Source organism: Lycium ferocissimum, chromosome 12, assembly GCF_029784015.1.
Source record: "Lycium ferocissimum isolate CSIRO_LF1 chromosome 12, AGI_CSIRO_Lferr_CH_V1, whole genome shotgun sequence".
In the NCBI taxonomy this organism is placed as follows: domain Eukaryota; kingdom Viridiplantae; phylum Streptophyta; class Magnoliopsida; order Solanales; family Solanaceae; genus Lycium; species Lycium ferocissimum.
In genome coordinates this window covers 44,455,184-44,527,272 of record NC_081353.1, presented here as the reverse complement: position 1 = coordinate 44,527,272, position 72,089 = coordinate 44,455,184, and the positions used below count along the sequence as shown (strand labels likewise).

The 72,089-nt window shown below is 34.4% G+C and overlaps 4 protein-coding genes and 1 long non-coding RNA gene across 6 annotated transcripts in view; 3 read left to right on the top strand and 2 right to left on the bottom strand.

Annotated features, from left to right (window-relative positions):
• The window catches only part of LOC132040271 (V-type proton ATPase subunit e1-like), a 5,632-nt gene extending 2,404 nt beyond the window's left edge, over positions 1-3,228 (top strand). Inside the window, exon 4 of the mRNA XM_059430900.1 lies at positions 2,772-3,228. Within this exon, the coding sequence (XP_059286883.1) occupies positions 2,772-2,838 (67 nt within the window). The 3' untranslated portion in view covers positions 2,839-3,228. The remainder of the gene's footprint in view (positions 1-2,771) is intronic.
• Positions 3,229-11,862: 8,634 nt separating this feature from the next.
• Positions 11,863-13,564, top strand: LOC132040642 (phospholipase A1-Ialpha2, chloroplastic-like). Its single transcript, XM_059431295.1, has one exon. The coding sequence runs from the start codon at positions 11,934-11,936 to the stop codon at positions 13,380-13,382; it is 1,449 nt and encodes a 482-aa protein (XP_059287278.1). The 5' UTR covers positions 11,863-11,933; the 3' UTR covers positions 13,383-13,564.
• Positions 13,565-43,985: 30,421 nt separating this feature from the next.
• LOC132039836 (clathrin interactor EPSIN 2-like) lies at positions 43,986-53,740 on the top strand. 2 transcript variants are annotated; one of them, XR_009410493.1, is made up of 14 exons: positions 43,986-44,153; positions 45,516-45,616; positions 45,931-45,982; positions 46,990-47,069; positions 47,144-47,222; positions 47,434-47,517; positions 47,625-47,770; positions 49,214-49,576; positions 49,953-50,048; positions 50,133-50,392; positions 51,354-51,559; positions 51,680-52,589; positions 52,669-53,213; positions 53,620-53,740. XR_009410493.1 is itself a non-coding variant. In XM_059430366.1 (13 exons), the coding sequence occupies exons 2-13, from the start codon at positions 45,582-45,584 to the stop codon at positions 53,148-53,150; spliced, it is 2,793 nt and encodes a 930-aa protein (XP_059286349.1). In that variant the 5' UTR covers positions 43,987-44,153; positions 45,516-45,581; the 3' UTR covers positions 53,151-53,535. The 2 variants fall into 2 exon arrangements, 1 of the variants encoding a protein (XP_059286349.1); XM_059430366.1 differs by lacking the exon at positions 53,620-53,740 and having other exon boundaries at positions 43,987-44,153; positions 52,669-53,535.
• An 11,784-nt stretch (positions 53,741-65,524) lies between these two features.
• Positions 65,525-66,182, bottom strand: LOC132040745 (uncharacterized). Its single transcript, XR_009410759.1, has 2 exons — positions 65,953-66,182; positions 65,525-65,853 (listed from the first exon to the last, which is right to left on the bottom strand). It is a non-coding gene; the product is annotated as an uncharacterized LOC132040745 (long non-coding RNA).
• Positions 66,183-66,247: 65 nt separating this feature from the next.
• On the bottom strand, positions 66,248-69,942 carry LOC132039356 (extensin-2-like). Its single transcript, XM_059429852.1, has 2 exons — positions 68,546-69,942; positions 66,248-67,602 (listed from the first exon to the last, which is right to left on the bottom strand). Exons 1-2 carry the CDS (start codon positions 69,828-69,830, stop codon positions 66,248-66,250), a joined length of 2,640 nt encoding a protein of 879 aa, XP_059285835.1. The 5' UTR covers positions 69,831-69,942.
• Between the last annotated feature and the right edge of the window lie 2,147 nt (positions 69,943-72,089).

The following is a 72,089-nucleotide window of genomic DNA, read 5'->3' as shown; positions in this document are numbered from 1 at the left end:
TAACTCATTTGAGGGGTGGGCCGGCTCCATGACAGAGCTAAGTAATCAATAATCAGAACTTCTAAATAACATGATTGTTGTCCCATAAACTCCGTGAGAGGATTTAGATGATGATTGTCTTCCTAGGATGACCTTGGATGTTGGTTTTGACTACGAAATATATGCATAATTGCGTCCTGTATACTGGAATCTACTAAAAAAAAAAATATATGGAGATATTCCTTCTTTGCTTAAATTTCAGAGGCTTAGATTTTTCCCCATCAGGTGAGGTCATATAAAAGCTAAAGTTTGAAAGTGTAGTTAATTTTTCTGACAAAAATCTTCTTTTGTAATGTTAAGCAACTATTCTTTGTGAATTCTAGCCTAGCTTCACAAATCCCTTAGCTGATCCTTATAATTATCTACAATAACAACATACCCAGTGTAATCCCGCAAGTGGGGCTGATCCTTATAATTATCTAATTACGTCTTATAGATGAAACACATAAATGCTTCTTTTTTAGTCGATCTGATGTAGGTTGCTATATGCATTCCATACTTTTCAAGTTCCTCATTTTGGAGCAAGAAATGTGTTTGAGTTTATTCACGATCTTCCGTGATTATGTGGCGGACAAGAGAGGGTAGCGCAACAGGAAAGTACCCTCCACCTCCAACCTTACAGTTTTGGGTTTGAGTCGCCACAGTAGCATATCCAATTAAAAAAAAAAAAAAAAAAAAGAGAGAGAGAGATCTCCCTCTTTCCTGGAACCAGAGGCGGACCCACCTTATTAGGATGGGGGTCACGTGCCACCGCTAACCTCGGAAAAACATTGTATATATAGGGTGTATACACCGTAAAAACGTATGTATATTTAAAAGGACCCCTGATGTATATCCACTACTTTGGTGCAATTGGTTGTTGGGCCCCTTATGTCCTTACATGAAACCTGGGTTCGAGCCTGGCTATAGCAGTTTAGTTTCTATTTTTTTGTTGAGTTTGTTTTGTAGATTCTCTACAAAAAAATTAATAAGCCCACAACTTCTTCTTTTTTATTCTTTTGTCCTCCCTTAATCCACCCCCCCCCCCCACACCCCCCCCCCAAAAAAAACACACACACTCACAAAAAAAAAAAAAAAAAGAGAGAGAGAGAGAAGAAGAAGAAGAAGCAGCCCCAAATCAAATCTTTTCCCCATTGTAAACACATTCTCCTTCTTCCAATGTTGAAGTTTATACTTTATACTATTTTACTAATACCTTATCATAATTATTAAGTTCTCAAAGAGTTGCACGCCAAACTTTGACAGTAACAATTGACATGTCAATATTAAGGCATTTGGTCATTAGTGCTGCCCCCTCTGCGTCAAAATCCTGGGTCGTGCCTGCAGCACCATTATTTTCCTCTCTTACTTGATAGATGAATGCATTGTGACGGTTCTTTTTTAAATGTACGTCGTACGATTTTCAATGTTTATCCTTGAGTTGATTATTTTTGTAATTTTCTTCTCAAGAATCATGGGGCTGCCAGCTACTTTTGCTTCTTCTGCTTTGCCTCTCTATATTGGAACATGAATCAAGCTCAATTTTCTTCCATTGGTCTTGATGCTTGTCTCAAGACTTGTGGGAACTACCTTTTTTTCGCACTCGCACAAACTCTCTCTCTCGTCGTCCTGCTTTGTGTGTGGGTATAGTGGATGATAATGATGTGGTAGGGAAGTTCTTTCATTAATATTTGTGTAAGTTAAATCTACAGAACTCTCCTAACAAATGCTTGTTTCATTAGTCGTTGTGAAAAGCCTTATGGTGGCTCTGAATAAACCCCCAACTTCTATTAAGCGTATTCCTGAAAAAAAATAGTCATTCTCCAGTATGGTGAATCAAGAAGCAATGACTATATGCCTTCTATCCTTTAATGCATGGAAACAAGTAATTGTGAGCTCCATCAATGGGCAATGCCTGGAATATTAGTCTGCTTTCCTCTGTCTTACATTGTTAAAAGTTAATTGTTAAAAGTTAACTAGTATGTATGTTTGGACCATTGTTCTGCTTTAGCCACCAAAACAATTCTGTTGGTGTGTGATTCTATTTTTTGAGTGAGTCGTCACTTTCAGGATATGTTTGCTAGTTCTGCTAAGCAGAAGTGCTAATTTTGCTTTTGTCTTCGATAAGCTTCCTTAGCCTCCCATGTAATTTGTCACTTGACAAGCAACTTATTTGTAGCCACTTTTTTGGTTTGCCATCAATGTTACTGGGTTGTCCCTTAAATTAATGTGATGTAGTAACTGAACTACACTAATACTAGTGATCCAATGATGGAAGTTCATTGTTGCTATGTTTATTTGTTTTCCCGTTAAGAAGAATGTCTTTACTAATAAATTCTGGACTTTCTAAAGAATAGGGAGAATGACTCCTGTTCCTTTTCAATATTCTTTCCGTTTCATTTTATGTGACCGTGTTTGACTGTTTCTGAGAAGGAAATGCTGACTTTTAGTATATCAAATGTACCCTTAGAACCTTAGTTTCAGTGTCATGACATTTCTATGCTTATGTCAATAAAAGTAAAATGAAAAGTTTAATGTTAAAAAATTTCCATATGGAGAATAATGCATATTGATTCATAAAACTGACCCCAATTAGTTTGGGATTGAGGTGTAAACATAATAATAGAAGTCATTGTTATAACAAGTTAGATGTACGAGAGTTGTAATTATCTCTTTGCTCTTTTGATTAAATTGGGATTTAGCAGTCGACACTGAGAAGAAAATTCATTGTTTCTGTGTTTTTTTGTGGACAGGTGGGCAATCGTGTACCTTGCACAGTTGAAACCACTCATCGTTCCAGTTTTGAGTGAAGGAGAATAAGATGATCTTGGAAGCTCACATCATGTATTTTTTGTGGATTATTGAGTGAAGGCAAATACTTTCTGGCATGTTGAAGTCATATTTGTATCACTATTTATGTACTTGTCATTGATGCAAGACAAATTTGATTTCATTTTTTTTGTATAATATTCACAACTTATTTTCTAGTTCCACATCATCTTAGAGTGATTCTGGCAAGAAATAATAAGCGTCGGGAAGCTATTGCATTCCTTTTTTATCAAGGCATTTGTCAACGAGGATTCATATAGCTGATCCCATCCTGTTTGGGATTGAGGCATAATTGTTATTTTTATTGTTGTTGTTAGTGTATTTGTTTAAAATCCTGGTCGTGGAATGTATTTGTAATTTTATAGATGTGTTAATGTGAGACAATAAATTTTTTTTCTTCCTTAAGTCTCGTGCTCTCAAACAGAATTATATTCCTGCTAATAAACTATGACTATGATAGTTTAACAATAGCATCATACTGGTTATATGACATAGCATTAGCAAATGTACGTCAGTGTATTGCTCAGGCCAAGTGAGAGGTGATGATGTAACATAGGAGTATTTATTTTCATATAGAATAAGACAAAAGTCAATGTATTTATTTTCATTTCATATATAGAATAAGACAAAAGTCACTATAGGATTTCAAAGACGGGGCTAAAAAGTGAGCAATAAGCATTATTCCACAAATATATAGGCATTGCATTTCGAGTAAATACATAAATCCCTTAAACTTTTCGTCAAAACTGATTTTATCAATTTAATTTTACGGACATTTATATACCCTCTAAACAATTTTTAAGTGAATTTTGTTCGACCGGCCCTTGTCCAAACCAGATCAAAGCTGGATAGTGGACAAAATAGACATGCATAGGTGATTCTAACTATTAACGGAAGATAAAAATAGATCATTTTTGTCATAAAAAAAAAAAAAACATTTCACAGAGTCCAGAAATAAATTTGGCCATTCTTTTCAAGAAAAAACAAAATGATGGTCTACTTGTTGGAACTTTTTACTACACAAAGGATCTGCTGATTGTATTAAAATATTTGTGTCTTGCTTACTCTAAAGAAGACAAAAGCAAACCATCAAAATTGGTCAGATGTTCAAACTGCAGTACCTAAGAAAGTTTAAAAAAACGGCTGCAACCTAGTTTACACATAAGTAAATTGATGAGTTGATAATGAACACATGTGAATCAGAATTTAGATAAGGAAATATGCTAGCCATTTGAAATCAAAGCCTAACAGCTGCTCATTAATGTTGAAAAGAAAAGGAAATAAAATTATATGTCAAAGTTGGTATTAGGAGTTTCCAGGAATCAGATATTGTTGGAAAAATGTGGGGACAAGTGAGAATCGTAAGAAATTTATGTACGACCATAACAAAATTTAAGGAAAATAGACGTAAGCATAATTTTGACTTAATTAGTGTTAAATAAAATGTACCTATAGTTTTATGATTCAATAACAATATCAATCAGTGGTTAAGTTAGAATACTCACGTTCTCGCCACTACAGAGAAATTGACAAATGTAGTAGTTAATCAACGGGGCATTCAAAGAAGTGCACCTTCACTAAATGTTAAAAGAAAACCCTTTAGTTTCATCTAATCGCATCTATTGAAAAGGGGTCGTGCCTGAATTCAGATAGGATCGGACTTTTCTTTGTTTGAGCTACTCCTATGCACCCAGATCGAAGATGGACCTGAATGATAATCCTGTTAGATGAGTTTACATCGGTTGTTAAATGTCGTTCGAAAAAAATATATACATGTAGGTCATGAAAAATCATGTATTCAAGGAGTCTTAATTTAGGTTTTCGACCTCTATTTTCAACGAGTGTCACTATCCATCACTCTCACTCATCTACACACATAATTAGTTAATAATCATATCGTGTATATTTGATTAATAACTAGATCGAACTAAGCCACTATCTTCTTCGAGCTAACTAATACCAAGGGCATGTTCTTCAATATTTGCATATTATATTAACAGGGAATAATTTGCAAATTTAAAGGGTCGGAGAGTATTTATTTAACAATATTATCTGTAATAAGTTACTCGTAGTTAACAATATTATCTGGGAAAGAATTGCACCCTAAATGAGTGTGACGTAAATAACCTATTCTAATGCAAATATCAGTGGTTATCTACAACTCGAATCTATTATCTGTAGACAGGGGCGGATCCACCCTAAAGGGTGGGGGTGGCATGGCACCCCCTAGATTAATAATTTTTTTATATACTTATGTTGTAATTTGCTTAAATTAGGTTAAATATTTGATCCTGCCACCCTCAGTCTTAAATTAGACAAAGGTGCCAAGGCTGGTAGACACAAGTTTGAATCTATCTTGAACATTTTTCGACTCCCGTTTTTCTTTGTGCTTTTACTTCATTTATACCAGTAATTCCCTTTTCGGCTTTCCCAATTTTATATTTATATTTTTATTGTTTATATTGTCTTTCCTCTTTTCTATTATTTAATCTGTGATCTCTAGTGAGAACACATAAATAGAAACTTCAAAATCCCTTAAATTAAGCATTTCTCTTAATCTCAAATCTGTGAGTATTTAATCGAAAAACATAGGTCTCACTAGGAATTTTGGATTGAGATCAAAATTCAATTTTTTTTTTTAATAATTTCTTTTGTTTATTACTCCCCCCGTCCATGTTTGCTTGTCTATATTTGACTTGGGACACTCTTAATAAGCAACAAAAAAATGAGAAATGAATTAGAGTACTTAATAATAAGGGTAAAATAGGTATAAAATGGTAAATTATGTCTTAGTTTTTCAAATTATATAACTTACAAGTAAAAGTGGATATATATTTTTAGTATATTATGGAAAAATAAAAATGGACGGAGGGATTGTATTATAAAAATTTATGCTATTCTATAATTGTTAAATTCAATTTAAATTACTTTACTAGTTAAATTGTGATGGAAATTTCGTAAGCACTGCTTAGAAAAAACATGAAATTTATGATTTATTTTTGAGAACTTGTAGTTTATCTAATTCTACATTTACTTATGGGGTGTATTTACCTATTGAAGAGTTTTTCTATTATTTTTCTTATTTTGATTGGTGTAATTCCCTTAATTGAATATGTTGTTTTACTTGTGCAAATTCATTTTTTAATATACATAAGAGATGCAAGTCCCTTAGTGAAAATGTTTATTTTACTTTTGTTGTTAATGTTAATGGGTGTGATTCCTTGTTTAAATGCTAATTATGTTCGTTTCTTGATTTTTGAGATGCAATTTCATATTTAAAAAAAGCAAATAAAAAAAGATGGACCGACTAAATACACGTTCTATATATTGAAGAAAATTATGACACCCATTACTTTCAATAAATTAAAAAAAATAACGAAATGGATAACTAATAATGCGAGGTTATTTTCTCCTTTAATTAAAGGAAAAGGGTCAAAATGCCCCTCCTAACAAGATAAAATATCGCTGAACTTAAAATCCTTAAAGTTTTCAAATATACCCCTGCTTGATTTTTAAATTCTAGATCATTTAAACCCGACCCAACTAAATAATAACCTATATAGATCCCCTTTATTCCCCTAATTCCCTCAAATTCAAACCTCAAACCTACGTATTGGGGGAATAAAGGGATCTACGATTTAGACCACTTATAGTGTGATAACGAAATGCTTGACTAACTAATAATGCAGAGGTTATTTTCTCCTTTAATTAAAACCAAACAAGACCTTACCATATCTCAGAAAAGGGTATATTTGTGAATTGAGAAGGAATCACGTGAATCCATATATGGACTGCATTTGCACACATCAAGAATATCCATTCGGTGAGAAGTAGGAAACTGAAAAAGCGGACCACTGGCTAATACTGTTAACACGTGTCCACAATTTATGTCACGCTTTATCATATGATAATATAAAATAAGACTTCTATATTGACCTTCATTAATTTTATGATTGACAATTGTCTGAACTTTCTCCAACTACTTTCAAGGTGAATATCATACTCTTCTTTTCGGACGAGAAAAGTTGGAGCTTAAACCTACGACACGTATCTCATGTCCTTTGGTTAAATTTCGGTATCTCATGTCCTTTGAGCTATATTATTATAGGGTCTAAGAGCCTGTTTGGATAAACTTAAAAAAAAGCAGTTTATAAGCAAAAAATAACTTATAAAAAATAAAAAAATAAATTGGAATAAAATTAACTTATTTTTTTTTTATAAGTACTTTTTTAAGCTAAGTCAAATGGGTCAACTTATTTTTTTAGACTTATTTTAAGCACAAAATGACTTATAAGCTGACCAGCTAAATACTAAGAAAAACTAAAAACAGCTGATAAGCTGTTTTCAGTAACTTATAAGCTAAGCCAAACGGGATCCAAAATGTATGTCGTATAATTTTTTTGTGTTATGTCTTAACTTCATTACTTTCTACTCTTATCATCTGATGTGGATTCACAAATTTCTTCAGAAGTTTGCCAGTCTAGAGTCAATTAGTCCTTTTTTTTATCTGCCCTCGTCAATTCCCTTCTATAATGGATGTCACATACCACCCCTAAGCAAGCAACCCTCCATGAGGTTTGTCTCACCATCAAACCGAGGGAGCCCTCAACTCTGATATCATATTTACCCTAATTCAAGTCCATAACATGTATTGTTCAATTTGGAAAACAGACATGACAAATTTGATGCTACACTATCATCGAACTCGCCCATATCATATGAACATTTGATATATCTTATAAGACTCTTTTATTTCCACTTTCATCTGATATATGAGATTTTCCTAACATGTCATATTCACCCATTTTTCAAAAATCTATCAATCCTTCCTTTTGACCCGCCCTCAGTCATATGCATTGCAAATTAAAGGCAGCAAATGCAAAATTTTACATGGAGTATCACGTTAATTGTGGACTCTTTTTAGCAAAAAGACAACACTTGCCGTCTATTTGATTTCCTAAAAACCTTTCACGAACCGTTTTCTTACTTCAAGGGGTGAAAAAGGTGAGAACTATGTAAACCTTTGTTTTCCTTTACTCCCTTTGATGAAATATAATACAAAAGAGTGTGTCGTAATCAAAAGAGCCAAGTGTATACAGTTGTGTTTGTATACTCGATCTAAACTAGAAAGTTCATATTTGTCCCATAGAAAAAGTTCACAAAAAATAAGAAACATCCAGATTCAACATGGAAACAAAAATTACTCAATTATTTAGAGCTACCTGTTCGTGGAATAAATGCAGAACTGAATATTGGCCCAAAAAAACGAAATTTCTTTTTTGGCACTTTTTGCATTAATTGCATGTCCGCAATTCATGGAGAAAAGTAGGACGGAATCAAATTAAAGAAGAAAGAGTTAAACAATAAGAAGGGAGTAAAGTAACACGTAAGTGAAGTTATATTAGTAATATTCGATGGAAAATAACTTATTACTATTAGTAATTAAATGTCATTTATGATTATGTTTTAATTAATTAGTGGTGGAGTTAAAAAATTTAATAAGAATTCAAACAAATGAAACGAATTTCGCACATATGAAATTTGAACTATGGCCTAAAGTAATTTTTGAACCCTTTTTTTTTTCCTATCAAATAAAAGCTTTCCTTATGTCTAGATAATTCAAAAGTTTATTTATAGCTTATTTGTACAGTGTCAATTTCTGATGAAGTAGATCCAATTGAATCCGCTTGATTGTGTCATGGTTCCATCACTAATTTCAATCATGTGCGAGTGTGGTGGAATAGAAGATTCCTAACTCTTTAATCAGAGGCCTCTGTCTTATCGAGCCTTGAAAATAAATTGGAGTTTTCTCCGAAAAGAGCACTAAAACTCCCATAATGGTCTTTCTACGATGCAAATACATCTTTGTCAGTTCAATGAACTACAGGATATGTAAGAAATATAACTTTAAGGATGTTTAGGAACTGAAAATAATTCGTTTAATTTCTCCAAACACTACTTTATGTTCTTATTGAAGTAAAAGAAACAAGCTTACATTCCCCAAATTAAGAAGTCCAAACCGTTGGGTTTTTTATTAGTTTTTTCTTTTCTTGGTAAAAGTCAAGTGATCTTAAACACACACAAGCAGCAATTTTTATGCAGTACTCTTCCTCTTAAAGCTCAATAATAGGAAAGTAACAGCTATATATAAAGAGTTTTAGTAAGGCGTCTAATAAATAGAAATACTTTTATTTGAAGTTATGAAAATTAGATAGTGTTCTTGTTCTGATCTCTCCAAAATTAGTAAGTAAATCTTTGGAGTAATTACTTGATTAAGAAAGAAAAATCTGTTTTTCTATGGGGCCCTTTACATAATTTGATGAAAAAACTTTAATTATAACGATTTAGTGCCACAATCTTTTTTTATTATTATTAGAATATATTTGGCGCCACGTAAAAGCTTTAGCTATGAAAGTATTGGCAACGACTAAACGGTACACGCTACTTTCTTGTAGTTGTAGTGTATAAATAATTAACGTTTTGTTTTGGGTCACTATCATTGTGAGTTTAATTAGTTAATGACCCAACTGTCAGAATTCTTATCTGCTAGCCTTTGCATGCATCTCCTTGTATGAATTTACACATTTATTCAAGGGAAAACTACGTATATATACATGTTAAATATATTTACGAAACGTAACGATAGTTTTTCCTTATTTACAAAACATAACGATATATTACAAAACATGACGGATTTTCATATATTTTTCGTTTTTTTATTTTTTTTTTCCAGAAAATATATATATTTTTTATAAAAAAAATATTTTTTTTAAAAAAAAATATTTTTATTTTTTTTAAAAATAATTTTTATATATATTTTTTAAATATTAATTTTTTTTTTTTTTGCTCAATGGCTTAAAAAATTACCTCATATTTCTATGTATGAAAGTTGTATGAAATGTGTATGTGTGAGTAAAATTTTTAATATAATTTTCATATACAAATTTTGAGCGAAAACTTTAAGCCTTGAATATTGTATGAAAATTGTTATGTTGTTGTAGTTGTATTAATTTTATTTGAACTTTATACATGAAAATGTGAGCGAAATTTTAAGACATGAGCAAGATACAAATTTCATATTGTTTTCATACACACAATTTTGAGCGGATTTTTAAGCCTTGAACAGATACACATTTCATACATTTTTCATACACTAAATTTTGAGCAAACTTTTTAAGTCTTGAGCGAGATATACACATTTCATACAACTTTCATACATAAGTTTTTGAGCAAAAAAAAAAATATTAATTTTTTTTTTTAAAAAAATAAATTTAAAAAAAAAATATTTTTTTTAAAAAAATAAAAAATATTTTTTAAAAAAATGATTTTTAAAAAATAAAAAATAATTTAATATTTTTTTTTTTAAAATATAAAGCATGTTTTGTATAGGATTTGTAATGTTATGTTTTGTAAATATAAAACTATCGTCACGTTTCGTAAATATTTCTCCTTAAGATGTATATATATGTCAAAGACCCTTTATTCAAATATACTAAACTCTTTGGCTTAACAGTACATATCTCACCTTCCCTTATTATTCTCGAAGAGTTTAAGTAATTTACACTGTTGGTGTAAATATTTTTTATTCAATTAGGTCATTTTTATTTATTGTAGCAGTTAACATTTATTATTTTCAAAAGTTCAATTTCCACAAAATAAGGAGACTTACTTATAGATATCATTTGGATGAATTGATGATAATGTTAAAAATTGTTTACACATATAAACTTAAAGTCATTGTGAAATTCGACACTTTGCCAAAACAGAACATATACTGTTATTCCAGTTCCATTAATACACTAGTACTATATCATAGTATTACTTTACAATTTATATAAGACCTAATTTTGTATATTCATATGATGAAACCTCTCATCGATCTTTTTAAAAACTAAAATTTAACTTATATAGAATATCTTAAAGAATGCTACTTGATCTTCATAACTGGCCAATTCAAGATTGTGAAACTTGATTAAGTAAATTATGGGAATTCTTTTTTAGAAATTCTCTTTAAATTTGTCCTTTTCAGATACCAGCATGCAGATAATTGAGAATATACTTGATGACTGGGATATCTTAGGGGGTACAAAAAGAAGAATTGTTTTTTCCTTCTAATTAATAAAAAAAAGAATGATAGTATAACTGAAGAGGTCTAAACAATTGTGCTAATTTTAATACCCTATGGATTTTCAAGACCAATATGTGAGAGTATTTTATCCTGTATTTGGTTAAAAAAAATTATTCCGATATAAATTAATTCAAGGATTATTTGTCATAGTTTTGGTTTTTGTTTAATACCACATTCAACGTGGGATAACAATCGTGTAATTCATTAGCTAATCTCGAGATAAAACAACCAAATGACAAAGATGCCCATATTCAAAAGTACTCCTCTCCCAAAGGCCTTTAAGAATGCCAAAGTTAAACTCGGAAATACAAGTTTATCTAGCGTAAAAATCAAACACATGTTTCATATTTTACCCCGTATATATATATATTTCATTTTTAATCCAATGAACCAAACATCAATCGATAAAAATATATCGACTAAATGCTTTCAATATTATTTAATCCTCGAATTATAATCCTCACGTTTTATATATATTAAGAAACTAAGATAAGGAAGAACCAAATAAAGAAAAAGAAATGCTAAAAATCTTTTACATATAGCACCAAACCTCTGAAGTCAACATGGGTGATGACCTAAGGAAATTAGCAAACCTTCTGATTACTGCATATGTTTCGGCTCAAAACTGTTAGTATTTGCAACACCATATATAATGAACAAATAAACGAGTGACTACTTGTAGCTAACGACCACTTTAATTTATTTTCATACTATAGAAATTCTCAATATTTTTGCAGTCAATTCCTAGCCAAACATACCTATATTCTCCCCCACCCCACCCCCGCCCCCTTATCGGCTTATCCACACTGTCCGAGGGCATCAAACACATCAAATATATATACATGTACACACCATATATGAATTAATCAAAAATCCATCTACTCCTCTCTTAATCTCTCTTACTCCTTTGCTTTTTCCCCCTCTTTAATCATCTAGTATTCGAAACTCTGTTATTTTCATGGCATCCACAATCATTAAATTTCCATATCCAAATACAAACATTTCTTCATTTTCAGGAGAGTTTCTACTTAAGTCATGTTTAATCCAAGCAAATGAGGTGAAATTAGCAAATTTGTCTTCAGCATCATCTAGATTGATACCAAAGGCTTCTAGTTCTACTTTAATATCTATAAAAGATAATGGTCATAATATTACTATGCCCACTACTATGACTAAAACATTTAGTCATAGTAATACTACTAATAATAAAGTGGCTACCATGTGGAGAGAAATTCAAGGATCAAGAAATTGGGAAAATTTAGTGAACCCGTTGGATTCACTTCTCCAAGAGGAGATTGTTAGATATGGAGAATTTGTGGCTGCATGTTACAATGCTTTTGATCTTGATCCAAATTCAAAAAGATACTTGAATTGCAAGTACGGAAAAAATAGTATGTTGAATGAAGTTGGCTTGGGAAAATCAGGCTATCAAATAACAAAGTACATTTATGCCACCACAGACATCAATGTTTTGTCAATTGGTCAAAATTGTTCATCTAGTGGAAGATGGATTGGTTATGTTGCAATTTCTAGTGATGAACAAACTAAGAGGCTGGGTAGGAGAGATGTGCTCATCACGTTCCGAGGAACGGTCACTAATCCTGAATGGATAGCGAATTTGATGAGCACATTATCTCCTGCCCGTCTCGATCCTAATAATCCTAGGCATGAAGTGAAGGTTGAAGCTGGATTTTTGAGTTTGTACACCTCGAATGAAGGTGAAAAGTTTGGTCTTGGAAGTTGTCGCGAACAATTACTTTCTGAAATAGGGAGAGCAATAAATATGTATAAAGGCGAGGAAATGAGCATAACAGTTGCAGGACACAGCATGGGAGGTGCATTAGCCCTTTTGTTGGCTTATGACATCGCGGAGTTGGAATTGAACAAAAATGTAACAACCACAGCAACAATGCCAGAATCCCCATCAAGTTGTGATAAGCTATATGAATCATCTCCACTTTTAGTATCAGAAAAGAACAGTATACCTGTCACAGTTTTTTCCTTTGGAGGTCCCAGAGTTGGAAACTCAAGCTTCAAGGAGAGATGCGAAGAGTTAGGTGTAAAAGTATTGAGAATAGTGAATGCGAATGACCCCATCACAAAGCTTCCTGGGGTTTTTCTGAACGAAAATTTTAGGGTCTTGGCTGGGAAATATGAAGTACCGTGGAGTTGCTCATGTTATGCTCATGTCGGAGTTGAAATATTGCTAGATTTCTTCAACATGCAAAATCCTTCTTGTGTGCATGACTTAGGAACCTATCTCAATTTGCTCAAAAGTCATCATAAGAGCTTGCAAGTTCAAAGAGAAGAAGACATTCATTTCTTCAATAGAGCAAAGGAGTTTTTCCTTTCGGGGCTCAAAATTTCAATGCTTTATAATGGAGAGATGTTGCCATCCATTTGGTGAAGCTGGCTGAAACTCAAAGGACATAAGTTGCTTATCATTGGTAAATACTGACTTTTGTAACCTAAAATGTAGATGGAATTAAGTTATAGCACGGACAATGTAATGGATTTTAATACCAATATCGATCCATGTATTGTAAGATATTGTAATAGGTTACTTATCAATTATTCTAGATATTCTTATACCTGCAATGACATACTACAATATCTTTTAAGTGACTGATTGTGTAGTATGTTTGCACCATCAGCGCATATACTTTAACCTAAGATATATATGGCCTTAGTAGAAGATAGGAGTATGACTTTTGCATCCTCTTGAGAAATATTACAAGGTTGTAGTTTGCAAATACATTTATTATACTATATCTATATCTATATATTTATATTATATTGTACAATATAGGAATGTGAAGAGAGAACGACGAAGGGCAATTTAGTCCATTCACAAACATTCCACCAGTCAATGATTCCAAGTCGGATATGATGTCAGTTGCAGAGTTTTTATTTGCTCAACTCCACGTGTGTGTATCACAGTGTTGAAGCAAAAGAATCAGTATGTATCTAATCTAATAACGTGGGCCCTATTTTATTGCTTGTCTGAGGAAGATTATCCGACGAGTTTTATTTTTCTCCTGGATCACATCAGTATATAAGTTGTCAAGAACCATTCAATTTTTTTTTTTTTTTTAAACATTAGCTCGACATCAAACTAATAGTTCTGTTTTTGCTACTTACAATTAAATTAAACGATGAATATTAGCTACAATTTTAAACATAGTAATCTTTTATTTAAATGGAAAATATATTTAAACATTGTGTCGTTTAAACCTTTAACTTTAATCTAATTATATGATCTAATATAAGTTTAATTTTATTTCTAACATTTATCGAACCAAAGTTTGATAAAAAGAATATGTACGTGTTTGGTCCAATTTACATACAATAATAATATAATATTTTCTACACTTCTAAATTAATTAAATTTAATCGCTAAGCAGATTACTTGCTTTATCTTTTTAAAATTATTTAGTCTCAAATAAGAAGGAGATAGGAGTTCCCTTTTATGCAAATTATTTACTTTTAGAATAATAAGAAATTTCATGGAAATAATATATTGAGAAATTTGAGTTTCCTCGAACTTTACGTTCATGACCAAACATAATAAGATGGTTTTGGTTATAGAACGTATCTATTTTATTGACCATGTTTCAAACATACACATATTGGCTATTGGACAAGTAGACGAATTTAAGCGGATTACTTTATAGAAAAATATTTAAAAAATAACAAGTGCATAATTCTAGTTTGAGAACTATAACATTAACTAGTATTAGCGTACGTGCGTTGCACGTGTCAATAACTTACAAATTCTATATGAAAAGAATAAATTATGTGAAATAATAATGAATGTTAAAATGATGCAACATTCACTTAAATGACATAATAATATTATTACATTGACTTAGTTGCTGAATTACCGGTAATTATAATAAGTATTTAGATTTTTCCTTGAGTCCTTTGATATGATAAAATTATAATCTTAAATAATATATTTCTTCTTCTCTAAGGTTAGATACATTTTGAGAAAATGAGAATAAGTATATTTATCTTAAAGAATAATACTTTGTGTAAGTATTGGATGTCTTACCAATAATAATTTGACCAACGATTTTCACATTATGCTAGAATTTATGTAATTGGTTATTTCATCAAAGTATAAAACTTAACTTCTGGATATAAATATATTATTTGTTTGTTTATTCGTATATACACTGTGATATCTCTAAATATTTATTTCTTGAAAATTTAATCTATTAAATCCTGCAATTTAAATATCCATATAATTAGAATCTTGATAAAAACAATAATGGGTTAGTGCACAAACTAGGGGTGTACATGGACCGGGTTGGTTCGGATTTTTTAAACGCCAAACCAAACCAATTGCGTCGGGTTTTTAAATTTATACACCAAACCAAACCAATAAAATTCGGGTTTTTCAACCTCGGGTTTTCTCGGGTTATTCGGTTTTCTCGGGTTTTTCGGGTTTTTTTTCGGAATAGTCTTGATACAAAACATATAACTTTTACTTCAAATATTTTTTTAGTTCTAGTAAGATACAACTATATAATTAAGGTGTTTCTTAAGAAAATAACACAAAATGTGAGAAGAGTGATGACATTGTATTAAAATATTCAACAAAAGCTAATAAATTCGGTCAAAATAAATATTGCTAATTAACAAGCCATAAAGAAAATGACCATAATCTAAAAATACTAAGTCATGCTAAAATAAGTACGGCCAATAAGTATTAATTACATGACAAAGAAATAAAACTTAAGTTATGTTTTTTCACTCTCTAAATAAATTATGCAAATTTTATCCAACATTATTGTCATTCCTAGTGGTAAATTGAATTTCTTTGTTAGCATTAGTGTTGAGTTAGTTTTGGTTTGGACTTTATTTGAGTTACTAACATCCATAAGATATAAAACTTATTGACATTCAAAATTCGAAGTTCAAGCTTGAATAATATGATAATAATTAAAGAATTACGAAAAAATTTAAGAAATATTTATAAATTACATTACAAATAAATATTTTTATGTATAAAATATTTTAAAATTTGAATACATGTAATGTCGGGTTGGTTTGGTTCGGTTTGACTTTTTTTAGTTAAAACCAAACCAAACCAATTATGGTCGGGTTTTTTTTCCCAACACCAAACCAAGTCAAACCAAACCACTAGTCGGGTTTTTTTCTCGGTTTGACTCGGTTTATCGGTTTGGTGCGGTTTGTCGGTTTACTTTTGTACACCCCTAGCACAAACCATCAAATTAATAACATGAACAAAAACATAAAAGTAGAGAGTGTTCTATTATTCACGTCAAACATCAAAAAAGAAGTTCAATTAAAGAAACACGTCTTGGTTAAAATATTTCTTTTATTTTTTTTCTCTCGGGTTGGTTCTTATTATTGTTTCTTCCCTTTGATATTTATGTCTATTCTTAACATGGTGAAGAAATTTGTTCATTGTAGCCTATGGTGCATAGAATTCTTGTTTGTTCATTCAAAGTACATCAAAATCATAGGCAAGTTAAGTTGACATCTTGGTCCACTTATTTACACCCTCTTTATCACATTCATCCTAGATCAAATAAAATTTTAGGCTACCTAAACTTCGAATCTTGAACCTCGATGGACTCCGCCAACATACAACTTTAAGAATTCAAATGTTCACACTGCTTAGGACGATTTTTCAAAATTATGAAAAAATAAAATAAGAGATTTATAGTTATTTCAAAGCTTCAAGTATTAATTGTAGTTACAATCTTACATAAAATGCTTGTCGCTTGATTCATCTTTTAAATTAGATGTATCATGTTAATTCTGACTTCTCGAAATTTATACTTGAAATTAAATCAAAGCTCTTAAAATTTTAAGGAAAAAAAACAAACATGCATTGGTGATGTGCCAAACCGAAGAACAAAATAATCTAGAATATTAAGATTTCCTTTTTTCTTACATGAATACCGAAAGCTAGAAATTCTTTTTAGAAAGAGAAAATCCAAGTCCTGTTCATCATAAAATAAAAAAGATAAAAGTGAAAGAGCATGGAACATCAATTTACTCATCGGAGATTGTTTTCTTGGATTCTCCTTTGTTTCTTCAGAAAGATACTGTTGCTCGTTGATTTATGCCATAATTTTTAGGTAATTATGTATTGGTAATATTTTTTTTCTAAAAAAAAGATTACCGTAACAATTATATACCTAAGATGCCAGAATTAACTAAAACTCTTGTGTTACCAAAATTAACGGTAACAAAGAAGAAAAACATTTGACATATGTATATCCAACTATAAAATGTGAATATATGACAATAAATACACAATCAAATATAGATTTTATTATGAAAACTTGTCGGTTTGGAACTTACTTGGCGCAACTTTACACTTCTAAAAAGATCTATCATTAAAAATTATCCAAAAAATAAAAGCAATAATTAGAATGAGTATATTGAATTAGGGGAGAGAGCGAAAAGATTGACCTTATTATAAGATGAAGTATGATACCTTAACCAAGATAAATTACTAAGAAAATAACTCTTAAAAACCCAAGATTACAAAGATTGCAATAAGAGGAAATAGGGTAACTATTAGCTTAAATTATAGTTAAATAGAAACAATTATTTTTTACCTCTCCGCCCACCATTTCCTTTTTACGATCTCCAATTCTCCTTGATTTGTTCCTCAATTCTCTTCGATTTGTTCCTCAATCAGTAAATATACTGTAGCATTAACTTTGTGGCATGATTTAACCAAATCACTGAAAAAATCTGTATAAGCTAAAATAAACAAAAAATAATCAAATAATCATTCAATTAAAGGACAAAAATATGAAGGAATCAAATAGAAGCAGAAGCTTTATAACCTGTAAAACAAAAAGGCATAAATAGCAGCCAACGTTCGGAATGTTTTTAAAAAACTATACTATGCGAAGATATAAAAGTGTATAGAAGTTAATGAAGCAAAAATGAGAAAAGAAGACAACTCAACAAAAAGCACTGTCCTAGAGGTGTATATACTACAAATATCTAAAACAAAATAACAAAGTGATCTACGAAAATCTCTAAACAGAATTTCATTAACTAATATGGAGATATAGGGATACCTTAAAATTTCGTGACCTTTCTAATCCTTGTTCTAATAAAAAATCTGGCAAAGAGATTAACGGCAATAGCGTAGGCTTGAATGGTAGCGACGGTTAGAAGAAGTACGATGATTGGATGTGCGATGTTTGCAGACGGTTTATTCTTTTATGGAATCAACCATACAACTATAACCTAATGTAAATTATTTAAATAAGGTAACAATGAAAAAGAATACCGTTCAAAAAAAAACTACACTACAAAAAGACTCTAACCTTTTCTGCCTTCGAGCTAGGTAGCAAGGTAGACGGAATTAGCATGCTGGAGCAATAGAATTTGTGACATGAATCAACCAATCTATGGAAAAATAAGAAAACAGTCAGATCATTAATTAAACATCTATCCACCATATACAATATGTTATATTATAAAAATTGTAAAAAGAACACTATTTAAGAAAAGAAAAAAGAAAAAAAGAAGAAGAAGAAGCCGTCAATCATAGTCTTAAGGAGGTTTTCTTTTTCTATTATTTCACCCATTGATAAAATTCTTTTACAGATTTAAAGATGCACTTTCTAACTCTAATAGAATTTTATTTGCAAATACACTTTTCTAACCCTAATAGGATTTTATTTGCCACCAAAATATGAAAATAGTACTCAATAACAATTCTATTCCTTAAAATAAATATATGGAAATAACAAAAAAAATACCTTCAGTCCTTCACGTTGTATTAGCACGCCTAGCTTTACCTTATTATTTTACTTGCGCAAACTTGCCAACAAAATTATAGGAATAGGAGTCTTGGATGGAAAGTAATTGAAAGCAATTTTTCCTTTTGTTCTTCTTTTTTTGATTTAAATTTTTGAAATTATATAAATGGAATATCAAAGTGGCATATTTTTAGTTGAATTCAAAATACCAAAAATATAATTGCACGTTGATTTTTTAGAGGTTTTTTTTTTTTTTTTTGGGACTTCAATAGTTTATAGGATACCTAAAAGAAAGGCTAAATATTAGGAAAAATCTTAAGTTACATGGAAATTATTCGGAAAAATGTCACGAACGATTTTCTAGAATTTAATAACCAAGATTTAGATGGTTTTGAAGTCCTAAATATTAGGTGAATAATAAATGTCTATTTTAAATAAATATAATTTTTATTTTGAAAGGACTCCTATCAGTGTTAGGTGAAATATCAGGAATATAATTAAATAATAATTTGAAGAAAATAGTAAATGACTATTTTGTCTATTGCGGAGCCTTTTAATGAAGGGCAAAAAGTTCAATCCACATTTCTAAGGCCCTTCACACTTTTAATATAATATAGATATGATCTTTTTTGGAATAATAGCGAATCTTTTATTTTGTACTATTAGGGCGAAGAGATTATTTGATTTTTATCAATTTGATATGTAACTACAAATAGTAAACACAAAACATTTCGGTAAAAGAATTTAAAATTTAATCTAGATATGAAAGTTCAAAGAAAAGTATGTATCATTTTCTACTTATTAAGCGGAGAAGTCATGAATTTCTTTAAGATTGTTCAAGGTTTAATATATATGTATAAATAGTACTCCCTCCGTCCCAATTTGTTTGACACTTTTCGCTTTTTGAGAGTTAAACGAGTTCTTCTTTGACGGTTATTTTTTCATATGTCTTTTAAGTATTTTAAATTATTAATTATCGTAACTTATAATACTTTTTACGTAGTTTCCAGATATGCAAATCTTATTTCAAAAAATTAAAGATTTTACGTTCAAACACTCAGTCAAAATTAATAAGTTTGACTCTCGAAAAGCGAAAAATGTCAAACAAATTAGGACGGAAAGGATTACTTTCTTACTTATATATACACAATATAACTTTCTAGATATTTTTTATAATGGGTGTTCAACTAAGCATCCTTCACTCTATGTAGGTATCCTACTATAATATGTGTCATTGTCCCTACAAAGAAGAATCGAATACTATCATGCTAATATTTTTTCTGCTATCAGTAAAGATAAATTACATGCTTAGCTTCATTCGGTAATGAGATGCACTTATAGGATTTTATTACTTTAATTGCTACATAAATTTTTTGTGAACTTTTAACATCTTAATTTTCTCTTTAATATTCCTTAGATGTATAGGTAAAAAAACAAGGGCAACTCTTAAAATTACCCTGTATGCAATTCATCTCAAGTTTATACAATTTTTTGCGTGGATTGCCCTTCTTTTCGGGCATTCTTTAATTTTTGCCCCTCAAATTGCTGGTCTTTAATTTTTGTCTTTCGCTTAAAAAGGTGGCCGAAAATACTTCGAGGTTCTGGGTTCGAACCCCCGCTCAGTAAAAAAAAATATGAATTTCGCAAGGGAAATCTTTTGCCAAAAGTCTGCCCTATGCGGCAGACTTTAGTTATGCCTTAAGGCAAAGTCTGTCGTCTCGGTCATAGGTTCAACCTATGCTTTGCGAAATTATTATTATTTTTTACTCTGGTTAGTTTCGAACCCAGAATCTCGGGGTATTTTCTACTACCTTTTTAAGCGAAGGGCAAAAATTAATGACTAGCGAATTGAGGGACAAAAATTAAAGACCAGTCCGTATGACGGTTAATCGCGCAAATTGCCCAAGTTTATAATCGGTCATATTGGGCGAGCACGGGCCTAAATTATCTAGTTTTTCAGAATTATGATGATTGTAATATTGTTGCTGGGAAATATGACTTTTTACATTGTCCTTTATTTTGCATTGATGATGTTATATTCCAGAAGATATAATGACATACTGGAGTGGTCGTCATTTGTGTATTAATTATTTGATTTTCAGCAGTTTATGTGCTTTAATTTAGACCACGACTTTTCGTTTTTAACATTTCAAACTTTGGGTTACATCATCAAATGTTTAAACATTAGTTTTTTTGTTTTTGGTTGAAAAAGAAAAACTTATGGTAAATCCAAATTTAATTTTAAAGAGGTCAATGCATTCGATCTGCTGCCGCAATTTGTACAGTAAGTTTGAAATTCAAGACTTTTATTTGGACAGAATCTTGGGTTCAACTCTTTATATAATGTGAAACTGATGTTAATAATTCAATACCTGCGTCAAAGCCTGCTAGCTGTCTTTTCCTACATTTTCCTTTTTATGCTCTCGACTCTCTCATAATAAAGAGGAGCAAATGATTAATGGAAGCATATGGTGATGAAAAACGATGAAATCACTATTCTTGGTTTATTTATTGAATATATTTGCATGTGTATGCACTTTTGGAGGACTCTTATCAGTCCACTCGTTTTTAATTATGGCATTATTAGTAGATATGGGACCACAAACTCCCCTGCGACTTGCTCTTTTGTGTGGAAAAATATAATCAAGGGAGGACTTATATTATTTGTGCTAAAGGGACTGCTTGGGCTCCTGGCAATGGCAGCGTTATTAAACTGTGGAATGGAAACTCTTGGGATTGGTCCAAAATTTCCTTCCAAATACCCCCAACATATAAAAGATAATGTTTCTATGATTTCCCTTACCCAAGTCATTACTGATACGCCCTACTGGGGACTTAACCAAAATGGCATATTCACTACAAAATTTGTGCATGCTCTTGTTGATAAGGACACTCACGTTGATTACGATTTTGTTTGGATCTGGCAGTTAAAAACGCATAACAAAATTAGGCTCTTTCGTCGGTTATGTTCTTATAATAGACTGCCTACTTGTGCTTATCTAAACCATCTTGACATTCATTTAGACCCTACATGCTCTGTGTGCAATCTTGGTAATGAGATCATTCACCATATATTTTTTGAATGCTACATTGCTAAAAAAAAAATAGGTTGGACCTTGGCCTTAATATCTAGCAAATTCTCACCAAACAATCCCACTGGCTTCACATTATGAAAGATATTAACCTACCCATTCACAATAACCTCCTGGAATGGCAAGAATTCTACCCCTTCGCTTTTTGTTACCTATGGCTTAATAGAAATACTAATGTCTTCAAAGGTCAGTCGAATACTTTATCTACCCCACTTGTAACCATGCGTGCTATATGGAATATAAATATTCCACCCAATCTTCGCACACACAAATGCAAAAGACCATTTTAGTCATATGGATTCCACCTCCACCACACCATTTTAAACTAAACACTGATGGATCTTTCAACAGTAAGAGCATCATTGGTGGTATAGGAGGCATTATCCGAAATGCTAATGGATAATGGATTATTGGTTTCTGGATGAAGATCAAAGCTTGTAACCACCCCATGTCAGAGCTACAAGCCCTTTATCAGCGATTAAAAGTAGCTTTGGATCATCGACTCACACCCTTCGAAATAGAAACACAGTCTACGGAGGTAATTCAATCACTCCAGCACTCGTGTTCTAATTATCAATCTCTTGTTAACAATTGCTAGTGCTTGTTGAAGGGAACAAGTGTGCACATGTTTTGGCCAACTTAGGATCCAAGCAGTCTACTTATAACCAGTTATGTAGTGTGCTATCTTCTCCCAACTTAGCACAACACGTTGTCCAAGCTGACAAAGCAGGAGAAACATCTAGTAAACTAGTGTCGTTATCTGTTTGTAATAGTTTAGCAAGCCTTGGTGACCCCTATGTAATCAATAATGACAGTAACTCAGTAACTACTACTAGTAACCTAGTACTTCCTACTACTACTAGTGTAACTGCTGCTGCTGCGAAAGTATATGCTACTACTGTAATGTTTTAGTATTAATGAAATTTCCGTTTCAACCAAAATAAAATAAATTATGGCATTATCGGCCGACTTGTTTTTTCAATCGGAGTAATTTCATAACCATAAAGAAAGATCTCTCGTACTGTAAAACACAGTAATTTTCCACGCTGAAGTTTTTTTGTGATAGTTAATGATGCAATTAAGTTGCTCCGAAGGCTATAAGGACCTATATGATGTAAACGAAGATTTAGGGATATGTCGACGTGTTCATAATATGAATTAGAAGTAATTTTGAAATGGTAAAAGGACCACAAATTTAAATAATAAATTAAAAAAAATACTAGCAAAAGAAGACCAGAGTGGAAAAATGATAATTAAGTGAATATATGAGATAATGGGCTAAGCCCATTACGTGAAACACTTGTAAAAAGGGTCTAGGTGTACTTGAAATATAACCTTTTTTTTGCGCGGATTGTCCTTCATTTGGGGTAGTCTTTAATTTTTGCCCTTCAAATTGGTGATCTTTAAGTTTTTTCCTTCGCCTAATACTTCGAGGTTGTGGGTTCGAACCCCAACTCAGTTAAAAAAAAATCGCAAGGCAGAATTTTGTAAATCTATCCATGTAAGGCAGAATTTGCATGAGCAGAGGCAAAATTTCTGCTTATGCAAATTCTGCGTTAAGGGCAAAAGTTAAATACCACCAATTTGAGGGTCAAAAATTAAAGACCACCCCCGCGAAGGGCAATCCTGCAAATTTACCCGAAATATAACGCACAGGTTTAATTGTGGCAAAAGAAGGCCCTAAAAGAAAATAAACGTACCTTCTGGCTTCTTAGCAAAACGTCCAATGAGGGAAGAAAAAATTAATACAACAACCACCTGCTGCTATTCACTTTATTTGTAATGTGATGTCAAGTGATGTTGGGTAGAGAATAAGATATTAAAATCCTTGTCTATACAATTCATCTTAGAAGAGATAATTGAATGCCGCATTTGACGACACATACGAAGGAATATAAAATTGATGTGCTTTAAGCCGATTACGTTTAGAGAGATTCATTGACAATGATAAACTCATAGCAGTGAGGTAACGATTGATCTGATGATTTAGTTAGTTATCACTCCCTAATCAAGATTCTAACACCCTAATTCTTGGGATCTCACAGATTCATATTGAATGGATCAAGAACACCCCAATTATTAAATTTCAAGATTTGAATTTGTTGAGATTGAGAAATTATGATTGGGAAGTGCCAGAGGATACGTGAAGTTGCAATTGAGCTTGTTAGTTTTGAGGTAAGTTAAGACCTACTTTTCTAATAGAAAATTCTAGTAAAACTTATGTACTCTATGAGTTCGATAGAATGCCCTAAAAAGAATTCTTATCATTAAGTACTCAGTTCACTCCATCCTTATTCAGTGACTTTATATGAAAATATAAAAACATTATATGCTTATGTTTATCTAGTTGTTATGTGCCTTTATTTGTGATACTTGCGCTTAGTTCAGCATTCAACGTCAGCATTCATTTCATGCATTAATGTGATCACATTCAGTTTGGGAGAAGTGGCCAACCTTCCCTTGCGTGAGTGCCATGAAGCGTGGTTAGATACCACACGCTCGCAGGTACTAATTGTTTGTTGGGGAGATAGGCCGACACTCTCCCGTGCATGTTGCCAGATCCTCACGTACGTAGGGCCACTATGTGAAAAACTCTTTTTACTCAGAAAAGTTATCCCTATTTTAAAATAACTCAGTTATCAGTTAGTAGCCGACAACTTCAAGTATCAGCTTATGTTAGTTTTCAGACCATAATTTACATGCTTTCTTATGAAATATGTTTTCCTTGTTTATTATGCTCTTATCACATAAAGTCTAGATGCACCCATTTTAGAAGGTAGTCTATGAGATTTACTGGGTACCCTTGGAGATACTTACCCCGTTTGGGCCTGCCATGTCCTGTCGCAGGTATTGAATATGCAAGTGACAGATCAGATGGCTAGAGGCAGACGTTCTAGGTTCAGGTAGCAGGCTCCGTTAATTCATTCCATCGATAACTATTTCGTACCAGATATTGATTATTTTCATAGTTTATTATTATTTTCGGGGAATGCCCCGTAGACTATGTATTAGATTTCAAATTTCTAGAGGCTCATAACAGTCAGTGGGTTACGTTTTAGATGATATTTCATTGAGTTCCTTAATTTAGTTTTCAGGTATTATTAGATAATTACTTTTTTAGTTTTTTGTATTAAAGGTTGAATTCAGATGTGACCTTCAGTTAGATAGAACAGGGTTCGCCCAACGAGGAGTAAGGGTTGGGTGCCAATCACATCCCACCCTAGTTTGGGAGCGTGACACGTACGTTCGGGATTGGTCTCATCCTAGATATAGTAATCAATCAGCGAAACATTCGAAGAAACTATTCTCCTTCAGTAAATATTAATGAAAGAAAGCTCTGACACGAGTGCGGTAATATTTTGGAAGAGATTAAGATAACCCGAATGAAAGAAAGGGAGCCTTACCCTTTAGTTTTAGAAAGAAATCCATACTTTTGGGCTCAGCTTAAGGATTAGATATTAATATCGGAAGAGAAGAACAAACTCAAGAAATTTGTACTTTTTTGCTACGTAGAGAATATTATAAATTTTCGTTTGACTTGTGAATCATTGACCAGTAGACACACAGGTAAATTCGTCAATTTTCTTTTTGCCTTGTCACGTAGTTTCTTGTAAATGGAAATCTACTTTTTCTTTTCAAATAATAACATGGATGATTTTTTTTTTTTTTTAAATGCAAGAGAAAGCCAATCGTATTCTCCAAACTCATGCACTGTTGAAAACCCAAAGTCAAAATCTGCACGCACATACATCCCCGCGCGCGCGCAAAAAAAAATGACTCAAAAAGAAAACAGTAATCCCCTTCATGTTTTTCATATGCAAATTTAATATTACTGTTATAGTTCTGTTTGGCTTAGTTTATAAGTATAACGTAATCATGTTTTTAAAAAAAAAAAAAAAGTTTTGACTCAAAAAGAAAACATTAATCCCCTTCATGTTTTTCATATGCAAATTTAATATTACTGTTACAGTTCTGTTTGGCTTAGTTTATAAGTATAACGTAGTTATGTTTTTTTAATTATCATAATATAAATCGAACTTCAGCCGGAAAGGGAATAAAATTAATTAGTGTTGAATTAATAAAGAAGTCTTATCTTTCTCACTTAAAAAAAAAAATGTTAGCAGGATTTCTCACGACCCAAAAAAAAATTGTTATGCTTATCTGGGCATTCCTACTAATTTAAGGCATGTGTATATTTTAGTACAATAATAATGTCGGTTAAGCTTGATTTAAATGCATTGACTCGTTTGCATGTCAACATTACATTAACATCACATTTAGTTACATGCATTGTGGAAGGGTGTTATGACTGAATATCTCCGATTTAAAATTTAATTTCTTTTTAATTAAAAGTACTTTACTTTTCATAATTAACTTAAACATAAATGTAAATTAGTGCCCTCATATTAAATATGATTAATGTTATTAGTAGTTGGTTCGAACTAGTCTAACCAGCTTTTTTTTGTCCATTGCACTAATCACTAATGCATGAATGACTAATTACTCGATATGAATGCCTAATTCAAAGGTAGCTCTTTGTCACGCCCTGAACCATGGTCTGGGTGCAACACGGCCCTCGGGCCTTGCTTGCATGTGTCCGAGCGAACCTCATGGCTTGCTTGTCAACATGGGCATCAAAACAATATAATATATATGATGCAATTTAAATGAATTATGAAAAAGTAATTGCGGAATAAAGTCTTGAAATTATCTCATAGCATGAAAAATCATTGAAATTATCTCATAGCATGAAAAATCATTGAAATTATCTCATAGCATGAAAAATCATGAAAACGTAATAGTCTGCAAACATAAAAGCATAACTGACTCCGTGAACTCACATCTGTCTATGAAACCTCTAAAACATGTCTGAATACTAACTACCAGGACATGGCCCTGGACTATCATAAACTGAATACTAGTACAGACTCCATGTTGAACCCCGAGAGAAGGGCTCACTAATAAGCCGATAACCGAGGTGATCCTACCGCGCGGTGTATGCTCACCGAAAATCGATCGCACCGTGAAGTGTGCCCCGGCAAAAGGGACGTTAGTACATGGTGAATAGTACTAGTATGTAAAACCTGCTGAAATAAAGAACATGACACAACATAGGTATAGGACATGAACTGAAACTGAATATAACTTAAACATGGGCATGAAGCGTGAGTAAAGTCTGAAAACATTAAATAAATGGAAATACATGTATATATAACTGCTTGTAACGTGGGGAATGCCATAGTATAACCGACAACATGGTCTGGTACTTGCGTCCTACCAGCAGAACACTTACACCTTGCCAGGGATATGAGATTTAAGTAATAATAAACATGTAAGGATCCAAATTGCATATTGAAGGTGTTGCCTCCTTGCTGACAACCCTTATCCTACGGTGGCTACATAGTTTCAGGCTTTACTGAGCCTTCTCGGTTAACTAAGCAAATCCCAAAAAAACATGAACATGATATAGTTGACTAAGAAGCCCATGATAACTTGTAATCATGATTCACGAAATAACTTGTAACATGGTTTCATGAAATATCTTGTAACATGGTTTCATGAGATAACTTGTCATAGTCTTGCAAACATGTTCTTAATTCATGAGTAATAACAATAGTTCATAATTATATATATAATTGACTTGAAATATGCTTGTAACTTGCTAGATAAAAATCATAAAGTTTCATATAAACATAATGAGAACACATGAGGAAGAATTCATGATTCATGGATTAAGCTAGGTGTCATATCCCATATTTTCGTGCGTTGAAAAGCGTGCGAGTTAAATGACATTAGCAACTTAGTGAGGTTATCCCTCACGCTCATAGGTGGTTAGAGTGAGAATATAGATGTAAGGCCCCGTAAGTTTGAAGAATTTCAAAACTGCTATATATGGCCTTGATATGGTGTTTTCTTTTAAGTAAACCATTTTCTGTAAAAGTTTGATAAATATGATTTTATACAGTTACTAATATTACTACTTTTTGGATATGCTTTAAATTATAAACATTATGAGGAAATGTATAAATGATATTTTCTTAGATAGAAATTGTTTTCTCATAACAAAGTTATCTATTTGCCGTTTTGAGAATTAATAGTACAAAAATTTGTATTCTTGATATTAAATTGGAAATTTGGAATTTGATAATATATATATTTTCCGGATGTTTAAATCTTTATAATATATTAGTATACGTTTTAGTTTTATAAAATATTTATGATTTATTTATAACAATAATTGTACGGGACATGGTAAGCCTTATCTACCACTAAAATAATTTTCCAGTGATAAAGTACAAAAAAATTGTTGCTAGCTCTTATTTTATTATATTACTCCTTATGAATAGATCAAAGTGATAGGAACATATGACTTTGTTATCCACTGCCTAGGTAAAGTCCACTTACGACCAAATAGCTAATTAAACAATTGGATTAGTCATTTTAATGATAGGAAGTCATCCACCGCCTAACTTTCTATATAAATATATCTCATTTGTAGTACAATCATTTTATTCTTTCCAGAAAGCTCTCGTTTCAACAAACTTTGATAGAAAAATCGTATGCATTTTATTTCATTAAATGGTACTACTTGAGCTACTTGACTAGCGTTCTAATGGTTTGAATTAGTGGAGAAGAGTGGACGGAGATTACTTCATATGGAAGAAAGGAGATGGGCTGCTATGAAGGAAATCCAAGTACGATTCCTCATCTACAACCTTCCACGAGCTTGTTCGAGCATTCAATGTAAGTATTTTGTTAAGAACTCATAGGATGGTGATCGGAAGCCATGAGTTCAAGTCATAATAGTTGTGTAATTTAGTTATGGGTTGTTTTCTTATGGTATGGAGAACGATAGGAGTTTGGTAGCTTGTGTAGAGCTTGTTTGTTGTGAAAAGGAGGTCGGTGTGGATTACACCATTATACATAGCTTCGGAGTTCGTCGCTCCTTGATTATTTGACGATAGTGTTGGTATAGATGTGGTATTTGGTTGTTCTAGTTGTTGTTGTTGATATATGAAGTTGGAGAAAGTTAAGGTTCTAGCGGAGATGCTGCCCAAATTTATATAAACAAATTGCTAGCGTGAAGATTCGACTGAGTCTCCGAATGGTATTAACCATATGCCTTGTTGTGCTTATGTGGATTAAACTCCATTGTGTGCTTCTTTGGGAAGTATTGTAGCTTAAGGGGATCGAGGTATGTAAAGCCCTTCTTTCTTTCTTTTGGCATGTCCTAGTTGTAATTAGGCTATGACACGAGTTTCGAGGTAATTCCGCTCTTAAATACTGAGCATGTTCATGATTTATAATTGTTATTGATGTTAGTATCTATAATATGGTCGTGCTACGGTCTTTATGTCTCCGATATGATTGGATTAAAATGTCGTATAACCGAGCTTTGTTCCTCGAATCCTACGTCTAGAAACGTCCGTAACTTTCGTAAAAAGAACTTAGGATTGCTTTGAAACGTTCGTAGAAAGTTTTGTAACGTATAATGACTACGATTTTCATAAAAATGGCTCGGAATGATTTGATACACGACTATGGTCCCTACGATACTTTGATATACTTATGATATTTGATATGTTTCCGAGCACCGTCCGAGCTATATTTGATATGACTATTGTCCGATTTTTAAAATGACCATCCATTCAGATTACTTCATTGAGTCTCTGAAAATGATTTATATGCGTATGGTTTGTCACTACTGCGTTCGTGCCCGGCCTCAATATGTCTTTCACCGAGTCCGGGCCGGGTACGTATTCGTGCACTTCACCGCATAGTTCACCGCGTCCCTCATTAGAGGGGCGGGGCACGTTATGTATATATATGATGATGTGATATGATGATGTGGGGATGGCGACCCGGGATGGCACACCGAGTCCCTTGCTAGCGGGGCGGGACACGGCTTCACCGAGTCCCTCACGCTGAGGGCGGGTACGGTATATGTATATATGTATATGCATGCATGATGATGATATGATTTTACACACCGCGTCCCTCGTTAGAGGGCCGGGGCACGTTATATGTATATATATAAACGATGATTTTATCTACCGAGTCCTCACTGTAGGGCGGGACACGCTATATGTTTTTACGATGATTTTATGATATTGATATGCACGATATATGTTTTTTTTAAGGCAAGTCTTATGATTTTCTATACTCTTTACTTGATTGATCCCGCTTATTATATTTCATGCTTTACATACTCGGTACATATTCCGTATCGACCTCCTTTCTTCGAGGTCGCGTTTCGTACCGCGAGTACGCCAATGCGGCTGAAGATATTAGCGAAGATGTTCCGGCGGGATTGGCGAGCTCCATTTTCTCCGGGAGTTGCGCAAGTCAGAGTATTATATTATGGTTTCATGTTCCGTGTTAGAGACTTTGCAGACAGTGTCGTGGGTCTAAGATGTCGGTTATGTAAGCGGCTATGTAAGCCGATGTACTATTATGCAATGTATTATAAGTTTCATATGATTCATATGTCACAGTTTATTCGATTTGAGAAAGGCAAAAGTATATTGTTCTTCGAAAAACTTTCATTACGTATTTGTGTCATGACTTGAGGGCCAGCATGATTATAAGTACTACGAGAGTCGGCGGGTTCGCTTTTAAATAAATAAGGGTCGGGGTGCCCATCACACCCTATCGGATTAAGGATGTGACAAATTGGTATCGAACGGGTTCGTCCTGGGGGTTATCGCAAAGTCGTGTACGGTAGAGTCCTGTTTATGGTGTGAAGCCGGCCACATTTATAAACAGGAGGCTACGGGGCATCTAGGATGGTTACTCTTCTTTCACCTCTTAGATCGTGCCATAGAACCGAGTCATAGGAAATAAGATATTTTGTACTAACTTTCGGTTGCGACAAAGGAATGATATTGATCGAAGAAGGTGACTAACGATATTGGAAGATTACTAAGCACGCAGGTAAGCAAAGGTATGAAAGGTATATGTCGAATAGGGTATTAAAGTACGATTGAAATGTAAAGTTGGAAACTGAAAGAAAAGTAAACAAGAAAGTGTAACAGGTGCAGTTCAAGTGGGACACACGAGGTAAGTTTATCATCTTTGTACTGTTGTTGGTAATGGGAGCCCTGTGTGGCTGTGATATGATATGATACACGTGCATATATGTTGGCCCTGTGAGGCATTGTTGGTATTTCCTGCGTGCAGAGTTTTGGATAATAACGAATACGAGGAAACTCGCCGAAATTTTTCGGAAATAATACGAGAGTAAGATGTAAGTTTGGAATATGTCCGGAAAAGGTCATATGAGTAGTAACGATGGGATTTGACCAAACCGTAGAGTGCGGTCGCCCTTTTGGAAGAATAAGTTAAATTGCGGAATTAGCAATAATAGTAAACGAGAAGTCGATGAGGATATGGTAATAAGGAATTTGGAATGGACTAGCGATATTAAGAGATGATCTAGAAGAATTTTGGTAGGTTTGAATAGAGTAATATGTATTAAGACATCGATCGAATCGATAGGTAGGAGAAAAAATATGATGAGAGTCACGGGAAGTAATGATACGAGTAGACCGGGGTATGAAAGAAAAAAAAAAGAGAAGAATTGTGACGGATAGGAATGTATTAATAAGACAGCTGCCGGGATGTGTCGTGAGGGCGTTTGGGAATATGTTAAGATCCCAATTTACCCCAGATTATGTGACGAAGGTCATGTGGTGAGGTAGACGCAGTCAGGAAGGCGTTAAAGCATCGTATTTCATCAAAGTTCCAAAGTTAAGCGTGCTGGAGTGAGAGCAATTTCAGGATGGGTGACCCCCTGGGAAGTTTTTGAAAAGTCTCACAAATTCAGACGTAAGAGGCAAATGAGAAGTTAGATTAATCTAAGGAAAATAAGAATTTACGGAGCAGACAGAAACCACAAAAGGTCGTGTAGGACGGGCGGATCATCGGGTAGGTAAGAAAAAGGAGCTAACGGAAGAAGGAGATAAGAAGAAAGCGAGATATCCGTGTAGTAATAGGTTATGTTGTGTGACGGAGGACACGAGTGCCGTAAGTGACGGAACGATGAAAAGCCAAGTTATAGAAAGTTGAGAAACGAGGAAAATGAGTGCTATAAGTGTCGGGACGGCGGAAGGCCAAGTTGTAGGACGAGGAGAAACAAGATAGAATAAATGCCGGACAGATACTGGTATGATACGAGTAAATGTGGATGAACGAATACGTTTTGAAAATGAGAGTAAAATTATGTAGGAGTAATGTATTCGAATGATACGGAGAGGGCATAAGATTTCTCGTGTACGGAAGAGAGATAGGCACAAATGGGAGAAATGATGAGGGGATACCAAAGGAAGCACCCGATATAGGTAGGGATAAAGATAATATTCCGAGAGAACTCTAGATACTTGTTGTTAGGGTAAGGGTATTTCCTAATTGAGATCGGAAGTAAGGACGTGAGGTAAGTATAAATAGATAATAATATAAGTACACCCCTAAAGGGGGGAAGCGGGTGAGAGGAAATGCAAGGATGAGCTGGAAACAATCGACACGGTAATGTGTTGGATATGGATGCTCGAGCTACAAATGAGACCTTTTCTTGAAAATAAGCTAGTAAGATCGGAAAAACCGACAATAAGTGGACAAAAGTCGGGATGGGATTTAAAGTAGAGCGAGAAGTTTTACAGAGACTTTGAATGACATGACGTTAGGAAGTGGACGTGTATGAGGAAGAGAGTATGATAAGAAGACGGTATGGTACAACTTAAGAAATAGTAGGACGGATAGCAATGCTAACCTAGGTTAAGGACCAAGATGTTGGCTATAAAGGTGTTCGCCATCGCTATTGCAACTTGTAAGTGATAAGAAGAGGGAGTAGGAAACCCTTTATGGTAGGAAGTGAGGGAATCAGAAGCGATTAAAAGAAGGGAAAGAAATATGACAAAATAGAACGGACGAGGCACGGCTATCGTTGAACTAAGGATCCGTCGCGGTACCAGAAGTAAGACAAGAGAAGGGACAACAAGGTAGGAAATGAGGATTAGTAAAGTGGCGCTGAGGTATTCCTTGGACTAATCTGAAGACCTTCGTATATTCTTACAGAGATTGCAACAAAATGAGTGACAGGAGAGTAAAGGGCGAGAAATATTTCCTAACTAAAGGTACAAAAAGGGCGTGAGCAAAGATGACGAACTCAAGAAGACGCTTAGTATGACAAATGACAAAATTGGAAAACTTTGGAAGAGAGAGAAAATGTTGCTCTCACGGGTGGACATAAAAGAGTCCACGGATGTTAGAAGAAGGTTATGGACCACTAAGTAATTTAAACATGAGAACGCATGCTATGGAATCACGGGAAGCATCAACGTGAAGTTGTACCCGCCGATAATGATAAAAAGTCGGCATAGGAAAGCTAACAAGGAATAAGGGTGGCCGACGAAAGGACCGCTAATATGAGGAAATCGGAGGTACGAGCAAGGTAATGGCCTATTAGTAAGGGAACAAGAGAAAGGGAATGTTGTAGAACGGTGAGTGGCTATGGCATGATAAGTCAAGGCTACGATAATGGAGCCAAAGATTTGAGTAAGAGTGAAATGTTAGCTAAATTCCGGTCAAATACATGAAGGAAAGGAAGCGAAAAAAAGTGGATTGTAGGCAATGAAGGAATTAAGTAAGAATGAGAAGAGACTGACGTATGCTTTAAGGTAGGATTGAGCAACAAATAGTCGAACCTTAAAGAGGAAATAACGGATCCTAAGGAGAAAAGGATATTACACCCCGTAAATTCTATAGATTGGAATTTGTTAGAGTTATTGTCAATAAGATGCAAAGTCATAGGTGCTTGTGCTATGATTATAGGGTCCAAGTTCATGTGGCAAAACAACGTATTTAGGAGACGACTTGAGAAGCCGAATAGGATGTGAAGAAGAGATATAATCGATAGATGAGATTATATACCGTGGTAATAAAGGAAACCCCAAGATCCTTAGAAGACCTTACGAGATTAGTTGAACATTCGAGGACGAATGTTCTAAAGAGGGAAGGATGTCATATCCCATATTTTCGTGCGTTGAAAAGCGTGCGAGTTAAATGACATTAGCAACGGAAGTGAGGTTATCCCTCACGCTCATAGGTGGTTAGAGCGAGAATATAGATGTAAGGCCCCGTAAGTTTGAAGAATTTCAAAACTCGCTATATATGGCCTTGATATGGTGTTTTCTTTTAAGTAAACCATTTTCCGTAAAAGTTTGATAAATATGATTTTATACGATAATAATATTACTACTTTTTGGATATGCTTTAAATTATAAACATTATGAGGAAATGTATAAATGATATTTTCTTAGATAGAAATTGTTTTCTCATAACAAAGTTATCTATTTGCCGTTTTGAGAATTAATAGTACAAAAATTTGTATTCTTGATATTAAATTGGAAATTTGGAATTTGATAATATATATATTTTCCGGATGTTTAAATCTTTATAATATATTAGTATACGTTTTAGTTTTATAAAATATTTATGATTTATTTATAACAATAATTGTACGGGACATGGTAAGCCTTATCTACCACTAAAATAATTTTCCAGTGATAAAGTACAAAAAAATTGTTGCTAGCTCTTATTTTATTATATTACTCCTTATGAATAGATCAAAGTGATAGGAGCATATGACTTTGTTATCCTTTGCCTAGGTAAAGTCCACTTACGACCAAATAGCTAATTAAACAATTGGATTAGTCATTTTAATGATAGGAAGTCATCCACCGCCTAACTTTCTATATAAATATATCTCATTTGTAGTACAATCATTTTATTCTTTCCAGAAAGCTCTCGTTTCAACAAACTTTGATAGAAAAATCGTATGCATTTTATTTCATTAAATGGTACTACTTGAGCTACTTGACTAGCGTTCTAATGGTTTGAATTAGTGGAGAAGAGTGGACGGAGATTACTTTATATGGAAGAAAGGAGATGAAGTGCTATGAAGGAAATCCAAGTACGATTCCTCATCTACAACCTTCCACGAGCTTGTTCGAGCATTCAATGTAAGTATTTTGTTAAGAACTCATAGGATGGTGATCGGAAGCCATGAGTTCAAGTCATAATAGTTGTGTAATTTAGTTATGGGTTGTTTTCTTATGGTATGGAGAACGATAGGAGTTTGGTAGCTTGTGTAGAGCTTGTTTGTTGTGAAAAGGAGGTCGGTGTGGATTACACCATTATACATAGCTTCGGGGTTCGTCGCTCCTTGATTATTTGACGATAGTGTTGGTATAGATGTGGTATTTGGTTGTTCTAGTTGTTGTTGTTGATATATGAAGTTGGAGAAAGTTAAGGTTCTAGCGGAGATCTTTGTAAATTTATATAAACAAATTGCTAGCGTGAAGATTCGGCCGAGTCTCGAATGGTATTAACCATATGCCTTGTTGTGCTTATGTGGATTAAACTCCTATTGTGTGTTAACAAGGGAAGTATTGTAGCTTAAGGGGATCGAGGTATGTAAAGCCCTTCTTTCTTTCTTTTGGCATGTCCTAGTTGTAATTAGGCTATGACACGAGTTTCGAGGTAATTCCGCTCTTAAATGCGAGCATGTTCATGATTTATAATTGTTATTGATGTTAGTATCTATAATATGGTCGTGCTACGGTCTTTATGTCTCCGATATGATTGGATTAAAATGTCGTATAACCGAGTTTTGTTCCTCGAGAATCCTACGTCTAGAAACGTCGTAACTTTCGTAAAAGAACCGGATTGCTTTGAAACGTTCGTAGAAAGTTTTGTAACGTATAATAGCTACGATTTTCATAAATGCGGAGCTCGGAATGATTTGATACACGACTATGGTCCCTACGATACTTTGATATACTTATGATATTTGATATGTTTCCGAACTTGTCAGAGCTATATTTGATATGACTATTGTCCGATTTTTAAAATGACCATCCATTCGGATTACTTCATTGAGTCTCACGAAAATGATTTATATGCATATGGTTTGTCACTACTCGTTCGTACCCGACCTCAATATGTCTTTCACCGAGTCCGGGCCGAATGTACGTATTCGTGCACTTCCTTTGCGTAGTTCAACGCGTCCCTCGTTGGGGGGGGCACGTTATGTATATATATGATGTGATATGATGATGTGGGGATGGCGACCGGGATGGCACACCGAGTCCCTTGCTACGGGGCGGGACACGGCCACCGAGTCCACTCGCTGGGAGGGGGTGCGGTATATGTATATATGTATATGCGTGCATGATGATGATATGATTTTACACCGCGTCCCTCGTTGGAGGGCGGGGCACGTTATATGTATATGTAAACGATGATTTTATCTACCGAGTCCCTCACTGGAGGGCGGGACACGCTATATGTTTTTACGATGATTTTATGATATTGATATGCACGATATATGTTTTTTTAAGGCAAGTCTTATGATTTTCTATACTCTTTACTTCAGTACGATCCCGCTTATTATATTTCATGCTTTACATACTCAGTACATATTCCGTGTTGACCTCACTTTCTTCGAGGGGCCGCGTTTCATGCCGCGCGGTACGCCTGTGTGAGTGCGAAGATATTAGCAGAAGATGTTCCGGCGGGATTGGCGAGCTCCATTTTCTCTCAGGCCTTTGCCAAGTCGGTATTATATTATGGTTTCATGTTCCGTGTTAGAGACTTTACTTGCAGACGGTGTCGTCGGGTCTAAGATGTCGGTTATGTAAGCGGCTATGTAAGCCGATGTACTATTATGCAATGTATTATAAGTTTCATATGATTCATATGTCACGGATTTTATTCGATTTGAGAAAGGCAAAAGTATATTGTTCTTGAAAAACTTTCATTACCGTATTTGTGTCATGACTCTCTCTCAGGGCGACATGATTATAAGTACTACGAGAGTCAGCGGGTTCGCTCGGCCCTAAATAAGGGTCGGGTGCCCATCACACCCTATCGGATTAAGGATGTGACACTAGGATTCTTAATAACCGTAATGGAAGATTAGGAATACAATAAACGAATGTAGATACGGAATTCATGTTCATATATACATAAATACGGGCTACCACTATGTTGGGTTTAATGCCCTAGGGTTTGAACTTCATGGATATCAAGAAACGGAGCGTGGGGAAGAACATAGAGATTCCCACACATGGATAGAAGTTCTACATACCTTAATTGCTTCAAAACTTGAATTAAAGACTTGAACTTTGGAGAAGATTTCCTAAATCTTGATTCTTGAACATTGAGATGGGTTTTCTTGAAAACCCTAGATTAGGAACAACGATTTCTTGCTTAGATTATTAGAGTATATGTTAGAATTGAGTTGGAAGGACTTGGATTGACTTACCTTGATGTTTTGGATTGTTGCTAGGGCTTGGAATTGTGAATAATGAAATAAAAGAACTGAATGCTTGAATTTATACAAAAGTGAGGCGGAAAATTATATGGACATATTATACGGTCCGTATAAAGTTATACGGTCCGTATAATATGACCATATTTTATCATGGCACAAAACAGAATGTTGAGTTGAAATTTCATGAAATATGGACGAATTATACGGTCCGTATAAAATTATATGGACCGTATAACTAGTTCGTATAACATGACCAGTGAGCGGACTGCTCTATAATCCTTCAGTAAAATGGCCATAACTTTTTGTACAGATATCTCTTTGACCCCCATAATATACCATTGGAAAGGTATTTCAAAGGGCTACAACTTTTATTTAGGAAGTTTTCCCAAATTCCTAATTAATAAAGGGGTTATGGTCGTTGGAAGTAAGACCTTTTACAAACTCACTTGCAAACATGCCCCGTAGAGTGGCTTCCAACTTTGCTTTGCCCAAAGACATTTCTTATGACTTGATTAGTTTTCAAAACACTTCCTATAAACCTCATATTGGTTCCATTATATTATCATCTTACGAGTTAAACCTTAGCCCGAAGCTACAAGGTGTTACACTTACAACATAGTAAAATTTACGAATAGATATTGCAATAAGTATAGAAGATTTTTATAAAAAATATTTAGAGAACAAACATGGAATACGTGCGATTTGATTTGAAATGATGAGTAATGGGTTTGTAAATAAAAATAAGTACACAATAAAGAAAGTAATTAGCAAACAAGAAATCAAATAATAGAAAATATTTAGGGAAAGTTACATAACAGCAAACTTTTGAGGGTAAAACATGTAGCGTAGCTACATTTTAGCTAATTATATTTCGTAGCTACAATAGAGTGTATTCACGCGTTACAGTAGATTGTATTCAAAATTCGAATTGCATTTATAATTCGGGTGAGTCAGATTTCGCTGTATTCAAGTTCAGCTTTCGTTGTATTCAAGTCAGATTTCGCTATTCAAGTCAGATGTATTCAACTAAGTTGTATTCAAGTCAGATGTATTCAACTCAATTGTATTCATTGTAGCTACTTTTACACTGTATTCATTTTATTATATTTAAAATCGGTTGTGTACAAAAAACAATGTGTACATTGTATGTATACACAGATATGGAAAACACACTTCCGAACAGATCTGAAAAGGTCCGATTAGATCTGTGTATAAATCAATTAGTTTTAAGCATAACGCTTGTCAGATCTATGTATTTTCTGGTTAGATTTGAGAAGAAGAAGACGCCAGCCGGAAAACGACTAGATCTGAGCCAATCGCCGGAAAAATGACCAGATCTGAGCCGGAAAAGATGACCTGCGGAGGAGGATGCTAGCTAAGCTTCGTCGGCGACGGAGCATGTCGGCGGAGGTCGTGACAGAAGCCGGAGAACAAGATGCCAAAGAGGAAAGGGAAAAGGGGAAGGGGCTGGCAGTGGCGGTGGTGTCGTGGTGAAGGGGCACGGCTGCTCCAGTTCACCGAAGCTAAAGCTCCTCGACGGAGTAGTCGGGGGAGGAGAGGAGAGAGAGATGGGAGGGTTGGGTTGGCAGTGAATAATGTGATGATGGGTATTCTACTTTAAATATATATGTAGATATTAATTGTATTTAACATATTACTTTTAGCTATAGGATATAATTAATTTAAACTATAGCTACTAAATATAATTACCTACTACTAATTTGTTGTTTATATAATAGTCTGTAATTAGTTTGAGATAGAGGAATTGTTATTTTATCAGAAATTATTGTTACAAACTTTATAAATTATTTAAAGTTTGGTATGTGTCGTCCATGGGTTGTTATGTCTTGTAATTGAAGGATTAGGTTGGTTACTCCTTCGAAAACGATGGAATTTGATAATTTTTAGAAGAAAAAAATGTCGATGGAGTGTTAAATTGTTCTCTAATTGTATTGTCTATACCATTCTGTCATTTATTTTCAAAATTAATCATCTAACTAAGGAACTCTTCACAGACAATCAAAATTTTTTTTTAACATTGTTCCTAAAATTAATTTCTTTTTAAATGTTTAGAATTAGCTCTTAGAGTTTAGATTAACTAATTTGGTGCATATATCTAGTGTGCAGTTTATTTTTTTTTAATTATTATTATTATTATTATTATTGTTATTATTTTGTTGTAATCATGTTTGGTAAAGAGACAATGAACTCAAAAGCTCACTTTAATTTCGGAAAATCGTTTTCATTCATTCACCAAACGTATATACAAATTAAGCAATGTATGACTATAAGCAATGTATGAATACTCAATAAAATGACTACCAAAATTTCGTAGCATTCTTATTACTATTTCCATAATATATATTTTTTATAACTATAAATGATTTTTCTACACCCTTTTTAAGAAGAAAACCGCCCCCAATGTTATTGTCAAACTAATAAACATATGATATGTGTTTATTATACACTTATCACTTTGTAGTAGATTAATATATTTTCTTTTTCTTATCTTAATTTATCACTTCATCATACAAGTATGAGTAAGCTTTTTTATTTTTCCCGTTCTCGCGCTTCTTGGAGCTCTTTTCATTTTTTGTCCATAAGATATGCTCTGTATTTTTCTCCTTTGCATCTGATCCTTTTGTAAATTAAAATAAAATATATGCCACCACACTTCTTTTTTTTTTTCTTCTGCAAAACTATAAGAGCACACTTTGTGATAGGTAATATAATTACTCTGCTTGTCTCAATTTATATATCACATTAATTATTTTTATTCCGTTCCAAAAAAGTTAAATTCCTTCCTTTTCAAAATATTATTATACCAAATTAAATAGTGCATTGCATAAAGGACACGTGCAAAAGCGGAAGAAAATGCTATGAAATCAGCTGTCACAATCATCAGTGTCGAATGAGCAATTTCAAGCTCAAAAAGATGCATAATGAAGGGCTTTTTTCTCAATCATACATTTATAAAATCGAAAATAATAAACATATAACTTTTGAGGAAATATAACCTCCTTCATTACACTTGGTTTTCTCTTGATTATTTGGTTGGTAGGATGAGAGATGACACTTTCGATATAAATGCAGGATTGTTTATCCCGCATTTAGTTATAAATATTAATTAGTCTCAAAATATATATTGTACTAAAATGATAGGACTAAATATTTCATATAGAGGATGTAATAGCTAATTTCCGATAATCAAACGATAAAGTTGATTAGCTTTACTCAAACAGTAAAAACAACATATAAAAGGCATTAAGAAGAGTGATGCCTACAAGCATTAGTTAGATTCCCATTTGTATTTTTAATTTAAAATCCACGTGGCTTCCACATTCCAATTAGAGCCAAAAATCATGTCAAGAAATATATACGATAATGAGCTTATTAAGATTTCAAATTGTGCGAGACAATTTAATCACAAGATTACTCTGAAATAGGCTAATCATTTCGATAAAAACGAGTGAATTTAAGTTTGAGAGTATGATTTATTCTATATTTTCATAAAAGGTTTCATTTTTTTTTTTTTTTTGATTTGTATTAGTTCTCACTAATCTCGGAGATAAAACCCATTTAATCAAAGATTCCTAATATGATTTTTTTAAAACGTAGGCTAATCATTTCGATTAAAGATTATTTGAATTTAAAAGTTTTATTATCTACTGACTACTATACATACATAACAAATTAACTTTTTTGATGGAAAAGATTCGAATGAAACTCTTTGTCTCTCTAACTCCATGCGCCTCTCTCTCTCTCTCTCTCTCTCTCTCTCTATATATATATATATATATATATATATATATTTATTTATTTATTTATAAATATATATATATAATTATTATTTTCGAATAAACTTTACGTCTTAATTAATTTCACAGGACACCTCCTACCTCCCACCAACATATTCTAAATTATAATCTATGATTGTCCTTTTAGATAGTTTTCTTTAAGGTGTCACTAAAACTTGAACAAAGGGGTTCTAAAGTTTGGACCTATATTGGAAAAAAGAAAATAGGAGTAGCATATGTACATACATCCTTTACATCACTTTATTCCCATTGATTTTGTTGTGATCTTTTCTTCATTATTAAGTTTGTTTCTTTTCATTTTTATTGTTAGCCACCAAAATTTACTCTCACTTCTAGCTAACCACCACTTCTTTTGTTATACTTTCGAAAAGGATTTTCCGGCGGTAGTGGATTTTCTGTTAGTAGGGTGAAAGTTTTGTGATTAATTTTAGCAAAAATAAATCATAGTACCACCTGTGAAATTTATTAGAAATAAGTTCTATGAATTTAATCTTTAAGATTCTTAGCGTTGGACAAATTGTATTTGTACAATTTTAGTGAAATTATGCACATAAATTTATACCTTGCGTTGAAAGTATTTATTCATATGAACCCAGTGCCACAATGCTGCCTCCACCTCTAGACGAATAAAATAATGAGCTTGTAGAATTATTCATCTAGTGCGCTCTCCTCCTCCTCTTCCTCAGACAATTTTGATCTTTTGGGTCTAAGACAATTTTGATTTATTTCTATTAATAATTATAATAAAAAGATATTGCTACATTCTTATGGCATTAAAATCTTGCAATGTTTTACATACATTCTTATTATATGATGACGAACAATTAATGTTGAGACTTACAACTTAAATTTGCATGTTAATGGCCAGTAGTTAAAGAAGGATTTAATTAAATCAAAGTAAATGTGTTAATGGTACTATCTACTGTGATTAATTGTTCATTAACGTAGTCAAACTAACAATTCATATACTTCCGATCGCGTTTCAATTCCGGCTCCAGTTTAAACTATTTTTAAATATTTTTGTAATCAATCAATTTATAATAAATTTAGTAATTTTCCTAAAAAAAGAAAGAAAAAAAAAAGCATAGCTATATGCGTGAAAACAAATATTAAATAGAAACTCGGCTTGATCACTCGTATTTGTTGCATCATGTAAGTTAAAAAAAAAAATAGAACGGAAATAAGTAAAAAATAGAAAATCAAATTGCTGTCGCATATATGTAATTTTTCTTTTGGTAAATTCATATATATTATTCCTATGTGTTGAGAATCATAATCTCAAATGCATATGTAATTTAGAAATGTACAAGTTGATCCGAACATCATAATTATAAAAAAAAAAATCCATCTTCATACATTTAATTTGCCATAACAGAATCAGTCCTACACCCTCACTCCTTGTCTTTAAAACAACAAATATAATCTTAATTGTACTGTAAGTGGGAAGCCCATTCACAAAACACAAATGCAAAGAACAAATAAAGAGAGAGACAGAACAGAAAAGAAATGAAAAGAAAGGAAATAGAATTAAGTAGAAAACTAGAAATTAGGAAATCAAATCATTGTCCCATATATATATATATACTCTTTCGGTGCCAATTTACGTGCTTTAATTTAACTAGACACAAAATTTAGAAATAAAGAGACGTTTGAATCTTGTAAACCTAAATTAAAAATGTATATAGTGCACTAAAATATTTTTTAATCTTGTGATTATAAATTTGTCGTGTAGAATGTTTGAAGTGTTACAAAAAAAAAAAAAAAAAACACATTTTTTGAGGCAAATAAAAAAGAAAAGCAAGAAAGGAAGTAGAAAGAAGTAAAAATTAGGAAATCAAATCATTGTCCCATATATATACGTATATTTTTTTTCATTTTGGTCCAAATCCCATATTATATAAAATATTCCTGCGTGTGAGGTGCGCTGTCTTTGCTCTTTCCTTTACACCCTCCTTTTCTCACATCTCCTCTCTGTCTTCAACAATCGACAACCCGACACCCCCTGCCCGCCCCCCTCTTTCTTTTTTAAGTCTATCTAAAAAAAAAAATGTCACATTTATATATTTAAAAATAATTTTATAAAATAATTTAAGTGCACATATAATATTACACACAAATATTTAAAGTTTATTTTGAACTATAAATATTAAAAGTTTATTATTTTTTCTTAAATTTCTTACCTAATTAAATGATTCCACATAAATTAGGCAGAGTGGAGTATATTGTTAGTAAATACTCCTCCCGTTTCAAAATGCTTATTTACTTTCTTTTTTAGTCTATTTAAAAAAGATTGTTTCTTTCCTTTTTTATTAATTTTTTAATTTCAAATCTCTAAATGGCATGTTAAACACCACAAGATTAAAAAGACATTTTAATACATTGTACGTATCTTTAGTTAACAATCACAACATTTAATAATCTTTTTTATTTTCTTAGATTTCATATCAACTCAAAACTAGACAAACATTTTAAGACAGAGGAAATACAAAAATATACTCCTCTATCCCAATTTATATGACATTTTTTTTCGACACCTTTTTATTATTTAGTAAAAAATCAGCTTCAAATTTATCTTGTTTACATTTAATGAAATAAATTCTAGCCACATAAGTTTTTTTTTTTATGATTTATTTTAAATAACAAATTTCAAAAATTTTAGTACTTTATTTCTTAAATTTCGTGTCAAGTTAACCGAGGAAATAATATTCTTTTTTCGAAGGTGGTATAAATTAGGAGCATTTCATAATAAAGCGACACTTTAACAAATTTTTTTATCTGTTGTAATAAATATTTTTTTGAACTTTTCAAATTTTTTTCAACTACATAAATTTAATAGCCAAACAAACCCCAATTAATTTTTTAGGCTTATTTTAATAAGCAAATGAACTTTAAGATACAAATTTCAAAAAAATTAAAAAGCAATTTATAGATTAGAAGAGATACAAGTATATATATATATATATATATATATTAATCCAGCGTGTGAGGTGGGTTGTCTAGCTCTTTCCTTTGCGCCCTCCTTTTTCTCTTCCTTTCCTCTCTGTCTTCAACAATAACATCTTTCTCTGTTTTTAATCTCACAATTTTCCTCTCTCTGTATATTATTATAATTCTCACCTTTCTCTCTCTAAAAACCATTTTCTCTGTCTATCTCAGATCTGTGATCAGGTTCGATAAATCGATCTTATATTCATTCAGTTATATGAGATCTCTCTTTGTTTGTGAATTTTGGATTAGCAATTAATCTGATTATTTAGATCTGTGATTTCAGGTTTTAGTTCATTTATTGAGATGTATTCAGCTCACATTTGTTCGTTTTTGTCATTAATTATTTGGAAATTGATTTTGATAGGCGAATTCTGTATTTAATGTGTGAAGTTTTAATAGAGTGATCCCCTGAATTTGGTTTTTTTTTTTTTTTTTAATTTACAGTTTTTGTCATTTAAATTATTTGGAAATGATGTTTTAATAGAGTGATTCTGATAGGCCTGAATTATGTTTTTTTTTTTTTAATTTACAGTTTTCGTCATTTAAATTATTTGGAAATGAAGTTTTAATAGAGTGATTCTGATAGGCTTGAATTATGGATTTTGTTTTTGAAAATGTTTTTGTTTTATTTACAGTTTTTGTCATTTAAATTATTTGGAAATGAAGTTTTAACAGAGTGATCCTGTTGGTGCCTGAATTATGGATTTTTTAATAATGTATTTATTTAAAATGAATTTTGGGTTTATACTTGTTGAGTGTATTGTTTATGATTTTTACGCAATAAAATCATTGTAATTGTTATTTCCTGGATATAGTTGATCCTTAACTAATTTGAGATTGAGGATTAGTTTGTTGATTTATTATTTGATTGATCAATTCTAAAAGAATTGATAAAAATTCGCCGATATATAAGGGTTCAGCTCACATTTGTTAGTTTTCTATAAATTAGATTAAGTTTATGGTTCTGTAATTCGCATAATGTGTGTTCTTTGTGATTTTCCCTTCTGATTTAGGTTGATTTTACGATTTTCGTCATTTGATCGTTTATTATAATTTAGATTAAGTTTATTATGTACTCTGTAATCTGTATAATGTGTATTCCGCGTGATTTGCGCTTCTGATTTCGATAGGTTTTACGATTTTTATCGTTTGAATTATTTGGAAATGGAGTGTAAATAGAGAGATTTTGTTGCCGCCTGAATTAAGGATATTTTTGAATATATTTAGTTCATATGAATTCTGGGTTTATGCTTGTAGAGTGATTTGTTTATGAGTTTCCGCAATATGGGATTTTCTGAAATCGTTACAATTGTTAATTCCAACACAGACTAAAAGAACATTTATATAGTTGATCCTGAGATTGAGCAGTAGTTGGACTTGGTTTTATTGATTGATTAATACTAAAATAATTAATAAAAAACGTGACAATATATAAGGATTCAATTGGTTCTTTGTTATGCTGGAAAGTGAATTAATTGAAGGTGTTAGGTAGTAGGATGAAGGGGGCGCGTGGATATAATTGGTTTTGCAATATTTTTGCAGACATCACTTGAGGAGGGGTGCCTAATTTACAGAGTATTTGGCTGCTGCTAAGCATACAATATCCAAATGAAGAAAGCATTTGATCAAACCGTGCGGGACCTGTAAGTTTGCCAATTCAAATCCTACTCTTTCCAAAGTAACAGGCATAGTAATATCTCTGTCAGAGCAGTTACACTTGGCGTATTTTATATCTCTATCCCCGAATTTTCATTATGGATGGAGAAAATGAGATTGATTTGTAGATGTTTAGTCTTTACTTTTCTATGTTGCTCGGACTCCTTAAAAATGCTGCCGTACCCGTGTCATCCGGTGGTATTTTTGAAGAGTCCCCAAGCAATATAGTTGATTTGTTCATTTTGTTCACTTTGGACATTTTGTTTATAAGCCATTTGTTGCTTTCATTCTTTCCTTGCAGCAAGAGAGGTGTGAATAAAAAGGTTCTTAAAGTCCCTTCAATAGAACAAAAAGTAAGTTCTATTTGCTCATCTCTTTCTTACTTTTGTGTCCTTTTTGTCAGTGCAATGCATTTTTATATTCCTGCAGTACCAAAATATATTGTTTTAAGCAAAAAGTTAGAGACTTTATTTAACTTAGGTCAGTCTAGGACAGGGATAGACCTACATCAACATAATCCCACTTTTGAAACACTTTGATAAGTACTATCGTAATGTAATACGCTGTGGTTATCAACAACTAGGCGTTGGTGATCATTAATTAAAACTTTAAAATGCTTTAAAGCCTTCATGTGAGGCTTGGGGTTGAACTAACTTCTTTGAAGGCAAAGAGTGCGAGACAGGTCGAAGAAGTGCATTTTAGTTATTCTTTGAGGAAATTTGTAGTAGAGTTTTATGCAAAGCAACATCATAAGCCTCTATAAATATAAAAGAAGAATTCATGGTGAATTACTCCAAAACAGAGATGGTCAAATCCTTTTCATCAAAGAGATGTTCCAAGGTGAAGAAGTGATAGAGATATTAGATAGTCCTATCGGCCTCTTGCACAGACAGACTTTGAGTTTGCTTTATTGAGTCATGGATTGGCTCTGAAAGAAAGCGCAAGTAATTTAGAGGGAAAACTGCCTTCTCCTTGGATACTACAATCACGATTCCGATAATTTGAGTCTTCTGCATTATTTGATTCTTCCTTGTGGTTCTAGCATTGGTAGCCGTTATTACTGGTTAGTGGTTGTCTTTAAGTTGTTTTTCTTTACTTGGTTTTCTTACTTTGTGGTATGTGCTGTTATTCTAGTGCTGCGCCAAAGCCTCCAACAAGCCTAATTGCATGCACAATATTCTTTTGCTTGCTGCTGAATAAGTGCTCAAAGTGGATACATGAAAATCTCATTTACCAGCTCTCTTTGGCGGACCTCCTCTTCAATTTTTTTGGGTGTTTAATATGTTAGCTGGTAGAGAGGTGAAATTTTCATGGTACTGTTTTCAGTGTTTGATTATGTTTCTTTTTGGATTCTCTCAAGGTTTTGGATGCGACTAGCAATGAGCCCTGGGGTCCTCATGGATCACTTCTTGCAGATATTGCTCAGGCGTCAAGGAACTAGTAAGCTTACGTCAGTTTAGTTGTGCTATATAGATCTTTATCTATATAAGAGATCCATTTTCAAATTTTTGCAGTCATGAGTACCAAATGATTATGTCTGTGATCTGGAAGCGTATCAATGATACTGGAAAAAATTGGCGGCATGTTTACAAGGTTTGTGCTGCTCAATTTGCCGTCTAGCTAAGTTTGCACTATAATGTCTGATCATATTTCCTGAATATTGCATTGTTCAAACGTTACCAACTGCCCTCTTTGTAAGACAAAGATACAGCATGCTTGCTTGATTTCATACTTTTTAATGAATACTATAGATAAAAGTGTTTAGCTAAAAAACCTTTATCTAATGTTTGACGATGAATTTCAGGGTTTAACTGTTTTGGAGTATTTGGTAGCCCATGGGTCTGAACGTGTCATAGATGATATACGGGAACATGTTTACCAAATATCTGTAAGTTTCATCCTTCTTGTTAGATTTGTTAGTCTTATATGGTATTTGCCTACTTTTGGAATCTGGGGAAATCAATTAAATATTGTCTTCATCTTCTCTTTGTCCAGACACTGTCTGATTTTCAATATATCGACTCCAGCGGGAGAGACCAGGGAAGCAATGTCAGAAAGAAATCTCAGAGCCTTGTGGTTCTTGTTAATGATAAGGAGAGAATTCAGGAAGTTCGCCAAAAGGCAGCTGCTAATAGGGACAAGTAAGTATAACCCAATCCAGTTGGGTTTCTACAGAAATTCTGCTTCATTCATATCCATCTCTTCTGCATCAGGTCATGCATATAGTTCTGCGACTGTGAATTCTAAATTTCAGATCTTCCCCACCCCACACACACAACCCCCCCACCCACATAAGTGGTGTTGTCATATGGCTGCTTGAGGTGCCGCTCAGGCTAGGAGCACGGCTCAACAAAAACCTTCAAGTGGGGCTCATGATCTCTCCCTCTTAGCATGAATACTCCATCAAAATTATGTGATAATTCGCATAAGCATATTATTGTTGTTTGGGTTTGAATTTTTGTCTCTGGTATAAAATTCTTTTCTTCTTTTTCCGCTAAGGTGCGTGCTTTCGTTGCATTTTTCTGCATAAAGCCGCAGCTAAAAGGTGCCTTTTTGCGCTTTTCGCCTTTGACAAACCACCCCCTCGAAAAACTAAATAATAAAAACAAAGAGGAGTTATTCTTCAGCCCCTTTAATCATTTCTTTTGAACATTTTTTAAAATTACCTTTACTTTATTTGCTAGCAATATATCTCTAGGTTCTCCCCTCGTTAACCTCGTTGTTAAATATTGTTTCTGTACTTCAGTTTACTGCCCTTGGTATCAATGAATTCCTTAGTTCAAGTGAGATTGCACAGCATAAAACATATGAGAATGTATACATTTCTCATGGTTTCCTAATTCAAACTAACATACATTACTAAGATAAGATTTTCTCAATCTGCTATATTTTAGGGGAAACATTGTCTAGTGTTCATGCTGTGTATACTCAAGGATGTGAGTATTTGTGAACGACTAATTCAAGCAAGCCATCATCCAAAAAAAAAAAGATATTATCACATGCTACTTGTGCGTCCAGCTATTTGTAGCCTATATGTGTCTTTATGTGATGTTCTGTTTATATTAGTACCTGTCTTCTGATGCACACATTGAAGGTACGCCGGTTCCTAAACTTACTTTGGAAAGTGAGTTGAATGATATTTCTGACAATAATGATTCTTGCTAGTTCTTGAATTTGCCTATCGAATATCATTAGCATCAATATCTCAGAAATGCATTTCAGCAAGCTTTGTTCGTTAATAAGGGAAGAAAAGAATTCATGATGCTTCTCAAAAGAGATGGGGATTTTAATGATGGTGGATGAGTATTAAAAACAACTTGTTGAAAAGCTCAATTTCTAGTTATATGGGCTTATTGACATTACAAAATTAAGAAGACGGCGTGCATTTTGAATTGCTTATCTTTCATAGTGAAAGGAATTAATTTCGTGTAGATACAATATGATCAAGAAAATTTAAGCTATAGATATGCCTGTTTTGAAGCTATATGTTTGTCTGTTCTGATGACAACTTGTAGACATGATTTCTAATTTCGTTGGTACTGTCTACAATGTAATGTGTTCTGACAATTTTATCATCTTGATAGATTCCGCAACACGTCAACGGGTGGCATGTATCGCCCTGGTTCATATTCTGGTTCCGGAGGGTATGGTGACAGATTTGATGAGGATCGTTATGGAGGCAGAGATGAAGAAAGAAATGGTTATGGGAGGGAAAGGGAATGGGGCAGCAGAGATGAGGACAAATATGGCAGATATGGAGACTCCAACAGCCGTGATGGGGATCGCTATGGTAGAGATTATGATGAGCGTAGCCGAGATGGATACAAGGATGATGATTATCGTGGAAGAAGCCGGAGCACTGATAATTATAATTATGGATCAAGAAGTAGAAGTTCTGACAGGTACAGGGACAATGCCAATGATGACGATGGCCAATATTCTTCTAGGTTTGTCTTCTCACTTTTTTGTTCAAATAAGGGCACAAGTTTGCAATTTATTAGTAGTTAGATGATTCTTTTTCTAATAGTAACATGATAAATTTTGCAAATCAGGGTATTTACTGTTACCATTACCTGAAATTGATGTACATTATCTATGCACATTTCTTAAATCACTGATACTTGCCCATAATGCATTAATTAATCTTCATGACCAACAGAGGAAGTGGTGACAGGGCTGAGGATCGCTCTCAGGATAGATGGTGTTATTAGTGTGCCTCTTAGTTATCCTAAATATATTTTTCTCATCAAGTGTCATTTTAATTAAGAAATGGTCTTATTTATTTGACAAGATTTACATTTTTGATTTAAGTGTAACGGATAGGCCGCTTGAAAGGAGGTTTTCTGAACAAAACCTTAGTGCACCTCCTAGTTATGAGGAAGCTATTGGTGGTTCACGCAGCCCAACACATAGTGAAAGGTAATAGTTGTGAAAAAGGATCCTTTTTTCCCCGTTTGTTTCCTTGAAATTTTTATATTGATCTTTATTATCATATGTCAAAAGGGATGTAGAAACTTCTTCAGCATCCGCACCCAAATCTTCTTCTCCTCATGCAAGTGCCAGTCCAAGCCCAGTTACTATGCCTGCTGCCGCACCAGCTACTATTCCACCACCAGCTCCCGCCACAGCTACCACTTCACCACCAGCTCCAGCAGCAGCTACTGTTTCACCACCAGCTGCAGCAGCAGCTATTGCTCCACCACCAGAAAACAATGTTGTTGAGAGTTTTGATGAATTTGATCCCCGTGCATCTTTTTCAGCAGGTAAAACGACTCCCATTAAAGAGCAATTGCCAAATTAGTGCTTAATGTTTTAAGTATATTACTGGCACTAAACATTTTCAAAATGTTCAGTGGTAACGAGGAGATACTGGTATTCGATTTTGTCTTCAGTAACTAGACTTCCTTCGATGTGGTATTTTGAGAAAGTCACTTGCACTAAATCTGTCGGTCAAAAATGTTTAATCATGTAGCATGCTGCAGGAAATGTTGCTTGATTGAATGAACAGTTGGACCAACCAAACTTTAAAAGTTACGATTTATGAAATGGGTTTTGAGCGATAAAAGAAGGAACTCCAGGTTGACCTGCAAGTCATATATGGAGAAAGCCTACGATCACGTTAACTGCAACTTTTTGTTCACAATAGTCAAGGAAATGAATTCTGGAGAAAAGTGGATTGCATGGATAAAATGGTGCATATCCACAGCTAAATGTTCAGCCCTAAGTTCCTAAGTAAAATACTGAAGGAATTTTACACTCTACTAGGGAACTAAGACAAAATGACTCCCTCTAGCCTTTCTTATCCACCATTAATATGGAAGCGTAAGTAGATGCAAAATCAGAGGATAGAGACTGCGTAAAGGGCTTTATAGTTGGCAGTAATTCGCTGCAGTAAATTTTGATATCTCCGGAGCTATTTGGTGATGTAACCTGATTGTTCTACGAAGCGAGTGAAATTCAAAATTATATCAAGGGTAATCCAAGCACACAAATGCGGTTCTATACACATTGGGATGTATTAGTAGAGGTCTCTTAATGTCACATTTTAGAACCTCATTATTTATTGTTTGCTCTGCCAATGCTGGTATCATATTGATTATGGACTGCTTACACACCAGATTAATCCTTATTAATTGCACGTTGATTCTCAGGTGCTTCAAAAATGGTTTAATAGATGGTTTGTTTACCATTCTAATGCAAGTAATTTTTTTCTTGTATGAGCAGCGGCCCCATCTCCATCAAATGGTCCTGTGTCAACTACTTCCGGTGGCGAAATAGATTTACTTGGCTCCTTATCTGACCCGTTTTACTCCAACTCGTTAGCCCTTGTACCTGCAGCTTCCAGTGCCCCCGAGGTTAATCCGTCTGGGACAACTGGCACTGAGACCATGTTTGGGGAAGCATCATCAGTATCTACCGGCACTAACCAGGTGGATAAATCAAAACCACAGTGCAAGGGCATTTAATGTCTTAACCATATGCGTTGTATTGCAACATTACGATTCTGCCCTTCTACTATTTGCTTAATGAGATATGTGCTCTTCTTGCAGATGTTCGAGGATCCTTTTGGTGATGGTCCTTTCAAGGCTATGACCTCGAATAGCGTGCAAACTCATCAGCAGGACACTACTCCATCTTTCCATCCTAATTCAAATCAAAGCCCCGAGCTTCCTCAATCAGTCCCTCAGGGTGCTGAGGTCTCAAGTGCAGCATATAGTCAGTTTCCTCCTACTAATATGCAATTTCCTCAGCAGGATCTGTCCACCTCTAACCAGGAGATTGACATACTGGCTGATATTCTCCCACCATCTGGTCCTTCACCTCCTAGTGATCATGCAATCCCAAGTGTCCAACCTGCGGCACAGACAGGTTTTGAGTCTCATGGTGGACCAACTACACAACAGACAGGTTACATGGCACCTCCTGGCCAGGCTGGGGCGCTGACAGTTTTTGGAGCTCAACCTGGCCAACATTCACCACAAACCAGTTTCCCAACTCAAGGTCAAACTGTATCTCCAGTGGGCTTTCCTGGTCAAGCAAACAATTCTCCATCTTATGGAGGTTATCCAGCTCAACCTGGTCAAGCATCACAGGCTGGTTTTGGACCCACAAGTGGTCCACCCACATCCGGTTTTCACTCTGCAACAGGTTTCTATCCACAGTCTGGTTATCAGGTTCCTGCTGGCAATGCCAATGCTGGAGGTTACAATCCAGGATTAGGATCTACAGGTCCATTTGGTCCCCAAATGGGTCAAACATCTGCTGGACAACCCTACCTTTCACAACCGACTGCTGCATCCCAAATGCCTTCACAAATGCAGCTTCAATCTTCACAAACTCAAACGAGTAATGCCTTAGTGCTGACACAAACTTCTCCAGCCAAAGACAAATTCGAGACGAAGTCTACAGTTTGGGCAGATACATTGAGCCGTGGACTGGTCAATTTGAACATTTCTGGATGTAGGTGTTTTCTTTTTGTGATCATGCAAATATCTTTCCTTTTTCCCTTGTTTATGACATTGCAATTTTTGTTATGCAGCTAAAACAAATCCATTAGCTGATATTGGGGTTGATTTTGATGCTATTAATCGCAAGGAGAAAAGGATGGAGAAACCCAGTACTGCCCCCGTTATATCAACTATTAACATGGGCAAAGCAATGGGGTCAGGTACCGGAGTTGGCCGAGCTGGTGCAGGTGCTCTACGGCCTCCATCAAACCCAACGGTAGGTTCTGGTATGGGCATGGGCATGGGTATGGGTGGTATGGGTATGACTGGTGGTGGCCCTGCAGGGGGTCCTGGTATGGGAGCATATGGAGGAGCAAACCAGCCTTACGGCATGGGGATGAATAGACCTATGAACAACATGGGCATGGGAATGAACATGGGTCAAGGATTTCAGATGCAACAACAGCCTTCCGGATTTCCTCCTGGACCTGGAGCTCCAATGCCGGGAGGTTACAATCCCCGGATGGGCATGGGTCCCTATGGACAACAACCATACGGTGGAGGATACCAATGAAATTTAGCCCAATTCTGAAAGTAAAAAACCTTTGTGTCATAATATCCAGAATGTTTTTTGTCGGTAAGCCTATTGAACTCACCCTCTGTTGTAGAGTTGATGATTTTCGGGTGCGTTTAGTTTTCGAGGATAAAAGTTATAGGAGTATATGTTGATTCCTTCTTCAATGTTGTTCTGCAATTGCATTACCATTTATTTACCATTTGGGGTCAAAGATTGCTTGCAAGACCCCTCATAATGTTTTGTTGTTGTGCTTTGTATACACTCGAGGATCACCCCGGTTTTCCTCTTTTTGCCACTTGATCCATATATACACGTGTAGAATTTTTTGAATCATTATTGTAATTGTAACTTGCTGAACATGAATTTGATGATTCTTCTTGTATCTCCTTTTTGCTGGTTCTCGTTATCTAGAAATTGTAAGCTATGCGAAGGTTTTTTAATGCTTTTCAATGACCATTGGTTGCAGGTGAGTTTTTGATACTTCTCAATTTTCAAGCACTGCGTGCGAGTGAGTTCGTACCATCGTGGTAATAGTTTAGGGGAGCTTTTTGATTTTACCTCCTTCCTTTTGTTCAATTTCATTTTTATGCTTTGCGTTCATTTTGAATGATGAATGATAGGCACCGGTGCGGTAAAACATTATAAGAACAAATCTTTTTGATTTTAAACCTCTGGAGACTTACTTCCACGAGCTATTAAAGGTGACGAGTTGAAGATGAACGGCTGCGAAGGAATTTGAAAGCAAAAAGGTGTTTACACATATAATGCGATTATTATAAAAGAAAACTTGAAATCAAAAGCACAAGGATAATTTTATAACTCAATTTAGAGTGGAAGAGGTAGCCTACTCAGCTTTCAAACATTATATTTTCGTCAAACACCATCTGAGTATACAGGGGTAAATATGTTCTGAAAGTCGATAACTAGGTATATGTTCTTTCTTTTCTTATAATTAGAAAACTCGTAAAAGTAATTTGTTCAGGTTGAACCCACAAATTTATCTGAATAAAAGGAATATATTATAAAAGAGGACTGATTATAAGCTCTAGCATTTGAAAGTTAGAAGTTTTTTGTATATACTATATATCGTGTTAGACACATTTACATTCCTCGAACTTCGAAGTGATATTCACCTCTTCCTCTTTTTTTTCTTTTTCCCAATGGATTTGACTAATCAGAAAAATGTTAATAAAGTTAAAGAAAGTGGTAACTGTGCAAATAAAGTGGGAAATGTAAAACCTTAGTTTTCTTTCCCTAACTTATATATAAAATAAATTTATTTGTGACAGTAGGAATTCGAAAATGGCATGCCTTTTTTTTTTAAACTTACACATAGCTTTTGTTTTTTTTTTTGGGATTAAAGGTGATAAAAAACTTAAAATAACCATTTTCCTTTAAGTGTGTGTGGGTTCGGGTTTGCATTCAAATGGTCAATGCTTATTGTCTAGATTTGCATTGAAATGGTAAAATGTTTGTTAGTGTTAACATGTTGAATAGGCTAACCATTACTAACACATTGCTTCACAAAGTCATCATAATCATATTCAATATGCTAACCAAAATTAGATTACATTGTGAATCATCTAAATAGAACTACTTCAACCTAATTAGAAACTTCACTTCACCTAATTAGTACTACTTTATAAAATTACAAAACTAATACATAGACAAATCTTCAATGTTTTTGACCACTCCAACTCTTTTTGATATAACTTTTATTTTATCTTGGGAACTAAAAATACTGCTTAGGGCAATGTTTAGATAAATTTAGTAATTCCTTCTGGGGGTTATCGGTCCGTATACAAGTGTTAACGAATTATCAAACTTATCGAGGTTAGTGTTAACCATTTTCCTTTAAGTGTGTGTGGGTTCGGGTTTGCATTCAAATGGTCAATGCTTATTGTCTAGATTTGCATTGAAATGGTAGTTGCTATTTTATATTTTCCATTGAATGTTTGTTAGTGTTAACATGTTGAATAGGCAACCATTACTAACTGGTATAACGTATTGCTTCACAAAGTCATCATAATCATATTCAATATGCTAACCAAAATTAGATTACATTGTGAATCATCTAAATAGAACTAAACCTAATTAGTACTACAACCATTGTTAATCATCTAAGTACAACTTCACTTCAACCTAATTAGTACTGAAAATTACATAGGACACTAATACATGACAAATCTTCAATGTTTTTGACCACTCCAACTCTTTGGGATATAACTTAATTACTCAATATAATTTTAGAAACTAAAAGTCTCATTTTGAATTATGTTTAGTTATGTTTAAGTTATGCGTATAAAATAATTTGTCCAGGTTGAAAGTTTGCCTTACAAATAAATTTGTTAACGAATTATCAAACTTATGGGGGAATAAAAAGCATATATGTTTTGTCATTCCAAACTATATTATACTATATATGTTAATTGTTAAACACCACGTTAGCACGAACCCATTGTCATTAACGTGAGATACTAACTACTATTCGCTTAATTCGAACAATTTATTGTTAGGTTTTTTATATATACTATATATTGATTTGTTAATTTCTTTGGGATATAACTTAATTACCACAAACTCAAGTGATATGGACGCAAAGTCTTCCTTTAAATTTAATAGCTTTTTTTGGACATATTTTCCCATATTATGTTAATTGTTGTTAATTTGTAAACCGAGATTAAGCATGAGTTGGAACAATATCAGAAGATTAAAATGTTATCTTTGGATAAATATTTAGTTAAAGAAAGTGGTAACTGTGAAACGTGCTTTCACCACAAGGATAGTTGTATTTACGTATGGCATTGCTAAAGAAGGAAATGTTGCAAAATGCAACAATTTTTTTTTTTTTTAATTTCGTTTTCTTTAAAAAAAAAAATAAAATTTGTTGCCGTGCAACATAACTTATATTTGGGTTTAAAAAAAAAAAAAATGCCATTTTGGTGTAATGGTATAAAAAAAGCCATTTTGGCTCCGGACTCTAAATTTGACACCAATTTTCATTTTAACACTTTCAATTGAGATCATTTATCATAAAATGTTTTATCACCCATTAAGATGTACTTATTAGACACATATTTCTTACATAACGGCAAACCTTGTTGATAGAGTGATCAACAAAATACTGAATTGAGTTCGAAGATAGGTGCCTCAAATTCAAGAGATCACAATTCGAACTGCAATATTATGGTTCAAATTTCAAAAGCCTCTTACCTACTATTGTGTGCCTTACCTATTTTGCTGTTAACTATGTGTAGGAAGAAATTATCTAATGCACTTGTAATTAACTTCAACATTTACCTCCATAGTTATCATATCTGAATTTATAATTTTAAAAGTAAGAACAATTTTCGTACTAAGAACTTTAAAAGTCGAACCATCGATTGTTAATGATAGATTTGCTTCTGCTTCCGCTCGAACAACCACAATAGAGCAGTGTGTGTCTTAATACTCTCACACATAATTATCTAAAGTTCTAGATCTTCCTCCAAGTAGAGGTAGGGTCATTTGGTTAGGTCTACCATATGCCTCGAGTCATATATACTTTTTAAATATTTATGGTGAATTGAGATACATTAGGCTATGTATTGTTCTCTCAATTCAGCAAACATAGCGTCAACATATAAAAGGACTGCCACAACCCATTGAGATTTAAGTCTTTATCGTTCTGATTTGTCCGTTAAAAGCCCTTTTGTTAATACAACACCATCCAGACCTTAGCTGGGTAATTTTTATTAGAAAAAAATATGAGAAGGTCAATTCTACAATATTAATATTGGTGTACGTCGAGAGATTCTTGCTAATTTTGCATCACGTTAGTCGCGAAAGTGACATCTCACTAATAATTCAACATGCATGAAGAATATTTTTATGTAACATGTTCTTAAAAGGAAAAAGACAAAACCGTGAATAGAACCAAATTCATCTTTTTTTGATTTGGTGCACAAAGCACATGAAGATGCAAGAAACAAGTTGCTATAACTAAATGGAAAATGAATAAAGCCTTTGAAATATCAAAGTCAGGTACACCTCAAAGGACAACTAAACAATTATTTTCTTCCTATGAATAATTAATTAAGTTGTTGAAGCCACTTCCAACAAGAAGATACAATGACAACAACGTGCAAGGAGGCCACAAGAGAACAAGAAACAAATTGCTTCATGTTAACTGCTTTATGCCAATGGTGTTTGAAGCTTCTTGTCAAGAATCCAGCTTTAGTTTCTTGCCTTGAACTGAGATCTGAAGAATGATAAAAGAAGTACAATGTTAGAGCCTTTATTCAATTGTATAAGAAGAACAAAAAGTTGATCTCATAGAAAAAAGAAAAAAGTCACTTACTTAATTGGTTATGGAGAACAACTAAGCTCCTTTTAGAACTTAGTAGTGTGTTGGAGATGGTGGAGAAGCGTGAATGTATACTGGTGGAGGGGGTGATTTCACGGGTAGAAGGTGAATTGTAGTAGTAGGGGGGAGGAGGAGATTTTAATGGTGGAGATGGAGATTGGTACTCGTAGGGAGGTGGAGGAGAGGGTGACGGTGGAGGAGGTGACTTGTAGTAATAGGGTGGAGATGGTGACGGGGATGGTGGAGGAGGAGACTTGTAATATTAAGGCGGTGGAGCTGATAGTGATGGAGGTGGAGGGGACTTGTAGTAGTATGGAGGATGAGGAGAGGGTGATGGTGGTGGTGGAGACGTGTAGTAGTAGGGTGGTGGAGGAGATGGTGATGGTGGTGGTGACTTGTAATTAGGGGTGGGCGTTCGGTTTTTCGGTTCGGTTTTATCAAACTTCGGTTTGGTTATTTCGGGTTCGGTTTTTTGAAGGTGGACATGTTTGGTTCGGTTCTTTCGGTTTCGGTTTTTTAAAGTTCGGTTCGGTTTTTTCAATTTGGTTTTTTTAATATAATATTAGAAGCGATTCCATTGACACTAATTCATATTCTCAAAAGCAATAAAACATAAAACTGATAAAATTGAAATCAAAATCAAACAAACAGGATACACAAGAACAGAAAACTATAATCATGACATAGGATTACTAGGTGTTATATACATACCGTAAGAATAATTAAGAAAACACATAAAGGACATACATTAATCCTAAAGAGACATCCTAGTTACCTTTCTTTGTTAAGGATATTTGATTTTTTCAATTGAAGTGGAAAATTAGGGATATAAATGCAAAAGAGAACTTATTACAATTGGGTTTTTTTTGCTTTAAACTTAATGGGCCTGGACTATTTTAATTTTTTTTGGGTAATGTATTAAATTTCGGTGTGCGTTCGGTTTTTCGGTTCGGTTTTATCAAACTTTGGTTCGGCTATTTCGGTTTCGGTTTTTTGACGATGGACACCAAACACCGAACCAAACTAGTTCGGTTTGTTGAAGTTTCGGTTTGGTTCGGTTTGATTTTTCGGTATTTATGCACAACCCTACTTGTAATAGTTTGGAGATGAAGGAGATGGTGATGGTGGTGGAGGAGACTTGTAGTAGTAAAGAGGTGGTGGTGATGGCGAAGGTGGTGGTGGAGACTTGTAGTGGTATGGCGGAGGAGGAGATGAAGATGGTGGTGGAGGAGACTTGTAGTAGTATGGAGGTGGAGGAGATGGTTATGGTGGTGGAGGAGATTTGTAGTAGTAAGATAGTGGTGGTGATGACGAAAGTGGTGGTGGAGATTTGTAGTAGTAAGGTGGTGGATGAGATGGCGATGGTGGTGGTGGAGACTTGTAGTAGTATGGTAGAGGAGGAAACAACGATGGTGGTGGATGAGACTTGCAGTAATAGGAAGGTGGTGAGAGGGTGATGATGGTGGTGGAGACTTGTAGTAGTAAGGTGGGGGTGGTGATGGGGATGGTGGTGGAGGAGACTTGTAGTAGTTATAAGGAGGTGAAGGCGATGATGACGGAAGTGGTGGTGATTTATAATAGTATATAGGTGCAGGTTTTGGAGATGGTGGAGGTGGAGACTTGTGGTAATAAGGAGGTGGTGGAGTATACTCACTACTAAAAAAATGCTGAAAACCGACAAATTTTTTTTTGATATTTCCGACCTCACGAGGTCGGTTTATGAAAAAAAACGACCTCAAAAGTAGGTCGGGTATGGGCAGGTCGCAAATAATTAGCGACCTCATGAGGTCGGGAAAAAGCGACCACACGTGGTCGGTACATGATTCGTCCAAAAAAAAAAAAAGGAAAATTAACACACCTCATGTGGTCGGTATTAAATTATTACTTTTTCAGTATAAGCATTAACGACCACATGAGGTCTGTAAATTATATTAGTTTTTGTTTATTTTTTCAAGTTACCGACCTCGTGTGGTCGGTATATTGAAAATCTTATTTATTGATTTTTGTGTTTCCGACCACATGAGGTCAGTAACTATAAATTTATGAATAATGACAATCATGAACCGACTTCATGTAGTCGGGTTCTTTAAAATCTGGATAATGATATGAACACAACCGAGCTCATGTGGTAGGTTTCTTTAAAATGTGGAAAATGATATAAACACAACCGACCACATGAGGTCGGTTTCTTTAAAATACGAAAATCAAATTAAAATAACCGACCTCATGAGGTCAGTTTTCTGTAGAAAAATTGGCAGCATTCTACTACTTTTGCAGTTGCCCACCTACCAAAAATGAAAACCAATTCTATATTTAGCTGAACCAGCTCAAATAGGTGCCAACAATCCAACAAGCACATATAATAACATGCTACAACCCGCACTACATCAAATTCAATTCGAAACTACCTCAAAGATGAATCAAAATGTAATTCAACATTCACAAAAAACATTAAACTACTTCAACCTTTGCAAACATCCACAAAACATTATCGTCTACATGAAGTTAGTCTACAACATCAAACTACTTCAACATTCACAAACATCCACCAAACACTTTCACATTTTTACAAATCCACCAAAAAATTCATAAGTTAGTAAGATACTTAAAATTCAACCATGCCGTTGTGTGTTTGACACGTGCTCCCCATTATCATCACCACTACTTGGCTCATCTACAAGTTGGTGTTCTTGACCAACCTCTCGATATCGTGACCTAGATTGAGAATGGGGAGGTTGACGCTTGGAGCTACGAGCGTCATCAGGACAAAGGGGAATCCCCCTCGAAGAAAGTAATGAGTCTAATTGAGCTTTCATACCCGCAAATTGCTCGTCCCTCCGCCCATCCCTAGCCTCCGAGGCCTGTAACTGGATAGATAGCTCAACGATCTTCTGCTCCATGGCCATAACACTCGCTCTATCTGACGACCCGACATCATTGGAAGAACCTATGCCTTGCAGAGGCGATTGGAATTTACGAAATGCTCTATTTTCCATTCCATAAGTTGTGCCAAACCTAGTGGGGCCACCAACAGTCGCAATCCACAATTCATTCAATTGTTCATCTGTAGGCTCTGTGCCAGGTGGCAGACTGCTGCATAACTCAGCCCGTGATTGTTGAAATTGAATCTGAAATTGAACAAGGAAAATCAACTGTTTAAATGGCAAAACCAATATAAGGCACTATTTTATCGAAGCATATCTAAGTACAATTTTGAACTTGCACCCATTCTCAAAATCTGAAAATGGAAGGGAAAGCAATATAGAAATTACTACAATGATACTACATTACTGCTAAAGAATCAAACAGAGCACACAAAGGCCAATCATTGTATTCATATCATGGCCAATCATCGCATTCACATCATTAAAAGGTGAAGAGTTCACAGCTATCAATTGATGTAGTCAACAAATTCTTGTCAATAAACGTTCTAGACATCAACTGAGTAGAAAATGTTGTCACGATGACAACAACTGAAGCGACTTACAGATAGGAAAAACAATTTTGAGCTGTTAGAAACACTATTTTCATGCCGAACGGACTGCATTTCAAAACTTGAGCTAAAACACTACTTGGTACTTCTAGCTTCATGTGATGTAATATCATATTGTACAACAGAATGTTTTTTATTTCTAGGTAATCATTGTGTTTTTCTTTTTTCTTTTGGCTTTTCGCTAATTTGGTAGAACTCAAAAACAGTTGACTTAAGTTGCATATAAGGTTTCAATTGTGTGCAGTTCCAACATTTGGAAGTGACACAGTTATGCTCACCTTGGATATCTTGAACAAGGTCACTAATACAAGCAGAACCAACAGATAGTAGAACTTCCACAAATTCAGAACCAGCCATTTGATAAAAACACCAGCTTCACAGTCATATACTATTTTAGTGATGGAAAACAATCACTGAAGATGGACAATTTGCAAAAGTGGAGGTTCAGAAGCCAGCAATATAATGTCAAATATTTGCACAGACTAACCAATAATTTTGAAGGAGAAATAGAGGTTTCCTGCTTTAGCCTTTCAACTTAGAGTTGAATTCAGCTTCACATCCATTTAAAGAAGAGATGGTCTCAAAGTTTGAAAATTGGTCCTACTTTGCTAGATACCAAAACTAATCATGCTTGAAACAACTAAAATCTCATTAAGTCATGTTGCATGCAAGATGTTTGCATCCTAAAAAAGAACAAGTAATATATGAACTACAGAAAACTTAGTGCGCAGAGGATGATATTACGAGATGCATATACTCAAGCACAACAAAAATTGCATCACCGTATTTTCTCTCCACATATATTTTGGAGACTTGCCCTTACTACTGGTAGATCTCAAGTTTCTAAATTGTGCAAACAACATTACAGGCTTCCATACATGGAAGTTGTCCTGTTATCAAAGGAGAGAAATGGGTGGCTACAAAATGGATCAGAAATGAAGAACAACAGGATTAAATTCAAGCACTATTATCAATCTTCTGAGTTCTGATTTATCCAACTTTCCTTTTCCTCCCGTGGTATTATCAACTGATTGTTCCCTTGACTTCCTTCAAGGATCTTTTTTTTTTCTTTCATTTTTTCAATAACAAGTATCAGCATTCAGTAAGGATCTCCTGAGCTATACTTTATACAAATTGATGAAAACTAAAGCTGGACGGGCAGCAGTCAACATGTATATGACAAAGGTTTATAAAACTCTTATGGTTAGTTTTGTACATTTCTACAATAAAGGCAGATAATTCAAGGGTGTTGGAAAAAGTATATTTCTTCTTTGTACCAGTTTGATGGTGGAGATTTGTAAGAGTAAGGAGGTGGAGGCGACGATGACGGGGGTGGTGGTGATTTATAACGGTATACATGTGAAGGTTTTGGTGATGATGGAGGTGGGGACTTGTAGTAATAAGAAGGTGGTGGAGACTTAGTTGGTGGTGGCGGAGATTTATAATAGTAAGCAGGTGGTGGTGGAGACTTGTAAACATTTGTCGGGGTTGGAGGAGGTGGTGACTTATAAACATATGTCGGTGATGGAGGGGTGGAGATTTATAATATTATGGAACAGGTGTATGTTTGGGCTTTGTGCATTTCACAAAAGAAGTCTTAGAGCCATAAGCAAATGATTTTGCATAGAGTACAACTTCATAACGATTCTTTGACTTCACTCTAAGGTTAGCCCCCTTAATTCCCCAATGAAGATTTGTGGGAATATCACAGTTTGATCCCTTTGGAGCATTGTGGAGTTTTGCTATGCAAGCCTTTGCTCCATATTTGCGATATTCAAATCCTTCAACAGTAATGCTGAATTTTCCATTAATCTTGGAGGTACCATAACTCACACTTTTCTTGTCACCAGCTTTGCAAGTTACCTCAACAACAGCGCCTAATTCATAGAAAGGAGAAATAATACTTCAATTAATATTTAAGTGATTGAATTCTTATTAATTTTTAGAATTTACACAGTTGACCATGTAGAGAGTTTGCCTTACAACACTCAACCCCTTTATTTTCAACTCAAGAACCGACACCTCTTAATATAATTTTGAATGTTATACTCCAGAAGAATAAATTTTGTAATCATTACCTGATAAAATTTATTGACAGGTTGCATGATGAATTTTTCAAAAATTTCATCCTCAAAAAGACATATTAGTACGTGAGGCATATATATATATATATATATAGATAGATAGATAGATAGATAGATAGATCACATTATGTGAATATATAAAAATTTTAATGGATGCTAAGATCCAAATCTCAAGAAGACACTTCTAATGAATAGTAAAAATGCCAAGACTAAAAGATGTAAAAAAGTTAGTTAAATAGATTTACGGTGAACTAGAAATTAAACAAAGAGAGGACAAGGTGTAAAGTGTATATTATACCTTTGAGGTGCTTCTTAGCGTGAGACTTTTCTGGGTACTTCTTATCATAGCATCTAAAGCAGTAAACTTTTTCCACAACCTTGACTACAAGATGATGTGGGCCGCCACCATTAAACTTCATGTTAGCCGGAAAACACCACCACCAGCCCCCTAAATGTGGCTACAAAAATCTCCAAAAACTTGAAGAGTTGAAAAAAAAAAGGAGAAAGGCTTTGGTGTTTTAGTTGAGGAGTGATGTACAAAGTATTTATAATGGCATTTCATGAGAACTACTAGCTGGTATAGAGTTATCAATGAATGACCAATTCAATTAATCTGATTGATAATCAAAGACTAAATCTATCATTGAATTCTAAACAGCTAGGTTAATAATTTAACAGTTTTTTCTTATTAAAGTCCATTTCTGGATCACTTTGAATTTTCCATTCTACATCTTTAACAAGTAAATAGAAACATCCCATAAAATGGTTTAAAGCGAGTGCTAAATAAATATTTCCACTCCTCTTCCATTTTTGAACTCTTTGTTTTGACTCAGGAGAGTCAGATCTCACAATTGTTTGTGGTTTTCTATTTACAAATAGCTATTTATTGATTTTTTTTTCCGGATATCTTTTGCATATCATCAACAGATATCTTGGAACTTTTTTTTTTTTTTTTTTTGAGGTCTCGGGTTTGAGTCCTAAAAATGAAGAAATTTCTGATAGAAAGTGTTTCTCCTTTTAATAGGCCTTACGTAACGTGATTTTAGATTAGCCGAGCCCTTTATGGTTCAAAGTATGTTTGTTGAGTCTTGGTTCAAAGTCTAGTTTTTTTTTTTTTTTTTTTTTTTTTTTTTTTTGAAAAGGGTTCAAAGTATAGTTAATTTCAGAGTCATTTGGAAACTAATTTCTGTCATTTTCATTTAATACCACGTTAGTTTAGTTGTTTGCGGAGACTTGGTATGCACTACTACTAATTAAAAAGTTCACACATTTCTGAAGTGTTAAGTGCATGTAAGAGAATATTTCTGTCATGTTTGTTATATTACGAGGAGAATTGGATATTAGTTCTGACATATACTAATTCTAAAATTTACAAGCCGACATAAGTTCAATTATTTCCTTAATTAGCTGACTTTAATTTGCTCCCAAATTGTTACTAGTCTTTTTATTATTGTTTAATTTAATGTTCTTAATTTACAATTATTGTTTGTTTCTCTTTATTAGTAAGGATTAATACAATGATAGCTTGTTAAATTGGACACCAGTTTTCATTTTAACACTTCAACTGAGGTCATTTGTTATAAAATATTTCATCACCCATTAAAATGTACTTATTAGGCACATATTTCTTACATAACGATAACGGCACACCTCTTGACGGAGTGAACTACAAAATATCATTCTGAATTGAATTCGAAGATAGGTGTCTCAAAACTCAAGAGATCGCAATTCGAACTGCAATATTGTGATTCAAATTTCATAAGCCTTTTGACTACTAGTGCGCACCTTACCTATTTTGCTGTTAATTTTGCGTGGTAACAAATTATCCAATGCACTTGTAATTAACTTCTACATTTACCTCCCAATAGTTTGAAGGTCTTTGGCTTGACTGCTTGTAATGGTGCTCATTTGATAGTTAATAGATATGAACTCATACTTTTAAAGTACAATGATTTTCGTGTTAAGAACCTTAAAAATCGAATATATTAACTTTAAATTCTAGATCCGTCTCTGCTTCTGCTCGAACAACCTTGTGTGCATTAATACTCCCACACATATTTATCTAAAATTCTGGATCTTTTTTAGTAGAGGTAGGGTCATTTGGTTAGGTCTACCATATGCATCGACTCATATATACCTTTTAAACATTTTTGGTGAAATGAGATACATAGGCTATGTATTGTTCTCTCAATTCAGCAATGATAGAGTCAACATATAAAAAGGACTGCCATGATCCACTGAGATTTAGTTCTTTATCGTTACGATTCGTCCAAAAAAGACCCTCTTTATTAGTACAACACCATCCCGACCTTGGCTGGGTAATTTTTATTAAATACACATATGGAAAGGTCAATTCTACAATATTAATATTGGCGTAGTTGGAAAGATTCTTGCTAATTTTGCATCACGTCACGACTCACAATCGAGAGTGAACAAGACAAACTGTGAATAGAACAAAATTCATCTTTTATTGATTTGGTGCATAAAGCACATGAAGATACATAAAACAAGTTGCTATTTAACTAATGGAAAATGAATAAAGCCTTTGAAATATCAAAAGTCAGACACACCTCAAAGGACCAATAAACAATTATTTCCTTCCTATGAAATAATTAAGTTGTTGAAGCCACTTCCACCAAGAAGATACAATGATAACAATGTGAAAGAAAGCCACAAGAGAAGAAGAAACAAATTGCTCCTTGTTAACTGCTTTATGCCAATGATGTTTGAAGCCTCTCCTCAAATATCCATCATTAGTTGTTTGCATTGAACTGAGATCTAAAGAATGATAAAAGAAGTACAATATTAGAGCCTTAATTCAATTGTATAAGAAGAACAACCGGTAAATCGCATAGAAACAGAGAAAGAGTCACTTACTTAATTGGTTATGGAGAATGGCTAAACTCCTTTTAGAAATTAGTAGTGGGTTGGAGGTGGTGGAGAAGCGTAAATGTATACTGGTGGAGGGGATGATTTCACCGATTGAGGAGGTGAACTGTAGTAGTAGGGGGGAGGAGGAGATTTTACTGGTGGAGGTGGAGATTGGTAGTAGTAGGGGGGTGGAGGAGAAGGTGACGGTGGAGGAGGTGACTTGTAGTAGTAGGGAGGTGGTGAATGGTAGAAGGTGATGGTGGTGGTGGAGATTTTACGGGTGGTGGTGGCGAATGATAGACTAATATGGAGGTGGAGGAGATGGCGATGGTGGTGGTGGAGAATGGTAGTAGTATGGTGGAGGAGTGTGTGTTGGAGGAGGAGGTGATTTGTAAACATAGGTGGAGATGGTGGTGGTGGTGGAGGAGACTTGTAGTAGTACATATGTAGGGATTGGTGGTGGTGGTGATTTGTAGATGTAAGGAGGAGATGGTGGAGGAGGTTGTAGTAGTATGGAGGGTGGAGGAGATGGTGGGTGGTGGAGGAGACTTGTAGAGTAAGGTGGTGGTGGTTGGTGAAGGTGGTGGTGGAGATTTGTAGTGTATGTAGGGGTTGGTGGAGGTGGTGGTGGAGTAGACATAAGAGGTAGGTGGTGGACGACATAAGTGGGAGTTGGTGGTGGAGGAGACTTGTAGTAGTATGGAGGTGGAGGAGATGGTGATGGTGGTGGAGGAGACTTGTAGTAGTAAGGTGGTGGTGGTGATGGCGAAGGTGGTGGTGGAGACTTGTAGTAGTAAGGTGGTGGAGGAGATGGCGATGGTGGTGGTGGAGACTTGTAGTAGTAGGGAGGTGGGGGAGAGGGTGATGGTGGTGGTGGAGACTTGTAATAATAAGGTGGGGGTGGTGATGGGGATGGTGGGGGAGGAGATTTATAATAGTAAGGAGGTCGAGGCGATGGTGACGGAGGAGGTGGTGATTTATAATAGTATACAGGTGTAGGTTTTGGTGATGGTGGAGGTGGAGACGTGTAGTGATAAGGAGGTGGTGGAGACTTAGTTGGTGGTGGTGGAGATTTGTAGTAGTAAGGAGGTGGAGGCGAAGGTGACGGGGGTGGTGGTGATTTATAATAATATACAGGTGAAGGTTTTGGTGATGGTGGGGGTGGAGACTTGTAATAGTAAGCAGGTGATGGAGACTTAGTCGGTGGTGGCGGAGACTTATAATAATAGGTAGGTGGTTGTGGAGATTTGTAAACGTATGTCGGGGATGGGGGAGGTGGTGACTTATAAACATAAGTCGGTGACGGAGGTGGTGGAGATTTATAATAGTATGGAGCAGGTGTATGTTTGGGCTTTGTGCATTTCGCATAAGAAATCTTAGAGCCATAAGCAAACGGTTTTGCATAGAGTACAACTTCGTAACGATTCTTTGACTTCACTCTAAGGTTAGCACCCTTAATTCCCCAATGAAGATCTGTAGGAATGTCACACTTTGAATCCTCTGGAGCATTGTGGAGTTTAGCCTTGCAAGCCTTTGCTCCATATTTGCGATATTCAAATCCTTTAACAGTGACACTGAATTTTCCGTTGATCTTAGTGGTACCGTAACTCACAATTTTCTTGTCGCCAGCCTTACAAGTCACCTCAACAACAGCACCTAATTCACAGAAACAAGAAATAATACTTTAATTATTGTTACTTTAACCAATAGTTAGCCAATAATTTGTAATCAAAACAACCAAATGATAGCACGACAAACAAAAGTTGAAAGATAAGGTTTATGTCAAAACAAATTTTTATTAAGGCTTAATGCATATGCAGCCCCTGAACTTGTCCCTTTTTTCCATTTTGACACCTCAATTAAGTGTTGTTTATATTGAACCCCTGAACTCGTCCTCAAGTGTGTCTATCAAACCCTCTAAATATGATTTTTATTAGAAGCAAAAAATAAATTGTGGTAATGAAGGTAAAGTAATATTTTAGACGTGTGTGCAAGCAGATTCTTTAGGTCATAGAGGTGTCGGTTCTAACTTGGATTCCTTTTCTTTTCACGCTAAAAACGGTAAAATTGCTTTGCTAATCTTAGCTAAAAAATGGCATAATTAAATTAAAATATATATTAGCATGTTGCTACATTGAAGATATAATACTATGTAAGTGAATTGTGTTTGATAGACACCCTTGAGGGCGAGTTCGTGGGTTCAATAGGAACAACGCTTAGTTGAGGTGCCAAAATGAAAAAAAGGAACAAGTTCAGGAGGCTGCATATGCATTAAAAGTCGAGACTGTTTTCTGTGTAGGAAGTAAACTGTTTTGTATTTCTTACATAATTTATTGGTAGGTTGCCTGATGAATTTTTTAAAATATTGATTCTCAAAAGGCATTTTAGTGAAGGTGAGGCATACATCTTCTTACATCATATTATGTAAACATAAAAAAGTTAATGGATGCTAAGATCCAAATCCCAAGAAGACACTTCTAATGAATAGTAAAAGCGCCAATGCTAAAAGATGTAAATAGAAGTTAGTTAAATAGATTTACGATGAAATATTAGAAGAAATTAAAGAAAGAGAGCGTAAGGTGTAAAGTATATATTATACCTTTGAGATGCTTCTTAGCGTGAGACTTTTCTGGGAACATCTTATCATAGCATCTAAAACAGTAAACTTTTCCCACAACCTTGACCACAAAATGATGATGTGGAGGATAATAGTGAATAGGTGGTGGTGGGGAAGTGTAGTAGTATGGTGGAGGAGGTGATTTCTTGGGTGGTGGAGGAGAGCTGTAGTAGTATGGCGGAGGAGGTGACTTAGCTGGTGGTGGTGGAGAAGTGTAGTGATATGGTGGAGGAGGCGATTTCTTTGGTGGGGGAGGAGAGCTGTAGTAGTATGGCGGAGGAGGTGACTTAGCTGGTGGTGGTGGAGAAGTGTAGTGATATGGTGGAGGAGGTGATTTCTTTGGTGGTGGTGGGGAGGAGTAATAATATGGTGGAGGAGGTGACTTCTTGGGTGGGGGCGGAGAGTTGTAGTAGTAAGGTGGGGGTGGTGAAGACTTAGGGGGAGGTGGAGATTTGTAGTAATAGGGTGGTGGAGGTGAAGGTGATGGTGGTGGAGGAGATTTGTAATAGTAAGGTGGTGGAGGAGAAAGCGAAGGAGGTGGTGGAGATTTGTAGTAGTATGGTGGAGGTGGTGATGGTGAAGGTAGTGGTGGAGATTTATAATAATAAGGTGGGGGTGGAGACGGTGAAGTTGGTGGTGGAGATTTGTAATAGTAGGGTGGTGGAGGTGACGGCGAAGGTGGAGGTGGGGACTTGTAGTAGTATGGTGGAGGAGGTGATGGTGACGGGGGAGGTGGAGACTTGTAGTAATATGGTGGAGGAGGTGAAGGTGACGGTGGAGGAGGTGATTTGTAGTAGTAAGGTGGTGGAGGAGATGGTGATGGAGGTGGTGGAGACTTATATACATATGGTGGTGGTGGAGATGGTGTTGCAGGTGGTGGGGACTTATATACATATGGTGGTGGTGGAGATGGCGAAGGAGGAGGTGGTGATTTGTACACATAAGGTGGCGGAGGTGAAGGTGATGGAGGAGGTGGAGACGTATACACATATGGTGGAGGTGGAGAGGGCGAAGGAGGAGGTGGTGATTTATAGACATATGGTGGCGGGGGAGAGGGTGATGGAGGAGGTGGAGATTTGTACACATAAGGTGGCGGCGGAGAAGGAGAAGGAGGTGGTGGTGACTTGTATTCATATGATGGAGGTGGTGGAGAAGAATATACATAGGGGTCAGCCGACACTACATTAACAACAGCCAATATGGCCAATGCCACTAAGATTTGTGGCAAATGACGACCCCTAGCTGGGCCGCCATCGTTGAACTTCATGTTCACCGGAAAACACCACCACCAGCCCCCTAAATGTGGCTACAAAAATCTCCAAAAACTTGAAAAAATAGGAGAAAGGCTTTATTGTTTTAGTTGAGAAGTGATGATTTTAGGGGATTGAATGTCCAAACTATTTATAATGACATTTCATGAGAACTACTAGCTGGTATAGAGTTGTCAATGAGTGACCAATTCAATTAATCTGATTGATAATCAAAGACTAGAACTATTATTGAACTCTAAACAGCTAGATTAATCTAACAGTTTTTTCTTATTAAAGTCCATTACTGGATCACTTTGAATTTTCCGTTGTACTTCTTGAATAAGTAGTTACCTGCTGGCTGCTACACACACAATAAAAACAATATAATGCTTACGTGTAAATAGAAACATCCCATATAATGGTTTAAGGCAAGTGAGTGCTAATTTAAATATATTTCCACTTCTCTTGCATTTTGTACTCTAGCTTTGTGTTGTCTCATGAGAGTGAGATCTCACAATTATGTATTTATGTTGTTTGCTGTTTTCTATTTACAAATAACTATTCATTGATGTAATATCTTTTTGGAATATCTTTTGCATATTCAGTGGCGGACCTAGGATTTTTACCAAGTGGGTTTAATATATAAGAAATATATAAATAACCGTATATACATATATATTTTTTAAAAAAGTATTAAATATACATATATACAAAAGTTATTTTTCAACGAAGGTCTCAGTGAACCCACTTGAAACCACATAGGACCGCCCCTGTGCATATTAATGGATGTGGTGGAATTATGGATGAAATATTCTTCCACCCTTGATCAGATTTCAGATTCAAACTCTAAAAATGAATTATTATTTTTTTTGATAAGAAGCAATTTCCTTTATTAGGCCTTATGTAGTGAGAATTTAGATTAGTCGAGCCCTTTACGATGAAAGCTACATGGTTCAAATTAAAGTATGTTTGTTGAGTGTTGGTTCCTTGATGCTTGCAAAAATTATTCGTTGCCAACTGGAAATCGGAGACTAAATAACTTAATTTAGAATACGACATTTTCTTGAACATTAAAATGTTTCAATAATTACAAATGGAACTCCCAATGCAATTCTCCGTACTACAAGTAAGTTTAATACATTATTTAACTTCATATCTCTGGATAGTTAATTTCAGAATTACTTGTAAATTAATTTCTGTCATTTTCATTTAATACCACGTTAGTTTAGTTGTTTGCGGAGACTTGGTATGAACTACTACTACTACTACTCATTAAAAAAATTACACATTTATGAAGTGTAAGTGCATGTAAGAGAATATTACTATCATTTTTGTGTAATTACAAAGAATATTATTGGGTCTTAGTTCCGACATATACTAATTTAAATTACAAGCCGACAAATTCAATTATTTACTTAGTTGACTTTAATTTGCTCCTAAATTGTTGTCTTTTTATTATTGTTTAATTTAGTGTTCCTAATTTACAATTATTGTTTCTCTATATCAATTTTGATCAAGCTATGTAATGGGAACGGAGGATGATTGATGAACTTTTCAAACACATCTAAACTTCACATGTTTTCTAAGACGACTTTAATTTGTAAATTTATTTTACTTTTCTTATAGATTCATTGTAATAATATTTGAAAATGCATGTGCCTTGTGAATGATGAGATCAACTGCATGTGGAGGCAATATTTATAATTTTTTGCAGCTTTCTTTTGGTCCATGAACAATAAAGGGTAATCAAAAGCATAGAACAAACGAGAAATGACTTTTATCCCTTTAGGGCGCATTATCATGGAAAATTTTATATGAATTCAACCCCCCCCACCCCACCCCAACACACACACCCCAAACCAAAAAATAAATAAATTATTCTTTATGTTTGGTTGCAAGAAAATATTTTCCCCATGACCTTTCTCTCTTTTGGAAAAGTCATTTTCCTTCACAATTATAACTATTATGAATTTGCAATCAAAATTTTAAACATTAATTAGTCATTATTATCAATTTTTAATACTCGAAATTTCATCAATTCACTATATGATTTGTTGATATATATCAATATTTAATCCATGTTTTCTCGCAATATATTTCTCATTCTCCAACGTAACTAAACACCAACATCAAAATATTTTCATGATTTTTATTTTATCATAAACTAATTAAGTCGTCATTTTCGGAAAGTTTTTATTTTTTATTTTTTATATTCGCATTGCACCAAACACACCCTTATTTTCATTTTAATTCCCACAGTAATAAACAATGGTTTC

Excerpts from the sequence above, each read along its gene's own strand:
- LOC132040642 (XM_059431295.1), top strand. The coding sequence starts at position 11,934 with ATGGCATCCACAATCATTAAATTTCCATATCCAAATACAAACATTTCT.
- LOC132039356 (XM_059429852.1), bottom strand. The coding sequence starts at position 69,830 with ATGAAGTTCAACGATGGCGGCCCAGCTAGGGGTCGTCATTTGCCACAA. Across the intron at positions 67,603-68,545 it reads CGCTAAGAAGCATCTCAAAG|GTGCTGTTGTTGAGGTGACT; the intron begins GTATAATATATA and ends TCTGTGAATTAG.
- LOC132039836 (XM_059430366.1), top strand. The coding sequence starts at position 45,582 with ATGAAGAAAGCATTTGATCAAACCGTGCGGGACCT. Across the intron at positions 45,617-45,930 it reads GATCAAACCGTGCGGGACCT|CAAGAGAGGTGTGAATAAAA; the intron begins GTAAGTTTGCCA and ends CTTTCCTTGCAG. Across the intron at positions 50,393-51,353 it reads CCGTGCATCTTTTTCAGCAG|CGGCCCCATCTCCATCAAAT; the intron begins GTAAAACGACTC and ends TTGTATGAGCAG.